Source organism: Silene latifolia, chromosome Y, assembly GCF_048544455.1.
Source record: "Silene latifolia isolate original U9 population chromosome Y, ASM4854445v1, whole genome shotgun sequence".
Taxonomy (NCBI): Eukaryota; Viridiplantae; Streptophyta; class Magnoliopsida; order Caryophyllales; family Caryophyllaceae; genus Silene; species Silene latifolia.
The window spans coordinates 102,001,019-102,073,107 of record NC_133538.1 but is presented as its reverse complement, the minus strand read 5'-3'; the positions used below and the strand labels follow the sequence as shown (position 1 = coordinate 102,073,107).

At 39.9% G+C, this 72,089-nt stretch overlaps 2 protein-coding genes and 1 non-coding gene across 3 annotated transcripts; all 3 read left to right on the top strand.

Moving 5' to 3' along the window:
- The first annotated feature begins 15,807 nt into the window (after nt 1–15,807).
- On the top strand, nt 15,808–17,316 carry LOC141628622 (uncharacterized). The gene has a single exon (XM_074441736.1). It carries the CDS (start codon nt 15,808–15,810, stop codon nt 17,314–17,316), a length of 1,509 nt encoding a protein of 502 aa, XP_074297837.1.
- Nucleotides 17,317–37,001: 19,685 nt separating this feature from the next.
- Nucleotides 37,002–37,108, top strand: LOC141635112 (small nucleolar RNA R71). Its single transcript, XR_012539817.1, has one exon. It is a non-coding gene; the product is annotated as a small nucleolar RNA R71 (small nucleolar RNA).
- Nucleotides 37,109–44,199: 7,091 nt separating this feature from the next.
- On the top strand, nt 44,200–45,009 carry LOC141628621 (uncharacterized). Its single transcript, XM_074441735.1, has one exon. The coding sequence runs from the start codon at nt 44,200–44,202 to the stop codon at nt 45,007–45,009; it is 810 nt and encodes a 269-aa protein (XP_074297836.1).
- Nucleotides 45,010–72,089: the final 27,080 nt, after the last annotated feature.

The following is a 72,089-nucleotide window of genomic DNA, read 5'->3' as shown; positions in this document are numbered from 1 at the left end:
CCGTCCGTTTAGCATGCAATTGGAGGAAGAGTGAATTTGGAGCGGGAATGTAGCTATTTGGGGATGCGCAAAGAAGTAAAATAGCTAGGCGAGCAAAGGAAGAACTTCAAATTGCTAGTGCCTACTTTGAAGAGCTATATCTCGAGTTCTACAACTGATATTCAAGTGATTCCAATTGGAGATGAAAGTTTGTCCTCTTAGCTTTCCAACGCCACCGGAACCTCTCTGTTTGCCCAAGTAACGAAGAAATGGCAGCCGTTTGAAGTTCAGTGCGCGAAGCAAGAAATGTGCGCTGGAAAGTACTCGATCGAGTACAATTATGTTCGATCGAGTCCTTTTTCTACTCGATCGAGTAGTTGCATTTTAAGGTTTACTCGATTGAGTAGATTTTCTACTCGATCGAGTGGTTTGAGCTTTATTTTACTCGATCGAGTTGTTTTAAACTACTCGATCAAGTGGTTTCTCTTATGGGCTCGGGCTTTTAGCTTTAATCCATCATTAGGTTAAATAAAATCTTATTTTTCTTATAAATAGGAAGGGGAGATGTCATTTAGAACTTTTTTCTCTCTCTTGTCAACTGTTTTAGTGCTGGATATTATTTTCTCTCTATTTTCTGAATCTCTTCCACTGTAACATTCTCTTTCCCTTTTCTCTCATTTTATTTAATGTTTATTTCTTTCCCCTTTGCTTTTGTTCTTACTTTTATTATGTCTAGCTAATTTCTCTGCTAAGATTAGGTGATTCAACGGATGAATGTGAATTGCTAATTAGTTTATAGATTGGTCGTTGTTTTAGTCTTTGTTGTTAATCACTGCCCTTAATTGTATCTAGCTGATTGAATTGATGCAATTAGCCTTTTAATTTTGGTAAGCCTTGACCTAGACCGAAAGGTTGGAAGGGGTGAGACCCGTAGTGAACAATAGGATGCTTTAGTGAGGGCGAAAGTTAAGCTAATAGCATTTTAGGGCGAATTGAGACCGAAAGGAGATATTCGTTGCCCCTTAGACCGACACATCGACTGATCTGTGACCTTAACTGCGATTGACTGACGTTCATTGATGACCCGAAATCCTAGTCCTTTCTCCCTTGCTTGTTAATTCCTCTAATTTCTATTTCTCTTGCTTTATCTAATTTAGTTTAGTCAAACAACTAAAAACCCCCAACTTGTGACTTAGACAGACCGAATAGACAAGTATATAGTGACCGCCTCCCTGTGGAGATCGACCCTACTTACCGCTGACTTCTGTTAGTAGTACCTAAATATTTATTTTTGGTACCTGACGACGGTATCACGAGGCTTATGTGAAGTGGAGACACGAGGATAAGCTCGGCCCGCGATCGGTCAAGACATACTTTATTGGTTATCCAAAAGGAATGTTTGGTCATTACTTCTATTCGCCTACCGAACATTGAGTTTTTGTTGCGGCTAGTGCGAAGTTCTTAGAAAAGAATTTCTCGAGAACAAGTCAAGTAATAGAACCTTCGAGCTGTCGGAGATTCAAGAACCAACAGCCGAGGAACAGATGGAGGAAGTTGTTCCTTCAACTGATGATACGGTTAATATTCCTCAGAAACCTAGGAGGTCGAGTAGAGTCTCTAATCCTCCACACAGATACGTTGGTATGGTCGAGGAAAATGACGTTTTACTCCTAGAGAGTAATGAACCTGCTACCTATAAAGGTGCCATAGCCTGTTCTGACTCTAAGCTATGGCTTGAAGCCATGCAATCCGAGATGGACTCCATGTATGAGAATGACGTATGGGATCTTATTGATTTACCTAATAAGGTACGACCTCTACAGTGCAAATGGCTTTAAAAAATAAAGCATTCTGTAGATGGGCAACCAGATACCTATAAAGCACGACTAGTTGCAAAAGGTTTCACTCAAGTGCACGGATTACATTATGATGAAATTTTTTCACCTGTAGTTATGTTGCGTTCCATTCGGATAATATTAGCAATTGCCGCTTTTCATGACTATGAAATTTGGCAGATGGATGTGAAAACCGCCTTCTTAAACGGTTATTTGGAAGAGGAGTTGTACATGGTGCAACCCGAAGGTTTCATAGATCCTGAAAATCCTAAGAAAATGTGCAAGCTTAAGCGTTCCATTTATAAACTTAAGCAAGCTTCTCGGAGTTGGAATCATCGTTTCGACCAGGTGATAAAAGAGTATGGTTTCACTCGATCGGTCGAGGAACCATGCTTATATGTCAAGTCGAGTGGGAGTAAGATTGCTTTCTTGATATTGTATGTCGATGACATACTCTTGATTGGGAATGACATTCCTCTCTTATCTTCGGTAAAAGGATGGTTGGAAAACCATTTCCAGATGAAAGATCTGGGTGAGGCACAACGTATATTGGGAATCCGTATCTATGGAGATAGATCACGACGGATGTTATCACTAAATCAGGAGTCTTATTTGGATAAGAATCTTGAAAGGTTCAACATGACCAACTCCAAGAAGGGGAACTTTCCAATGACGTCTGGGATGCATTTGAGCAAGTCTCAGTCACCCACGATGCCTGAAGGGGTTAAACGCATGAGTCGTGTTCCTTATGCATCAGCCATAGGATCAATCATGTATGCCATGATATGCACACGTCCAGACGTGGCATATGCATTGAGTATGACGAGTCGGTACCAAAAGAATCCAGGTGAAACACACTAGTTGATTATGGAGGGCACATTATTTCCATGGGAATTAAACGTGTTCCTGAGTTGTACTAGTTGATTATGGATTCGATACATTATCCTTTTCATATGCTATTTATAACTTCATCGTTTTATTTCATATTTTGTTTTTCATGTGATAAGCATGAAGGGCACATTATTTCCATGGGAATTAAACGTGTTCCTAAGTTGTACTAGTTGATTATGGATTCGATACATTATCCTTTTCATATGTTATTTATAACTTCATCGTTTTATTTCATATTTTGTTTTTCATGTGGATTGTACAACAACATTGAACGCCACAAAGTGAACTTAATTACATTATATTTATTTTGGTCCGTAATCGCCTACATGAGCTGATAACTCTGGCTATTATTTTGTGAAGTTGATTGATGGTGGGTTCAACGAGCCATAAGTCAAACAGTTGGCTAATCGATCACAGATGCGAGTTATAACAATACCTCGTAGGACAAATTGTGACAACGTAATGGAGTCCTAAATGTTTAAAAACATTCGGTGCCAGGTCGTGGATTGGACGTCCATTGTGTTTCTAGAGTCGATTCTTTTGACTATCGACTGTCTCTTGAGATTAAGGCAGTTTTTGGGTGGCTTTGGTTTCTTTCTCATGGTCGACCGTAACAGGAGGCTAAGCAGATTTTCACTGGATCATTTCATACTGTGCTTATATCCGCAGGATTCGAGTTGAAGAAAATATCCAACCTTTATCAGGTTTAGTTATTTCTCAGGGCCACTCGAGGAGTTGTAACTGAAATGCATGGCCATGCTCGAATGATGATTCGTTTATCAGTTAAGTGACTCTCTAGTCGGGAAAACCACTCTTGATATTGATAGCTTGTAAAATACGACCTTTGTGAATACGGATTTTGCAAATTGTTTTACATTGAGTGGGAGAAATTTTAGTATATGAAAATCGGTTATCGCACATACACTTGTGAGGAAAAGTGGGAGCTTGTTGGAGCTTGTGTCCTCCACAGTTAGTGTGATAACATATATAAATCTCTTATAGGTTCACAAGGGTATACTTAGTATTTTATCAGTTGATTAACGTTTACTTAATAACGGTTGGCTTGCTAGAAGTTTGACGTTATTATCATACTGATGGCGGTGATCAACTGGTCCCTAAAAGTCACACTTAAAGGATGTGTTTGAGAGATATGATTGTATGAAAATATAATCACATTGATGCCTTATATTACTAAAAGGTTAGTCCATGTATTTAACTAAACAGTTAGTCAATGTGATGATGAGACGATTATTTAATTCAATTAAATAATATTAGCTGAGACGAATTAACTGTTAAATCGTAAATTGAATATAAACTGTTATATTTAATTATTGTATATAATGTAAGCTTAAACGAATTAAGATGTTAATTCGTAATTAAACGTAACCAGTTATATTTAATAAGCAAATTATAAATATGCGATATTTATAATTAATGTATATATTATATTGTATTGTCATAATAAATGTTGACAGGCCGGTATTAATAAATCGACTGCAAAATGTTGTTTGTGGACTTATTAAATACATGTTGACATAATTGATAATTGATAAAAATAAAACAATACACATTATATACATTATGATAACTACCAAAAATAAGGAGATTTTTCTCTCCTTATTTTAGGTGTTACACGGCTCAAAAGGAAAGAAGAGAAAAAAAATTATCTTCCCCATTTATCTCCTTTTTCGGTTATATGAGGTGAAGGAGGATCATTTATTCATTCCTTTTTAACCTAATTCACTCATCACACAAAACCCTAAAAATTAATCAGAAATTAGGGATCTCATTCTAGAAAATTGAGAGGCATTTCTCATAGCATTTTGAGTGCAACGATTAGGAGAATATCAATTCGATATTTGTTCTTAGGCCGAATTTGCTAGGACTAAAGGTTAATTCTAAATCTCTACTCCTTTTGTTTATGTAAATTCATTTATGACTAGTTTTTTTTTATAATTATAATTTCGTTATAATCCGAATTTTAGAGGAAGTATACCGATATTTCCCACAAATGGATAGGTTTGGTGTCTTCCCGAGAACGAGATGTACTTCCGGTGTTGATAGCAGGGTTTGTCGCACTCCCCCGATCAAACAAATAACTCAACTAATGTAGTAGGGTAGTCGAGGTCGAACCACAAGGAGATCAAGGATTGAATATTAATTTTGTCTTAAATTATGAGTTAACTATGTGAATCAAGAAGTTCAGAGATATAGTAAACTAAATGACTAAACTAAATTAACTAACCAAGACTACTTAACTAAGTAAACAAGTAAAGAAAAGTGATTTAAACAATAAAGGAAAGCCTAGAGTCTGATCTCACCTCCGACATGTTCATTTACTATCATAATCTCGTTAATTGGTCATTGGGGTGATGTGTAAAGTGGAAAACGCCTCTAATTCGCCTACTAACTTCCTCTCGGGCTCATAATAGGACACTAGCTATCCCAACTAACCCCCCTCTCGGGTTCGAAAGTCGGTATCCCAAGTTTAATACTCAACTACCCGAAAACACATGTAATTCTCAAGGTAGCCTAGTATTGACTAAGGTCATTAAGTCCACGTCGGTTTCCAGATCATCCCTCCCCTTCTCTCGAAGGTTGATTTCAAACACAAGATTAAGGGTGCCCTCCCTTGGTTCTCCCTCTCGGTCTCAACCTAGGTCGGCAATTAAACTTAAATATGGTAACCCGATTCCCAACCTAATCGGCTCCCGCCAATGGACAAGGGTCAAGAGTCAATACTTACCACAAATAAGCCCAAAACAAATCAAGTCCCCTAATCAACCTTTACTACACCCCAACAACTAATTAAAATGGAATTAATCAAGCAACTTAAACATGTCGGGGTTAAATCGAATCCTAGTGAAAATACTACTCAGTAATCATTACTAATCTAACACTAAATACACTTGTAATTACTCTAAACATGACATTAAACAAAATAAAGTGATAAATATTGAAACTTTAACTAATCTAATGACTAAACATAAATAAATTAACACTAAACATGGTAAGAGCAATAAAGACTAAAAATTTATTAACTACATTAACTAGACCAAATTAAACAAATAACAATAACACTAAACATAACAAGAGAGTAAAGATTAAAACTTTAATTAAATTAAACATTAAATCTATGAAATCAATAAATGATAAAACAAGAAGAAATAATGAAAGAGAGAAGAAATTTATACCAACAATGGAAAGGAAAGTGCATAAATGAGATAGAAGTACTCTTACAAAACCCAAAAGATTGTTGAGTTTATGGATTCAAGTACCTAAGAGGGGGAGGGGGTGAATTAGGTACTATTTAAAAAATTTAACTTCAACTTTATTGATTTAAAGTGAGTTATAAGAACAAAAGAGATGAGAGAATACTTCGAATAATATTGCAAGATTAAACGAGTATTAAAATGAATGTTTGCTGAAGTATGAAAGTAACAACTGTTCTGACTGTAGCTATTTGTCTCAGTTTATGGAATACGGACTGCAGACCAAATGTGCCAGTATGATGAAATGTTACTTCGAAAGTTAAGCAAAGCAAGACAAACAAAATAAATAACAGCGGAATAAAATAAGAAGGATAAACACGAGATTTTTGAATTGGTTCGGCAAGAAACTCCAGTGCCTACGTCCAATCTACTTTTTATTAATTTCTTTTAGTGATCTACTCCGACTACTAAAAGACCCGTACAATAAAAACACCAACCTACTTCGGTCGTGATACAAGTCCAAGAACTACTCCGTTCTTATGACAAGCCAACTCGCAACCTACTCCGGTTGCCTAAGAGTTGAAGACTACTCCGGCCTAAACTCTACACACACACTAAGAATGTTTTAAGGATCAAGCTTCCACAATCTTATTCTTAACAAAGAATTGAGGTGGACAACTTTTACAAGATCAACAATTCATAAGTGAGAGAGTTTTAGTATATTAAAAAAATGTGAGCCAAGATTGTAACAACTTGAAGACTCTTAAAAGTTTTGCAAAGTAAACACGGTTTTTAAGCTTTGAAAAACGATTTGCAAACTTGAAATAAATTTCAGAAAAAGTCTTGGGATTTTTAGAGGAAATGACACGCCTTTTATAGAGAGAAAGAGTAAGGGAGTTGCTAGGGTTTTGAAGGGTCAAAGACCATCACATGTGATGAGTCTCAACAACCTCCCAAACTTGCACCAAAGAAGGTTCTTAATCAAAAGGCAAAAGATAGAAAGAGTGTTTGAAATTATCCCAAAAGTGACCACAAGTTTTCAGAAAACAAAGGATGTGAAACAAGTCACATGATGACAAACTTGCACAAAAATGGCAAAAGCCAAACCTTTCTTTAAGAAAGACCAAAGGGTCAAAATAGCACAAAGAGGAAACATTTTGAAAAAGATAATTACTCCAACTACCATTTATTGAAGGCCAAATCCCTTTTTAAAAAATCTGAAAGTTATTTTACCAAGTACAAGACACGTGAATGACATTTTGAAAGATAAGAAAGAGTTCAAGTTTTTACGAATTGAGACAACAGTCCAGGCAGCTGTTACTTGTGAAAGTAACAATCGTCTTGACTGTTTCTATTACTCTAAAATACTTAACTTTCTAACTTGTACATTAGATGACACATAAGACTCAATACAAAGGGATGATCAACAACTCAACACTTCTTAATCCATGCTTGATTTGATCATAAATCCTAAAAAGGTAAACTAAGATAGCACACATCAAATGGACATGTTATCATCAATCAAAGGAACCCAACAAAGATCAAATCTTGGAACTAATTAATCTATTCCTATACTAATTTAAGAGAGTATTTTTGGAGAGAAATAAGACTAAAACCCTAAAAATAAATCTGAAAAATATGGGATTCTTTTTGTTTCTCTGCCTTCCGACCAAAAAATGAAGGCTGCCTATGAACAAAAACCCCCTGACGGCTCTCTGCTTGTGCGCCCCATAACCGCCAAAAATGAAGAGCTACGCCTTTTCCTCCCTCTTCCGTTGTCGTCCAGCACAACCCCAAATAATTGAAGACTCTATTTCCCTTGTTTTCTCTCCGTGGGACCAAAATGTAGCTCCTCTAAATTATAAGCCCAAAATGGACGTAAATAATGGGCGAAGTGGCCCAATAAGAGACAATCCAAAAATGCTGATATGCAATTGGAATATGAGCAGCAGATGGACTAGTGGTTGACTTTCCTTATGGTTTATTTCCGGTTTTGCTCGACTCAACCCGCTTTGTTTACTTGACTCGGTACCTATAAGATAAAAAGACGAAAACAGTACCGATATCCAAAAATAATATATAATTTCATTATCTAAAACTAATTGACAAATACTCTATTTAACACTAATATGAGTGAATAAAGCCGACTCGAGTTATTAATTCGATCAAATAAGGGATAAAATATGGGATACAAATACGTAAAATAAGGCGTTATCAGGTGTCATAGGAATTGTGATCGGTTTAGCATTAGACATGTTATATTTGGTTAACAAGTGATGTATATATTTAGATTGATTTAAATGAAGTCCTTGTTTATTTGGTGTGACTTCTATGCCGAGAAAGTAGGATAATGGTCCGAGATCTTTTAAAGAGAAATGTTTAGATAGATTATTGATAAAGCATTGTAAATGAGTTTAGTTTGGACCGGTAATAATAATGTCAACGTATATAAGCATAAAAATACGAGTGGTTTTGGTAGTGTAAATAAATAGTGAGGAATCGGAGATTGATTGTTTGAAGCCGTATTGGACAAGGTAGGTTTTAAGTTCGGTGTACCAAGCTCGCGGAGCCTGTTTAAGACCATAAATTGCTTTGGTTAATTTACAAATATAATCAGGTTTAGAACTATCTATAAAACCTTGTGGTTGACTCATAAAGACATTGTCATGTAGTGTACCTTGAAGAAATGCATTGTTGACATCGAGTTGTCTTAAGTGCCATGACTTGCTAACTGCTAGGGATAGAATTAGATGGACGGTAGTTGGTTTTACAACCGGACTGAAGGTTTCAGTGTAATCTATTCCTGGTCTTTGATGGAAACCTTTGGCAATAAGTCGTGCCTTATGCTGTTTTGGAGAGCCATCGGGATTGTATTTAATCCGATAGACCCACTTGCATCCTATAATATTTTGTGATGGTTGTTTGGGAACTAGTGTCCATGTTTGGTTGCGTTCAAGAGCGTTAAATTCGTCCTGCATGGCGGTGCGCCATTAAGGGGAAATGAGGGCTTGTTTTACGGTGGTAGGAAGGGAGTGTGATGAGGCGGAAGCATGAGCAAGGTTAGCATATCGGGGATTGGGTTTTCGAGTGTTATTAGCTAGGCGAGTAACAACGGGTTTGGCAGGGGACGGGTGGGACGTAGTAGTGTGTTCTAATGGAAGAGGTGTGGACATGGTGGGAGTGGTTGTTTCAGGGGCAGTTGCAGGTGGTGTGGTACGCCTAGATGGGGAGGGCGTGGGATTAGTGGAGGTAGTGGAGAGATCGGTGGTTGGGTTGGGTGGTACTGGTGTGCGTCGGGTGTATACTTGCGTGATGGGAGGGCATGGTCGAGAAGGAGGAGGGTGGTTCGTAGTGGATGAAGGTGGAGTATTGGTGACAGGTGGTATGATGGGAATAATTAGAGGACACCAACTATTAGGATCGATGTTATCATTGGTAGGAGGAGCGGTTTCAAGAAGACGAGTGTAAGGAAAATCGTCTTCAAGAAATTGTACATGTCTCGAAGTGTATATGCGATTTGTTTTGGTTCAAGACAATGAAATGCACTTTGCGTGGAGGAGTATCCAACAAAAATGCAAGGAATCGAGCGATAATTAAGTTTGTGTTTCATATATGGTCGTAACCATGGATAGCATAGGCATCCAAAGTTATGGAGTTTTATATAATTAGGTGGTTTATTATGCAATTTAAAATACGGAGTTTTTCCTTGCAATGTTTGCGTTGGAAGACGATTAATTAGATAAGTGGCGGTGCTAAAAGCAAATGGCCAAAAAATAGTAGGTAGTTTGGCATGAGCTAAAAGGGCTAGACCTGTTTCAACAATGTGACGGTGTCTCCGTTCAGCATATCCATTATGTTCCGGTGTATGCGGTGGAGAAGTAAAATGACTAATTTCATTATCAAGTAAGGTGTGAGTGAGCTTTTTGAATTCTCCACCGTTGTCGGAAAAGAATTGTATTATGGGTTTTTGAAAATATTTGTCTACAAGTGCTTTGAATCGAATGAAGACTTGTGTTGTGTCGGATTTTCATTTTAGCGGAAATAGCCATATATATTTACTAAAGTGGTCGACAAATATGACGTAATACTTATAATGGTCGTGAGAATGAACTGGGCTAGTCCACAAATCCGAGTAGATTAATTCGAGGGGTGCATTGGTTCGAAATGACAAGGTTTGAAATGGTAATTTCGTACTTTTGCTAATATTGCAAGAATCACAAGACGAGAAATTAGATAAAGTAAATGGTAAACTTTTATTCATTTGTCTCATTACATCAAAGGTTGGATTGCCTAATTTATGATGCCATGAGATAGGAGATGAGTATTTCTTTGTAAAATATGCGGTTGGTGACGACGGGCTCAACTCGTAAATGCCATCCTTAGCTCGGCCCTGGAGTATCGTCGATCCCGTCAATATGTCCTTAATGTCAAAAGAATTAGATGAGAAAACAACATATGCATTATTATCGTGACATAATTGCGAAATAGATAAAATATTACGAGAAATTTTTGGAACATGTAAAACATTATTGTATTTAAGAGACGATAATTGAAATTTACCTATATTAGCGATGTCGAAACCCGAGCCATCACCAATAATAAGGTCATCTTGACCGAAATCAGGCGAGTGAAAGGTGAGGGTGTCTAGGTCATGTGTGACGTGGTTTGAGGCCCCGCTGTCAAGAAGGTAGTTGGGATTTGGGGTGGGATTGGCTGTGGTAGAGGTGGCAGCATGGGCTTGGGGTTGCTGGTGTTGGCGGGTTGGTGGTTTGGGGAAGACGATGGTGGGGAAAAGCTTGCGAAAGAGAGGACAATCGTCTATGACGTGACCCACTTGGCGACACCATTGGCAGCGGCCCTTAAAAGGCTGTGGGTTCGGATTTGGGCGTAGGCAGCATGCTGTTGGCGGGTGGTAGACGGGTTGTAGGCAGACGTGGTGTTGGAGTGGTCTCGTTGGTCGGAGTTGGGGTGGTTCGAATGGTTTTGACGCTGGTTGCCGTAGTAGTTTTGGCGGTAGGCGGCGTTGGCAGTGGGGTTGAAGATATCATTGTCAGGTTGTTGTTGTTTGATTAAGAGTTCGTGTTGTAGCAGTTTTTCTAGAGTGCTTGAAACGTAATGGGGTTGTCACGGGCATGGATCGTGTCAATGACGGGTTTGAAGACTTTGTAATCAAGACCTCCAAGGACCTTGGATATGATGTCTTCGGGGTCGATAACATTGCCCATTAGGGCAAGTTGGTCGACACAAGCTTTGAAGGTGTTTATGTAATCGGTTATCGATTGATCCGAGGTTTTGACAATCGAATCGAGACGGTCTTTTAGTTGTAAAATATGAGCACGAGAGGGGTTTGCGTAGGTTCGTGCAAGAATATCCCAAGCTTCTTTTGAGGTTTTTGCTCGGATGATAAGGGCTTGAACGGTAGATAGAGTTCCCATAAGGGCACCCAAGATCAACCCGTCTTGTTTAAGCCATGTAAAGTGTGAAGGTTTGGGTTTTTCGGTTTTGTCATCACCTACAATGGTTGGTGATGGTGCCGGGTGGGATCCATCGAGGAATCCGAGTAAACTAAAACCAAAGAAAATATTAGTCAGTTGGAAATACCAGGATGTATAGTTCATCGGAGTGAGTTTTACGCAATGACTCGGGTTCAACGAAGTGAGAGGAGTGGTGGCGTCATGGGGATTAGGGACAGTCATGTCTTGATTGTTTGTCATGGTGGAGGAGGCGGGTTTGAAGGTGATGGAAGGCTGGCGTTTGAATGTAGGTCGACGAGGTTTGAGAAGGTTTTTTGCGGATCGTTTTGTGCTCTTAGATACCATATAAGACTAGGGTTTAATGAATTGTTGTATTGACTGAATGTATATTACAAGCTATGCTAAGAGGTGTATATATACTAATCCTAGAAGCTAATTAAGGATAGAAAAGAGAGCCTATACAAAAGATTTATGTACTAAAAGATTTCACAATCTTATCTTAGATATATTTACTTAAGATACAATATTATTGTTAATAACCATGTGGATATACAGATTAGAATTATAGAGCTCTCAAGTTGTAAAGATTTATCTTGTCCTCAAGAACTTGAGAGTTGAGACAATTTTAGTGTAAAATAAAGAGAGATAAGATTGTAATGTCTCCCACCATTAAGCCCTTGACTAACTCTCTGGATCGTGTAATATCGTTTCTTTGTTTTAAATCTATTTGTCAATAGTTTCAAGATTCATCAGAGTAATAAGTATAGAAACTTTATCAATATGGCCGATATCAGACCAATATGAGTGTTAAGAAAAATATGAAAACAAGATTACAGTCTACCATGTCAAAGTACACTACTGTGATTTACGGCTCATACCACTATTTAATGTAATGCTTATGATCAAGTTCCTTCCGGAGTATGTTGAGAAATGAACCTGTGGTTTCGATTTTTGAGTAGGAGCTTAAGTTAGAGGACCATATGGAATCATCACAGCCTAAGATCTTTTAGTTCTCCGGCGTTTCTCTATCTGACGCTTGAGATCAACTATTTTCATCACCAAACAAGTTATGTGAAATGCAGTTAATCCGGCCTGTATTTTGTCGGTCTAGTGTGAACTATATCACCCCAATGCCTCAACGGCTTCTGCAGATTGCGGGGTAAGGTGTGAATTGGGTGATTTTTGGAAGAAAGGTACTCATATCAGTCATATGAAAGTAAAAAGAGAGAAGGCGTGTTAAAACCTCTCTCTAGAAAATATCCTCCCACCTCTCTCTAAAAGAAAAAACAAAAACCCTAATTTCTCAACTGATCTGCCGCCTCTCCTTACCTACCACTTCCCCTCCTTTTCCCCCTACCTTCGCCGGAGATGGGGTCCTTTCTTGACCCATCTCCGGTGATCAAACACGTCTCCTCTCTTTTGCGGTTCCCGATGGCCTGATTTCACTTCCTCCTTGTTGGCGGACCTTGCTTTCTGTCCCGATCGTCCAATCGTCCGGGTGTCTTGGCCTGTTTTCACTCCCTCTAATCGATTTGGAAATCGAGGCTTGTGACGGGTTGCTGTTGTTTCGTGTGGTCGCTCTGAGGTCGGTCCGTTCCGCCGTTCCCCTGTCCCGTCATCGAAAGCGTTGGCATGGAACCCAGGGGTGTCTCCCCTCTCCCTCGCCCCTTCCCCTACCCCTGGTAAGATCCCGTGTCTTTGAAAGGTTGTTGGTCTGGTCGGTGAGCATAGCTCATCTTGGTGGCATTTTTCTGTTTATGGTGGTGGTCTTGGACGATCTGGTGTTCCCCTTCCCCATCCCCCACCAGATCGGTCCTTTTTCGGTGTTTGTTGTCGGTCTGTTGTGTCTTTTGGTTGGTAGGGATGCATGTCTGCCGATGGTCCTGGAGGGGTCGTTTTAGAATTTGGAGTCTCAGAGATTAATTTTTGTTGGGTTTTTTCGCGTCTTTCGTGGATGGCACTAGTGTCCGTCTCCTTTTTGGTAGGTGTTGTTTTGGAGTGAAGTCATGGTTGCTGGGGTCCGTGTCTGTCGGTTTGTGGCGTGTTGGGGTTCGGTGGTTTTTGGGTTCGATGGTGGTGTTGGTTAGGGTCGGAGGTGGTGGTTTTTTTCGTTGTTAAATGGTTAAGTTTTTCTGTTTTATGTCTGCCTTTTTTCTTCTAATAACCTCCTTCGATAGGAGCCTTAGTGGTCGCTTTTGTGCTAAGCCAAGTCTCGGTAGCGGTTTTGGTGTTGTGGTGCCTGTGCCTCTGGGGGTTTGTGGTTCTTATTGCAGGTTCGAGCTCTCAGTCTGTTTGTCTTATGATTACTAGGTGCGATCTTTAAGGTGTAGGAGATTTTTCTCCGTCGATGGCAGACTTCGTCTTGCCTTTGACCTTTTCTTTCTACGCTCTTTTCGCAAGAGCGTAAGTACACCTTTTCATCGTCACTCCGTTGATTGTATGCTTCGATGGTACTTGGAGGTCCCTTGTGGTAATGAAGATGATATCAACGGTCGTGGCCAAGTTGCCGTCTTTAACCATTCTACCACCATTTACCTTGCTTATCTTAATGTTGTAGTTGTACCTATAAATAATGGTTATGTTATCTTTATATATGGCCTTTGTAGGACTAGATCTAGTGGATAAGTGTCTGGTGCTACCTAGTCGACTAGCTTAATTTGTATTGATTATAATGTAAGTTATTCACTTGTTGTCAAAAAAAAAAAAAAAAAAAAAGAAAGTAAAAAGAGAGAGAATTCAGGGAAAAGTATATTGCATTCATTTGCCATTCAAAGACTGAAGTTATATAAGGCTCTAATATCTCGTCTTTCGTTTAGTTACTAAGAGAACTGAGTAAACCAAATGTGTTTGGTGTGGTGGTTGCTCACCTCATCCCTTAACCATGAGGTCAGGGGTTCGATCCCTGCCCATGGGAATGGAGCAAACTCTTTGGCCAGCCGTTTACCTCTTCGTGAGAGCACGCGCGGCGAGGGGATTATACACTGTTGTCGACGGTGGACACCCCGGTTTACACCAAAAAAACTAAGAGAACTGAGCAGAGTTGCTCTGGTTTTAACCAAAGGCCTAAACAAATATTATAAACGCGTTCTAAAACTCTAGAATTTCGGACTCCAACCACACCATTTGGTTTCGAAATTCTCAACTAGTGAGTAGTGATGCTAGAGTTGCTTCGACAACAGTAAAATCATTGGCGATGATTTTGATGCGTCTTTCTCCAGACCCTTGTAAATCAATTTAATGACTACATATTGGCAAACATTTATTTGATGCAAGTTGTACCATCAATGTATGGCCTCAAGGAAGTAAAGGTGTCTGCAGTAATCTCTTCAACATCGGTCATAAAGCACTTTGAGCATTGTCCGCATCACTTCTGTCACATTCTGTAACGCCTTTCAAGCACTTCTTGAGTTGTCGACTACTTTCTTGACTGTCTTTCCGGCATCTTGGTATTCAGTGACTTCACTAATGACATTCAATTCTCCATTGCTTTTTCAATTCTACTGCGCTCTGACGGGATGTCCTAAAGCCATTCTGGACTGTCGCAAGATATTTCCTTGAAATGCTACAAGTGACGAGCATAGAGATATTGTAAAAGAGAGGGCCAAAACAGCCAGCCCAAGACCAATGGACCAAGACTGTCATATGCTGAAGCATTGAGAAAAAGAAAGGAAGGTGCTGCACTACAAGACAAAGGAAGCTGGTAGCATAGTGTGAAATGTAATGAGCTGTATGGACCACTCCTATTTTTTGGTCATTGAGTTGTGATCTTTCTAGGATTGTGTAAGGCAGACGTCCTATATATATATATGTCCTCATGTAAAGACTGTAGCAGTCATTCATAAAATATATCAAACAACTTTTGCATCGTATTTTCATGCAGTAGCAGTCAATGAAATCAATGACAGATTTCACAGAAGTTATCATGGTATCAGAGCCATGAGCCTCGTGCTCTAGCTTCTGCATACAAGCTCTCAATTTTATGCAAGTTTAAAGTAAGTTTTCAGTCTATTTTCATGTTCAGTGTGTATTCGTTCAAAAGCTCCATTATTTGTTCCTAGAAATAGTTTTACAACTCTAAAGGTACAACCTTTTCTTCATATTACTGCTTGTATTTGTGAAATCATCATGCCTGACACAAATCAGACCAAGACTGTCATAGGTGTGACTGATCCTTTGTATTGCAACCCTAATGATGTTGGTAGTACACTTAAGATAACACCTGTATTAACTGGAGTGGAAAATTATATTCCATGGAAGAGAGGTATGGAGTTAGCCTTGTCAGCAAAGAGAAAGTTGGGGTTCGTGACAGGTGCTGTAGAGAGGCCAAAAAGAGATGGTGTTAAAATTGAAGCATGGGCGGCAGCCAACAGCCTTGTGATATCTTGGATATTATAGAATGTCAGTGAACCCATCAAAATGGCAATCCTGTACACTCAATCTGCCAAAGAGATTTGGAAATTGCTGAAAGGAAGGTACTTGGTGAGCAATGGTGCCAGAAAATATAAATTGAACAAAGATACTTATGAAATGAAACAAAATGGAAAATCTATTACAGAATATTACATTCAACTCTGGACTGTATGGGATGAGTTGGAGAATCTTAATGATTTTCCAATCATTACTGTTTTAACTGAGGAGATAAGTGCATTCCTAGATGCGATGCAGAAACGGAAGGAGGAGGCCAGGCTTTTTCAGTTCTTGAATGGGCTTGATGCCACCTATGGAACACAAAGAAGTGCTGTTTTGCTTATGTCACCCCTTCCCACTGTAGATGATGTTGTGTCTATCATGGTGCAAGAGGAGGCACAACAACAAAACATACAGTCAGGAGGAAAGCCAGAAGTGGAGGCATCTGCCCTCATGGGAAAGGGGGAGCAGAATGATAGTGAGTGTAAGCACTGTGGCCTGACCAGTCACACATCAGAGAAGTGTTGGTTTGGACCAGGTAATCAGAAGCCAAGGAGAGGTGGTTTCAGTCCAGGACGAGGACAAGGTAACTGGAGAGGAGGCAGAGGTAGCTTCAGAGGAAGAGGAAGGAACTTCTTTGCCTATGGAAATAGTCACAACAACAATGGTGGCTCCTCTGGTTATGGTAATGGTCACAACAGCAGTGGAGGCTACAGTCAGCAAAGCAACTATCAGTTCACAGGAAACAACAACAGAAGAATGGCCAATATCACTCAATCTGAACCAAGCAATGCTGAAATTGCTGCTGCCCTTGCTTCCACCACACAACAATTGGAGAGCCTGTTGAAGTATGTACCTGGGAATAGAACTGGATCAAAGTGTGGACATGATACAGATGAGGAGATAGACTGCAACTATGCAGGTATACTTTCTTGTTATAATGTCAATTTGAGCAAAGGTGAGTGGATTGTGGACTCTGGGGAAAGTGATCATATGATCACAGACCTTAGCAAACTGCATAATGTAAGACCCTTGGTGAGAAAACCCAAGATTAATCTTCCTAATGGGGAAATATCTAGGGTAACACACATGGGTGACATGAATCTTAAAAATGGTCTTAAATTGGTTGGAGTTATGTATGTGCCCGACTTTAAACAGAATCTTATGTATGTTCAGAAGTTGTGCAGGGATAATAACTGTCTTGTAAAGTTTTATAACAGCCATTGTATTGTGCAGGACTGTTCTACCCTTGATGTCAAAGGAAGTGGCAAAGCAGTAGGTGGATTGTACTACTTAGAGACTCACAAAAATGCTACCAACCCTGATGTCAACAAACTTAGCAAGAACTCCTTTTATTTACTTTCCAATTGTGATCCTAAGGCTGACAACTTGTGTCAAAAGCCATTGAAACCTTTTAGAAATACTTGTAATGACAATATTTCATCTATGAATGCAAAAATTTCTCAATTTTCTGTGTCGCATAATAGACTTGGTCATGCTCCCTACAGTAAGTTGTAACATATTAATTTTCTGCATTTATCTGCTTCTGAGTCTCAACAACAACTTTGTCTTTGTTGTCCCATGGCCAAATTCACTAAATCCCCTTACTCATTGAGTCAATCCACCACTGCTAAGCTCTTTGACATGATCCATATGGACATATGGGGACCATACAGGATTCCCTACAAGGGTAAATTTAGATATTTCTTGAGTCTTGTGGAAGATAAATCTAGAGCAACATGGGTATATCTTCTTGAATTTAAGTCACAAGCTTATAAATATTTGAAGGAGTTCTATGAATTTGTGAAAACTCATTTTCAGTCAAAAATTAAGATTATTAGGTCTGATAATGCATGGGAATTTCAAGACCAATATTGTACTGAACTATTCACTAATAATGGCATTGTACATCAAACTAGTATAGTGGATAGACCTCAGCAAAATGGGGTTGTTGAGAGGAAGCATAGACATTTACTTGAAATTAGTAGAGCTATAAGGTTTCAGGCTGGTCTTCCTTTACAGTACTGGGGAGATTGTGTGCTGACAGCAGCTCATATAATCAACAGGCTGCCCTCTCTTGTTATTCACAATCAAACTCCCTATGAAGTGTTGTATCATAAGCCACCTGAATATAATCATCTTAAAGCTTTTGGTTGTTTGGGCATGGCTTATAATCCCGCCAGAAACAAAGACAAGTTCCAAGCAAGAGGAATTGCTTGCATTTTCATAGGGTATCCTCATAATCAAAAGGGATACAAAGTGGAGGAAATAGAAACTAAAAAGAGATATGTAACCAGAGATGTTCAGTTTTATGAACATCTTTTTCCATAAAATTCCAAAAACAGCAATGCTTACCTTAATCCATGTCCTGTTCAAATGCCTGGTGAAGCTCAATCTTACACTGAACCTTCTTCAGCTGTACCCCATCATGACAGTACACCTGCTAGCACTGCACCTACTGGCACTGCTGCACAGAGAGAGGGCCAAAATGACCCAGATGAGTTAGAAGATAATGAGGCTGAAAATGAAAGCCAATCCCAAGATTATCCGCGTTGAAATGAAAATCAAAGAAGGTCTGACAGGACTAGGAGACAACCTGAGTGGATGAAAGATTTTATAGTGAACTACAAAGGAAGGAACAGCAGGGATGATACTCCTCATGCAACCAGTGTAACAGAAGCAGAAGTAACACACTGCTTTGCAAATATGGTGAAGTCTATCATAACAGAAAGGAACCACCAAATTTTTATGAGGCTGTAAGAAAAATAGAATGGCAACAGGCCATGAATGATGAACTGGAAGCACTTGAGTCCAATCAAACATGGGAAGTGACATCTCTTCCTCCAGGAAGAAGAGCCATTGGATGTAAATGGATTTTCAAAAATAAATACAAGTCTGATGGATCCTTGGAGAGGCACAAAGCAAGATTTGTCATTCAGGGTTGCAGACAAAAATATGGAATGGACTACATGGAAACATTTGCACCTGTGGCAAAGATGAGTACAGTGAGGGCCTTGTTGGCTGTGGCATCTAATGAAAGGATGGCATTTGAACCAGATGGATGTAAGTAATGCTTTCTTACATGGTGAGTTGGAGGAAAAAGTGTATATGCACCTCCCATTAGGCTATACAGGAAGTGGAAGTAGGATCTCAGGAAATGAGACCACTAGAAGGACTGAAACTTCTCAAGTGTGCAAGCTTAGAAAATCCCTCTATGGATTAAAACAGGCCCCTAGACAATGGTTTGCCAAATTGTCCACTTCACTTATCCAATTTGGATTTGCCAAGTCCAATGCTGATCATTCCTTATTCATTAAAACTCGGAATGACAGTATTACAGCAATTTTGGTGTATATAGATGACATGGTAATTGCAGGCAATAACTTAGCTGAGATCAAAAAGCTAAAGAACATGCTGAACTCTACTTTCCATATGAAAGACTTGGGAGATTTATCCTATTTTCTTGGATTGGAAGTGACCAAGACATCACAAGGAATTTTTGTGTCTCAAAAGAAATATGTGATAGATATGTTGAAAGAATTTGGAATAGATAGACAGGGGGGTCTCAAAGTTCCTCTTGATAGTCATACTAAGTTGTACCCTGATAAAGATACAGTGTTGCAGCATCCAGAGAAATTTAGAAGGCTCATTGGCAAACTGATATATCTAACAGTTACCAGGCCAGATATAGCTTTTTCAGTGCAGCTGCTAAGCCAATTTATGCAGTCACCTACTTCAGACCACTTTCAAGCTGCTAAAAGAGTACTGAGGTACCTTAAGACCTCACCTGGACAAGGCATACTGTTTGCCAACAGCTCTTGTGCTAGAGTGACGGCATATTGTGATTCAGACTGGGCTTCTTGCCCCTACTCTAGAAGGTCGACCACTGGATATTGTATTCTCCTAGGACAATCACCAGTGTCTTGGAAGTCTAAGAAACAGAGTGTGGTATCAAGATCATCAGCTGAAGCAGAGTACAGGGCTATGGCCTTGACTACTTATGAGATTACATGGCTAATGACTCTTTTGAAAGACTTGGGACTCACAAAGATAGAGTCAGCTGCCTTGAGATGTGATAATCAAGCAGCTATTGCTATTGCAGCTAATCCTGTGCTGCATGAGAGAACAAAACATATAGAGATTGATTCACACTTCATAAGAGAGAAAGTTGCTCAAGGAGTTATCAAGCCAACTCATGTGTCATCAGCAGATCATGTAGCAGATGTGTTAACCAAACAACTCATAGTACACCAACATCATAAACTCTTGCACAAGATGGGAGTGATGGAAGCTCCACACTCACATCTTGAGGGGGAGTGTAAAAGAGAGGGCCAAAACAGCCAGCCCAAGACCAATGGACCCAGACTGTTGTTTGGGCTAAAAATAGCGTAATAAAGAAAGCCCACTTAGTAAAATAAAGATTATAAAGAAGAGGGAAGGAGGAAGGGAGCCCGCGGTCAGGAAAAGGGGAGATGGGCTTGAGAAGGATCAAGAGCCCACCGTGGAAGGTGCCCACGTTAAGGAAAAGGGTGTCAGGGAGAAGTCAGGGAGAAGTTAGGGAGATCGGGGAGAATTGGTAAGGGAATTCGGATTTGGAAAGAAGTCCTTATGGAAGTAATATTCCCTTTCCATATTCAAGGTAGGACATATCTAGGGTTCTCACCCTATAAATAGCAAAGGAAGGAAATCAAGAAGGGAATTCATTCACTCATCCATATATTCATTCGAGATTATATTCAAGACAACCACATCACGGCATACCATTCACAAATATACTTTATACGAGATCTTGCAGGCCTGATACCTAACGCCAGCAAGATTAGCATAAACGTTATCATTGTAATCATCCTCCTATTCATATAGTGCAATACTTGGCAGGGTACCGTCCCTCCCGCGGTTGTTCCCACATTGGGTTTTCCGCGTCACCAAAATCTTACGTGTCAATTTACATTGCGCACTTTATTTCCCGTTTACTTATTGACATATAAATCATCATACAATCAACCAACGAATATAGACTACATTGACCCTAAATCGACTTAGGTAAAAAAGACCTAAACAGTTTGGCGCCCACCGTGGGGCATTGTGGTCGTCAATCGTTAATATTCTGAATATACAATGGAAAAGCAAGTATCTGAAGCCATGTCAGGGAGCAGGCAGCCATCGCCACCACCATCGTCTACCCAAAGTCCAACATCGACAGTGGCCACGCAGGCTCCCGGACATACCCCAAGATTCATACCGACAACAAAAGCCTCTCTACCTCCCAGGACCCATGTTGTCTCAGCCTAGACCAGATCAGACAAAGGAACATCAAGCTCAGGCGTCACTCCGCCGCCCAGTCCCACGCAGATTCTGCTCGCCGGCGTGGAAAATTTTCAGAAAGCTATGGAAAACATGAGAGAAGATCAAAGGAGAGCAGATGCTGAGGTAAGAAGGAGAGACAGAGAGCTCTGGGCACAAATTGATCTCCTGAAGCAGCAGTACACCACTCCAGCAAACAAGACAGGTAAAGGAAGATTTCCTTTGGTAGATCTGACGCAAGGAGTGGCAAGCGGCAGGCTGATACCAACTGAAATAATTACAAGATTGGATTTGGTTACGACACCATCAGATGGAAGGATAACCCCACGAGGGTTAGGATACCTCATGCCAGATAGCTGGCAGCCAGCCAGCTGCGTAGGGATACAAACAGGTGGCCTCCCCGTTAGCAGTTCTGCAGCAATCGATCAGACACCTGTAGCAGGATCCGAGTCAAACCAGTAAGTGAACTGGCAGCAGGGGACAATCGTTACCGCAACCCCCCTGGCTGCCGGAGCTTATCAGAACCTTCAAGAAACCGGATCAGGAGGAAATATGCGGGCACGGTGACGAAGGACCCAGATTCACCAATATAACTAATTAGCGACTTGGAACTAAAGGAGATGCTAAGTAGGGTTCCAGGGGCTACCACCCCCACTCGAGAAAGCACTCACAGACAGTTATGCCGACTCGCCATTCGTGGACACCATATCCATCACAGCCATGCCAAAGGGGTTCACAAACCCAAATATGCCTCTCTTCGACGGCACAGCAGGCCCCTTTGATCATATCAGCCAGTATAAACAGAAAATGATGACGGTAACAGCCATAGGACAAGTTAAGGAAGCCTGCATGTGCAAAGGATTCGGGTCCACCCTAACAGGACAAGCACTTCGATGGTTTGTAAGCCTGCCAAACAGGTCGATATCTACATTTGCTGAATTGGTAAACGCATTTACTCAACAGTTCACAAGCAAGCGAAAGCCACGAAGCACGCATGGGACTGTACGAGAATCGTCCGGGGGGGGAGAGAGCATTGGAGAATACAATACCAGATTTAACAATGAGAAGGTAGCAGTACGAGAGTGTGATATCTCAACAGCAGTAGAAGCCTTCAGAAGAGGCCTCCACCATGACTCCGATCTATACAAGCAGCTGACTATGCATCCTTGCCATAGTTTCGAAGCGATGCGGAGAAAGCGTTTTGCGCGATTAGATCTGGAGGAAGATATCCTAGTGAGCCGACTTACGAGAGCACGCCAAGTATTTCTAGTACTTCAGTCGTGGAGAAATCGGGAAGAAAGGAAACCACCAACAAGAAGGACGAGAGATACAGGCCATATAGGAGGGGAGTCAACAGAATCGAGGAAAACCAACTACTCCCCACCTTGGCAGAATATGGGTTCACTACAGGTATCGGAGGAATCTTGAAGGCACTTAGAGAGATGGGAGACGGAGTCAGGTGGCCTAACTTACCAGTAGGAGAGCAAGCCTGGAGAAAGGATAGCAAGAAGACGTGCGAATTTCATCGTGATATTGGGCACACATCGAGGACTGCTATACATTGAGAAGAGAGATCAAGCGCTGTACGAACAAGGAAAGCCGAGCCACCTGTTACCACGTGGGGGCAAGCGAGAGATAAGGTAGGCTCGCCGGTAGACCCACCCACATGCACCAAAATTATAAACGTGATAACAGGCGGCTCAAACTTAAGCGGCCTGACATACTTAGCAGCTAAAAGGCATGCCACCGAGACCAAAGGAGACAGACCAGCCAATTCTTGCAGAATATCTCACAGTGATCTGCCAGCAGTCAGCTTCGATGAGGGAGATACATACGATGAAAGAGAACACCATGATGCACTTATTATCCCCTTGTCAATGGCCAATTGCACAGTAAGAAAGGTCTTGGTAGATACAGGAAACTCGGTCAACTTAATCATGCTGAAAACCATAGAAAACATGGGATTCAGCGAGAAGGATTTACAGAAGAAGACTATTCCGCTAGTAGGCTTCAGCGGGGAAACAGCCAGCTCGCTAGGTGAGATAGTCATCCCAACCTATGTGGGAGGAGTCAACAAGCAAGTCAGGTACCTGGTTATAGATGGCCCCTCTACTTACAACGTCATCCTAGGAAGAACATGGCGCACGGATGAAAGCGGTCCTTCAACATATCACGGTGCATAAAGTTCCCACCCCATGGGGAGTAGAAACGATAAGTGGAGATCGGGAGGAAGCTAGAGGTCGCTACATGAAGGCACTCAAGGGCACTGCCGCCCCTCCCGCATACCAATTGAAGACGACCTATCCAGGACGAATACATCGAGCCCCCAGCAGAAGAGCTGGACCAGATTAACCTGGATAAGTTGCACCTAGAGAGAACCATGCTCATTGGAGCAGGATGTACATGGAGCTTACGACAGCAGCTAGTCAAATTCTTACAAGATAACATGGATTGCTTTGCATGGTCACACGATGATATGGTAGGCATAGATCCATCCATCATAACACACAAGCTTAGCGTGGACCCAAAGTGTAAACCCATCCAAGCGAGAGAAGGAGAAAGTTTGCAAAGCAGAGAGAAATAAGGTAATCAACCAGGAAGAAAGCTTGACTCTTTGGCAAAGAAAGAAGATAAGAGAAGTGAAATACCCAAAATGGTTGTCTAATGTAGTGGTGGTGCCTAAAAAGAATGGGAAGTGGAGAGTATGTGTTGACTTCACTGATCACAACAAAGCATGGCCTAAAGATCCATTCCCGCTGCCTCATATTGATGCAATGGTAGACGCAACAGCTAGACACGAGATGCTAACATTTCTGGACGCATGGAGTGGATACAATCAGATCAAGATGGATCCTGCAGATCAGGAGAAGACATCATTTATGTCCGAGAGAGGAATATATTGCTACAACGTCATGCTATTCGGCCTAAAGAACGCAGGCTCCACGTATCAAAGGCTGGTTAACCGCATGTTCAAAGAGCAAATAGGAAGAACCATGGAGGTGTACATTGATGACATGGTGGTGAAGTCAGAAAAAGCCAAAGATCATATGCGGCATCTAGCGAAACATTGGCACCCTCGGGGAATACAAGATGAAACTAAACCCATCTAAATGCACCTTCGGGGTATCTTCTGGCAAGTTCTTGGGCTATATTGTGACTCAAAGAGGAATAAAAGCCAGATCGAGCGATCAAGATTTGTCTTACATTTGGAATCACCCGAGAAGCCTAAAGATGTTCGTGAGATTAGCGGAAAGGTAGCGTTTCGAACAGGTTCATTTCAAGATCTTCAGACAAATGCAGGCTATTTTACGACGTGCTAAGGAAAAGCCAGAAGTTTGAGTGGACCGCTGAACATGAGCAAGCCTTCAGAGACCTGAAGCACTATCTCAATAGCCCGTCACTTCTGTCAAAACCAAAGCCAGGAGAACCATTATTCCTATACCTACTTGATCTGAAGTAGCGATGAGTCTTTGTCTGGTCGAGAGCAAGAAAAGGAACAGAAGCCAGTATACTACGTGAGCAAGTCTCTGCTACCGACAGACACCAGGTACACATCCCTTGAAAAGTTAGTACTAGCATTGGTAGTAGCATCTCGCAAACTGCGTCCCTATTTTGAGTCACACATCATACATGTTGTGACAAACTACCCGCTAAAAGCTATCATGAGGAAGCCTGAAATGTCAGGAAGAATGTCTAAATGGTCAGTACACCTCAGTGGATACGACATCCAATACGACCTTAGAACAGCAGTTAAATCACAGGCACTGGCCGACTTCGTGTCAGACTTCAGTCCAGCCATCCAGAATCTGGCAGATACCGAGATCCTCACTTTAGAAGGAAGTAAGCAGACAGAGGTCTGGCAGATGCATATCGACGGAGCCTCCAACCAAAGGGGGGCAGGTGTAGGATTAATTCTGCGATCACCACAGGGAGATCTGATAGCACAAGCTGTAAGATGTGAATTCAAGGCAACCAACAATAAAACGGAATACGAAGCCTTGATATTGGGAATGAAGCTTGCTCTGGAGCTAGGGGTTAGACACCTGCTCATATCCAGTGACTCTTTGTTAATAGTCAACCACGTGAATGATGAGTTTATAGCCAGAGATTCGAAGATGATTGCATACCTGAAAGTAGCAAAGGAATTAAAACAAAATTTCGAAACTTGCAAGCTTAAACAGGTTCCCAAAGACCCGAACGTGGAAGCAGACGCCCTAGCAACCCTGGGGGCAACATTCAAACCAACAGAGCTATCCAGCATTCCAATAGCACATATGCTGGAACCTTCTATCCAGAAGGCAGACAAAATAGACAGAGGTGAACTGGAGGATCCACAAAGCAAAACGGAAATCCAAGCAGTTACAGAGGAAGGTGAGAGCTCTCGGCCAAACAGGCAGGCGCCTGACCAAGTAGCCGACCAAGCAGACGACTGGCGCACATCTTACCTAAACTGGCTGCGCCATAACAAGCTACCAGACGATAAGAAAGAAGTGAGAGCTTTTAAAATAAAGGCTTCCAGGTTCATACTCATTGGATACACTATACAGAAAATTGCTAGCAGGTCCCTACCTACGGTGCCTGGACAAGGAAGAAACACAGACTATGTTGCATGCTCTCCACAGTGGCGAATGTGGAAACCATGCAGGGGGCAGGAGTCTGGCAAATAAAGCCCTCAGACAGGGATACTATTGGCCTATAATGAAGGCAGATGCAGCGGAGTACGCACGAAAATGTGACGCCTGCCAGCGCTCAGCACCAATTATTCACCAGCCAGCAGAACCTCTGCACCCTATTATTTCTCCCTGGCCATTCATGGCATGGGGCATGGACATAGTAGGCCCTCTACCACGGGCCACAGGAAACAGAACCTGGATGCTAGCAATGACAGATTACTTCTCCAAGTGGATAGAGGCAGAAGCATTCACGGAAGTAAAGGACAAACAGGTCATCTCATTCATAAAACGAAACATCATCTGCAGATTTGGTATCCCATCAGAAATCATATGTGACAATGGCTCACAATTCATCTCAAACGACATTTGAAGGATACCTTGTGCGGTGGAACATCACCTTAAAAAAGTCAAAGCACCAGGACTCCAAAGTCCAATGGACAAGCTGAATCCAGCAATAAAATCATTATGGACAATCTGAGAAGGAGGTTACAGGAGTTAGGAGGAAAGTGGGCAGATGAATTGCCACTAGTATTGTGGTCAGACAGAACAACGCCAAAGATAGCAACAGGTCAAACACCCTTCAGCCTGGTGTTTGGCGCGGAAGCGGTCATTCCATCAGAAGTTCTAGTTCCCACTCACAGGTATGAAAATATGACGAGGGAACTGAACAATGCAGAGATGACCAGAAGCCTGGACACAATTGACGAGTTGCGAGCAAGCGCAAAAATCCGTCTGGCTGCCTACAAACAGTCAGTGGCCAGGAGTTATAACAAGAACGTAAAAATCAGGCTCCTGGAGGTAGGAGACCTGGTTCTCCGAGAGGTGTTCCAGAACACCAAGAATCGAAAAGCAGGCAAATTCGCCTACAAATGGGAAGGACCATACCAGGTAGAAGGAGTTGTTGGCCATGGTGCATACAGACTGATGACTATGGACGGTCAAATCATACAACGCCCATGGAACATACTTCACCTGAAGAGATATTACTTTTAATAATAAGTAGACTCTAGTTTTCAGAATAATGTACTATGAGAAGCCAAATCATTTTTAAAGATAAAAAAAAAAAAAAAATTCGGTAGTAGGCATACTGCCAGTTTCACTCTTATTTCTGGTGTCTTTAGTTGTTTTTTTTAACTTTAAATTACTATTGGATGGTGTGGTGCAGCGGCGTCCTGGGACCACAATTGCTCTGGTACCCCATGAGATGGCGACAGGTACTTCACACCATTCTGATAGATTTTTCTATTTTCCAGCTTCTCTAAGTACATCACATTGAATTCTGGTATCTATGGTACTTTAAAAGGATGTCTAGCAGGACTGTCAACTGCCAACGCGGGGTGACAAGGCACATGGCACTCCAACATGCCTAACCTACTTTCTCCACAAGGAGCACCCTCACCAGGCGGACTGTGGAACATACGAAAGGGAGCCTGGCTGACAGCTGAATACGCTTATCCAGCTACCCCTGATACCACCCCCTGGACGTAGCTCGCACTAATCGCACTTAATCAGGGCCCCAGCATGCATGCAAAAACGAACATGGAACGTAGGGATATCTGCGCTACCAAAATTATGCAGCGTCTCCATTTGGTCCTAGAATGACGATAAACTTGCCTCAATGACGCCACCTGCTGGCATAAAACGAGACGAACACACCTTGCGTCATGAACAAGGTTAAGTAGTCCACAAACTGCGGCATACGCCTAAATCGGCCACCGGTGACACGGCACTAAGCAGCTTGTCCGGATCAATCTTTTCAGTGGCAGCTGGTCTAAATCAGCCCACAGGTTGACACGGCCACTCCTCCTTACATTGCGGCATACGCCTAAATCGGCCCATCGGTGACACGGCAACTAATGAGTCGAATGTTAGCCTTCTCTGGGTGACAAGACTCGCCTAAATCAGTTAAGTAGACTGACACGGCACAGACTTCCTAAAAACAGGGAGAATAAACAACAAACACACGATATGTAAACTAAAACCTTGCCAAACTATGACAAGGGGCATTTCAAAATATGGCCAAAATATGGCCCCAAGTTTAAACCGCCACCCTGGCGGAGCAAGCACAAAAACAAGTTTATAAACTTACAAAGTCTGCCACCTCTGGGCCAGACTGCCAAAAAGTTTATCAAAACATAAAAACTTAATTGTCAGTCACATTAATGACCTCCACCTCTGGTACCTCCTCTGCCTGTTGACCATTCATTTCAGGAACTGCACCAGCTTGCATATCCTCAACCGCCATAGCTCCCTGAGCTCCGTCAGCAGCATCCTGGGACATTCCAGCATCACCCCCAGCAGCCTGCTCAGCCAACGCAGGAGAATTCACCTCACCAACCTCAGGCATCAGCACGCTCAAATCAGGTTGGGTGGGGTAAAGCATCTCCAGCTGCTTCTCCTCTTCCTCTATGGCCTGCTGGGTAGGAGCCTCCTCGAGTGCAGCACGCATTCTGCTGATCTTTCCCCACCAGGTGGCATATGCAACAACATTGGTGGCCAGGGAGATCAGCTCAGTGATCTTCTCCTCAGACTACTTCAGAGAGTCAGAAAAAGTGCTGCACACCGCCTGGGTTCGAGCCAGCTGATAAGCTCCCTAATTCAACTTCTTCTTGGTGACAGCAAGCTCAGTCTTCAGCTTCACCACACGCTCCTTCAGATCAACCTGCTGCTGTGCCAGATCTGCAACCGTTTCCTTCAACTCCTGGTTCTTGGCGCTGGTAGCACGACTGGTGGTCTGCACTATGTTGATCATCTTCTGTTGTAGAGTGCAGATGGAGAGTCCGGGGCATAGGTAATCGAAGTCAAAAAGAGTTGGGAGGCGAGAATTTAAGCAAAGAAACGGCGGATGACACGGGTAGAAAATGAAGAATATTTACCATGAAGGCGTTTTGCACGTCATTTTCAGCCATCTCCTCTGGGGAGAACTCCGAAAATGTTTCCTCAACAGGAGGGAAGAGCAGCTGATCGATCTCCGGTGAGTACGACACCTTGTCCACATTCCCAAAGCCTTCTGGGAAATGAGCAATGATGCCCCCACTAGTAGAAGCACGGGGACTGGCAGGAGGAGTAGGCGGATGGCGAGATAACGGATCGACCTCCGGGCACGCACGCCAGCAGAACTAGAAACTGCGGGGAGGAGTCCGAAAAAGAGGCGGCAGGAGCACTCCTCTTGGAGGCGAGAGGCCACATCGGGTGAGAAGGTCTCTTTCTTTTAGCACTTTGGAGGATGAGTTCCAGTTGATCGACTTTTGAACTGCAAGCATACACGATCTCGGGCGAGAATGCTTAAAACATCGGAAAGAACGGCCCGCAAAACGAAGTGGTTCTAATCCTTACCAGAAGACATGTTGTGGGCTAATTGAGGAGGATTGGAGGAAGAAGCAGGTGAAAAACCAGGAAGCAGGTCTGGGAATTTTCTCTCAGACTCAGAAATACTGAATAGCTTGCTGCAAGCAGGGATCTTGGCGCCGATACGGGTGAGGTCGCAGGGGCCTGCACAAAGACGACGAAGTAAGCTAGTAAGCGGCGAGATAAAACAAATCAGGTAGCAGGCAAGCTACTTACTTGAAGTCAGAACCCATTTCTCGAAAATATAATCGGCAGGACGCTGGATGGAGTCCTTCCTCACATAGAAGAAGTCCTCGAACCATTTCTCATCGCGAGATTTTGACACATGTTTGAAGGGAGCCTCTCCACGGCCCCGGAAGGAGAATTGACCCCTGCCCAGGGACCTAATGTTGTACAAATAGGCCAGATCGCCCAGAGTGACAGCTTTGCAAGTATTCTGACCAGCGGCCAGAGAGTAGAGAAGAACTCTCCAAATGGGGGCAGAGATTTGTGCCATGGCGAAATTGTTGGTAAAAATGAAATCTTGGACGAGTTTAGGGAAAGGAAAACGAAGACCATATCTAAACGGGTACAAGTAGAAGCAAACCCAGCCCGGACGGAGGGCGTCGGCTCTGTCCGGTTCGTGGACGGCGATCTCAACCCCATCACCAAGACCAAGCAAGTTCTTGATCGTCGGAATGTCGGCCGGAGTTAGGGCGGAGTCACAATCGTGTGGGTGTTTGAAAAGTCCCCGAGAAGGGAAAGTAGGGTCGAGATTACGGTCGGAGGGCGTTGAGGTTGACGAAGACGGTTGAGTTTTGCCCATAATGGAGAGAGAAAATGAAGATTAAAAGGAGGGAAGGAGATAGATTACCTGGTGATGAAGACGGGAAAGGGAACAGTGAAGCCGATGAAGATTAAAGGGAAGAAGATTGAGGGTTTGAGAGAAGAGAGTTTTTTGAAATGATTTGGAGTGATTAATGAGAGTGGAAGAGAGACGTTGGGGTTATAAAGAGGAGAGAGGGAGTTGGGTGCGGAGAAAGAGGAGAAAGGCGGCTTGCATGGGAAGGAGTAAAAAGGCGGTTTAGGGTTTTAAACATTTAGTTACGTAAATTCCTTGTTCGATACTAGAAAACGTACTTCACAAGAAATTTGGGGCAAACTGTTTGGGCTAAAAATAGCGTAATAAAGAAAGCCCACTAAGTAAAATAAAGATTATAAAGAAGAGGGAAGGAGGACGGGAGCCCGCGGTCAGGAAAAGGGGAGATGGGCTTGAGAAGGATCAAGAGCTCACCGTGGAAGGTGCCCGCGTTAAGGAAAACGGTGTCAGGGAGAAGTCAGGGAGAAGTTAGGGAGATCGGGGAGAATTGGTAAGGGAATTCGGATTTGGAAAGAAGTCTTTATGGAAGTAATATTCCCTTTCCATATTCAAGGTAGGACATATCTAGGGTTCTCACCCTATAAATAGCAAAGGAAGGAAATCAAGAAGGGCATTCAATCACTCATCCATATATTCATTCAGGATTATATTCAAGACAACCACATCACGGCATACCATTCACAAATATACTCTATACGAGATCTTGCAGGCCTGATACCCAGCAAGATTAGCATAAACGTTATCATTGTAATCATCCTCCTATTCATATAGTGCAATACTGGGCAGGGTACCGTCCCTCCCGCGGTTGTTCCCACATTGGGTTTTCCGCGTCACCAAAATCTTACGTGTCAATTTACATTGCGCACTTTATTTCCCGTTTACTTATTGACATATAAATCATCATACAATCAACCAACAAATATAGACTACATTGACCCTAAATCGACATAGGTACCACCTTGTCAATGGCCAACTGCACAGTAAGAAAGGTCTTGGTAAATACAGGAAGCTCGGTCAACTTAATCATGCTGAAAACCATAGAAAACATGGGATTCAGCGAGAAGGATTTACAGAAGAAGACTATTCCGCTAGTAGGCTTCGAGGCGGGAAACACCACTCGCTAGGTGAGATAGTCATCCCAACCTATGTGGGAGGACTCAACAAGCAAGTCAGTGCACTGGTTATAGATGGCCCCTCTACTTACAACGTCATCCTAGGAAGACCATGGTCGCACCGGATGAAAGCGAGTCCCTTCAACATATCACGAGTGCATAAAGTTCCCCACCCCATGGGGAGTAGAAACGATAAGAGGAGATCGAAGGAAGCTAGAGGTCTGCTACATGAAGGCACTCAAGGGCACCGCCGGCCCTCCCGCATACCAATTCTGAAGCGGCCTATCCGGGACGAATACATCGAGCCCCAGCGAGAAGAGCCGGACCAGATTAACCTGGATAAGTTGCACCTAGAGAGAACCGTGCTCATTGGAGCAGGATGTACATGGAGCTTACGACAGCAGCTAGTCAAATTCTTACAAGATAACATGGATTGCTTTGCATGGTCACACGATGATATGGTAGGCATAGATCCATCCATCATAACACACAAGCTTAGCGTGGACCCAAAGTGTAAACCCATCCAGCAGAGAAGGAGAAAGTTTGCAGCAGAGAGAAATAAGGTAATCAACCAGGAAGTAGACATCCTGCTGGCAGCAAAGAAGATAAGAGAAGTGGAATACCCAGAATGGTTGTCTAATGTAGTGGTGGTGCCTAAAAAGAATGGGAAGTGGAGAGTATGTGTGGACTTCTGATAGGCTTTGTCGCGTACCTATGCAAAGATAATTTCCCTAGACACAATTAAATGTAGTAATAGGGGTCGAACACAAGGAAACGGGAATTACGTCTTGAATTGCTGTGATTAGATTTTTATCGAGGTTGATTACGATTTTGGTTTTGTTTGTTTGTTTAATGATTAATGAAAATGTAATGTAAATAAAATATGATTAAAGGTAGTCTAAAGGGGTCGGGTTACCCATGCAAAGGTAAACATAATAACATGATAAACTTGTTAGTAATAATCTTGTCAATTGCTTAGGCTTAAAGACACCCACCTTACGGCATTAGTGTCAACCATAGACCGGGTCCTAGAGAAACTCTCGTCCATGACTAGGTCGTCCTACCACACATGCTTAGTCTAATTCAATTCCGTGCCTCTCGACTTTAGAACGAATGAACAAACTTAATCAATGACTATGGCCGATAATCAAAGATTAAACATAACAAAACAAGCATGTGGTGGAAACAATTGATCAATATTATTATGAACTTTATTTAGTCATATTATATGTTTGATTTTGCATGGCTCCCCTAGCCTTTAGACTAGAGAATTTAGCTACTCATACTAAGATGTAAAATGCAAACTAATTTGTAAAGAATATTAAACATGGTTATATAAATTATATTAGTTAAGTGATATAACATATGTAAAGAACAAAGCTAAAGCAAATATGAAAAACTGGATTATAACGACTATGTGATAACTAAAGTAATGTGTAAATTGTAAACTTGTAATGAGAAATACCTTAATAAGGAAGACTTGTATGGAAGAACAAGTAACTAATAACCAAAAGATTGAATGACAAATGCTTGAAAATCTCTTGAAATACAAACTATTGAAAGATTAACTAAGGAATGCTTAAACAACTTATAACTTAAATGAAAACTAAAGAGAGAAAACTTATAATGCTTGAGGCTTATTGTAGTAGAATTAGTCGTAAAATGAGATGCTTAGAACCTAGGAATACCTCTCCTATTTATAGGAGAGGAGGAAGAACAAAAACAACCGAGAATCAAGCGGCCCCGATCGGGGTTGGGCGGCCCCGATCGGGGTGGTGTGCCCCTTCGTCATTCCACTACGTCCGTGCTTGATTGCGTGAGGGATCTCTATGCTTCTTTCGGTAGTGCTCAATTCCTAGCATCCTAAGATCTTCTTGGCATCCAAAGCTTTCATAGCATCCAATGCTTGACCTTAGTAAGGACATTGAAGTTGGGCTTGACTTTGATTGTTGGCAACATTTGTAATTCTTATTTCAATCCAACAAATCTTCATGCAAACATCAATCCAATGCTCCATGCTTAGTCCAATGTTTGGCCTTGTTTAGCTTAGTGAACTTTGGTGTACAAAATCATAGGAAAAAGCCTCTAAATGCTTAGATTCCTACAAAACCGTAACAAACACAACAATACACCTAGAACACAAAATTAGCTCAAAAGTATACTAATTAAAGTATGATAATCAATAGAAACCGAGCTAAAATGAGGGGTAAAAGTATATATAAAATGAACATATCAAACTCCCCCAAGCTAAACCCTTGCTTGTCCTCAAGCAAGAAACCAAATCCATCAAATGCTATATCCTAAACAAGCTAAGCATAACGATTTTAAAAACCCGAAACAACATGGGCAAGGAATAAAGCAAAGCATGGTTGAGATTTACATGACGGCGTAGCACAGAAAACTTTGAATGAATCTTTGAGCTCTTGCATGATCTTTTGACTTTTGGACTCTCACGGGGCACTCAACTCTTTTTATGTGAAAGGATAATTTGTGAATAAACACTCGACTATCCTCGACCTATAATAATGTGCCCGCAATCTAATATGGTAAACATGTCAAAACTAGTAAGCAAGGATAATCATATGTAAGCATGATAAAGAAGCCAAATGGGTAGGAAGAAGGCAATAATGTAATGGGTAAGAAGGGGGAACAAATGAATTATGGTAATGTGGAGCTAAGTCAAGCTAGCAACTACCAAATTGTAAAGGTGCTCAATCCTATTTCTAACCCAATTTTGCAATGCAAACCATGAGAAAATCCTCCAAAATATATGAATAATGCATGAGAATTTCTCACATCAACTTCTTCTTCTCTTTTTCCCTTTTTTTTTTCTTTTTCAATTTATTCATCTCTTTTTTTCATTTTCTTTCATGCTTATACATTTCTTTTTCTTCTTGATTTTTTCAATTCAATTCATCATCACTTTTTCTTCTTTTCTTTCTTGAGCATTAAGACCAAGCTCACATGATTTTCCAAACTTTGAAATAAATCCCAGTTGAGCACCCAAACAAGGACAAACAAAGCTACTAGCTCAACAAGGGTAGGCAATTTATAATGTAGCTAGGGAGAATTGTTTGTGAAAGGAAAATTCTCCAAAATGCTATAACAGATGAATGAATGCTTACCAAGAGATGACATGAGAACCATACTTGTGCGTTTTGATAAAACACATATCATAAGGAGACCTACACTCACCTAAGAGAGACCGGATATGGATGCATCGGTCAAAAAGAGGCTCTACCTTACCATTTTGTAGCTTGCCAAAAGTCAAGACCAAGCCCATTCGATTCATTCTTTATCTCCCGCCTACTATGTCAAGACATCCCCATGTAGCTAATATCCCATCATTATAGAATAAATCATTAGCAACAAGCTATTAATAGGATAAGCAAAGAGGAAAGTAGGCTATAAGCAAGCATAAAGCAAAAATTTCTCTCAAAATTTTCAAATTTTCTACACTACATGCAACTACACTATATGCAAAAGCATGCAATCTATACTATATGCAAATGCAATCCCCCCCAAGCTAAACATCACATTGTCCTCAATGTGCCAACTATTCAAATTACCCAATCAAACCAAAAAAAATGGCTCAAAGCACAAAACAGGAAGGACTAGAGGTTATGTTTAATAGGTTGTGAGATTTAAACTATTATGCAAAGCAATTAAAAACTTACTCAATTTGCTAATCTAGTATTTTATTTCTAATCTACGAAAAACAGTAAATTGCAGCAAAATGAGAAAAATAAAAGCAATAAAAAGCTTGGGTTGCCTCCAAGAAGAAGCTGGTTTAACGTCCCGCACGACGTAAGAAGCTATTTGATTCAAGTTTTGTCATTGAGCTTGCCACCGACCAAGCTCCATTTCATAGCTATCTTTGCATTTCTCAACCATTTGAAATTGTTCAAATAAAATTTCCTCTTCCTCTTGGCACTCCTAGCATTAGTGCCCTTAGCATCGTCACCTACAAAGCAAACAACACCCATATCGTCCTCCAATGGATCCGTTAGTGATGACCCAAGCATAGTAGAGGCATAAGAAGAGTCCACAGTGCTAAATAAATAACAAGACTCTTGTAACATTGGACTTCTAATGGTGTTGTTTTTGCTAAAGGAAACCCGGTCGTCACCCACTTCCAACGTCAACCTCCCATTTTTCACATCAATTAGCGCACCCGCGGTGTGTAAAAATGGCCTACCCAATATAATTGGGGTTTGTAAATCCTCGGCCATATCAAGTATGAGGAAGTCAACGGGTATGAAAAACTTGCCAACTTTGACGGGAACATCTTCTAAGACACCTAGAGGTCGCTTTAAAGAACGGTCCGCCATTTGCAATGTAATACTAGTGCATTTTAAAGCACTCATGTTAAGTTTTTCATAAAGGGAATAGGGCATGACGCTTACACTAGCACCTAGGTCACAAAGGGCCTTATCAATGGTATATTTGCCTATAGTGCAAGGAATAGAATAGCTACCGGGGTCCTTAAGTTTCGGGGGAGACTTGTTTTGTAAGAGTGCACTACACTCTTCGGTGAAAGCAATGGTCTCAACCACATTGAGGGATCTCTTCTTTGAGAGGATTTCCTTCATAAACTTTGCGTAAGAAGGGACTTGGGTAATCAATTCCATAAACGGGATGGTGACTTGCAAATTCTTACAAACTTCCAAAAATTTAGCAAACTTACCTTCCTCCTTGTGCTTTGCTAGACGGTGGGGAAATGGCATTTGAACAACTTCTTTTGGAGGAGCATCCTCCACATCATTTACTATCTCTTTGGGAGCACTCACCTTGTTTGAAACGACATCACTCTCCTTAGAATTAGGAGAGATTTCTTCAATAACCACCTCATCACTTTCTTTTTGCATAGGAGACCCAACATCTTTGGTATCAAGCTTGCTCTTCCTCTTTAGCATCAACAATCGATGAGGAAATGGCACACGATTTTTAACAATAGGCTCTTCACTAGCCTTCCCTTTGTCATTTCCCCCAAGCTTAGCCTTTTTAACAACCACCTCATCATCCAAAGTCATGGATGGCCCATCATAGCTTGAACCACTTCTCAAGGAAATAGAATTAGCGGTTTCATGTGGTTGCTCACCTTGGGGAGGTAGTTGACCGTTCTTCCTTTGAGAGCTAGAAGCGGCTAATTGAGCCACTTGTTGTTCCAACATCTTGACCGCGGCACTATGAGCTTGATCATTCTTTTGAATTTGAGCCAACAATTCCCTTTGCATTTGGATTATCATGCCCTCAAGCTTACCACCTCCTTGATTGTTTTGTTGGCTATTTTGTGGTGGATTTTGTTGGTAATTATTTTGTGGGGGCCTTTGTTGATTTTGATAACCCGGTGGAGGGGTATACTTTTGTTGTTGAGGAACATAGGCATTTTGTTGTTGTGGGGGTTGAGGGTTTAGCACATTATTGCTAGTGTAAGACAAGTTCGGATGGAATTTTGAATTCGGGTTGTAAGTGTTGGAAAATGCACCCGGTGGATATGAACTTTGTCTAAAAACTTGAAAAGCATTTACCTCTTCAATGGGGGCTCGACATTGAGCGGCATAATGACCCGCACCTCCACATCCATCACAAACGATGATTTGGCTTGTTGAAGACACAACATTGAGTTGTTGGATGGAATCTTTAGCATCTCTCTCCGCCAATTGTTGTTGGAGTAAGGCAATTTGAGCTAGCAAGACGGAGTTGTTGGAGGATTCTTCTTTACCTTTAGATGGCACAACTCGGGAATTGACATATTGGGCATCATGAATTGCCATAGATTCTATCGTGGAATGAGCAAGATTGGTGTCAATTTGATCAAACCGCCCATTGTTGGCGGAATCGAGAATCCTTCGGGACTCGGCACAACATCCATTGTAGAATGTTATTGCCAGAAACCAATCATCTAGCCCATGGTGTGGGCATTGCCTTTGAAGCTCTTTGTACCTCTCCCAAGCTTCATATAAGCTCTCAAGAGCTTGTTGACGGAATCCGGTGATTTGGCTCCTCAAAGTTTGAGTTTTCTCTGGTGGAAAAAACTTTTGATAAAAAGCGAGAGCCAAGGTCTCCCAATTGGTGATTTTCAAGGTGGTGCGGTCAAGGCTATTGATCCAAAGCTTGGCCTTGTCCTTTAAAGAGAAAGGGAAAAGTATTTCCCTTATTTGCTCTTGGGTGACGCCCGTTTGACGGATCATGGAGCAATAGTCACAAAAGTTTTGCACATGCAAATTGGGATCCTCCAAAGGACTTCCCCCAAATTGTCTTCTCTCCACAAGGCTGATAAAAGCCGGTTTGATCTCGAAGTCTGGTGCGGTGATTTGAGTGGTTGTGATTCCAGCCGGAAGCATAGCCGCGGTGGGCTTCGAGTGATCGGAAAGTCTCACCATCTTTTTGGTAGTAGATGGTGGTGGTGGAGTTGATGAACAAGAAACTACCTCCCCTTCCAGAACCTCTAGATCGTCTAAATAAGACTTTCTAGCACTTTCAATTTGTATGGGAGAAGCGGCTTCTTTTACTTCCTTCCAAAAACGTCGTCTTCTCCTAAATGTTTTCTCGGGATCGGAATCCGGTGAAAGCAATTCTCCACTTCGAGAGGACCTGGGCATAAGACGACAATCTCTAGAAAAGTGATAAGTAATGGTCTCAAGGAACAAGTGTTCCTTAAGACAAAGAAAAACAAGATAAAAATCGACAATTCAATAGTCAATAAAACGTTTCCCGGCAAGAACGGCGCCAAAATTTGATAGGCTTTGTCGCGTACCTATGCAAAGATAATTTCCCTAGACACAATTAAATGTAGTAATAGGGGTCGAACACAAGGAAACGGGAATTACGTCTTGAATTGCTGTGATTAGATTTTTATCGAGGTTGATTACGATTTTGGTTTTGTTTGTTTGTTTAATGATTAATGAAAATGTAATGTAAATAAAATATGATTAAAGGTAGTCTAAAGGGGTCGGGTTACCCATGCAAAGGTAAACATAATAACATGATAAACTTGTTAGTAATAATCTTGTCAATTGCTTAGGCTTAAAGACACCCACCTTACGGCATTAGTGTCAACCATAGACCGGGTCCTAGAGAAACTCTCGTCCATGACTAGGTCGTCCTACCACACATGCTTAGTCTAATTCAATTCCGTGCCTCTCGACTTTAGAACGAATGAACAAACTTAATCAATGACTATGGCCGATAATCAAAGATTAAACATAACAAAACAAGCATGTGGTGGAAACAATTGATCAATATTATTATGAACTTTATTTAGTCATATTATATGTTTGATTTTGCATGGCTCCCCTAGCCTTTAGACTAGAGAATTTAGCTACTCATACTAAGATGTAAAATGCAAACTAATTTGTAAAGAATATTAAACATGGTTATATAAATTATATTAGTTAAGTGATATAACATATGTAAAGAACAAAGCTAAAGCAAATATGAAAAACTGGATTATAACGACTATGTGATAACTAAAGTAATGTGTAAATTGTAAACTTGTAATGAGAAATACCTTAATAAGGAAGACTTGTATGGAAGAACAAGTAACTAATAACCAAAAGATTGAATGACAAATGCTTGAAAATCTCTTGAAATACAAACTATTGAAAGATTAACTAAGGAATGCTTAAACAACTTATAACTTAAATGAAAACTAAAGAGAGAAAACTTATAATGCTTGAGGCTTATTGTAGTAGAATTAGTCGTAAAATGAGATGCTTAGAACCTAGGAATACCTCTCCTATTTATAGGAGAGGAGGAAGAACAAAAACAACCGAGAATCAAGCGGCCCCGATCGGGGTTGGGCGGCCCCGATCGGGGTGGTGTGCCCCTTCGTCATTCCACTACGTCCGTGCTTGATTGCGTGAGGGATCTCTATGCTTCTTTCGGTAGTGCTCAATTCCTAGCATCCTAAGATCTTCTTGGCATCCAAAGCTTTCATAGCATCCAATGCTTGACCTTAGTAAGGACATTGAAGTTGGGCTTGACTTTGATTGTTGGCAACATTTGTAATTCTTATTTCAATCCAACAAATCTTCATGCAAACATCAATCCAATGCTCCATGCTTAGTCCAATGTTTGGCCTTGTTTAGCTTAGTGAACTTTGGTGTACAAAATCATAGGAAAAAGCCTCTAAATGCTTAGATTCCTACAAAACCGTAACAAACACAACAATACACCTAGAACACAAAATTAGCTCAAAAGTATACTAATTAAAGTATGATAATCAATAGAAACCGAGCTAAAATGAGGGGTAAAAGTATATATAAAATGAACATATCAACTTCACTGATCTCAACAAAGCGTGTCCCAAAGATCCATTCCCGCTGCCTCATATTGATGCAATGGTAGACGCAACAGCTGGACACGAGATGCTAACATTTCTGGACGCATGGAGTGGATACAATTAGATCAAGATGGATCCTGCAGATCAGGAGAAGACAGCATTTATGTCCGAGAGAGGAATATATTGCTACAACGTCATGCCATTCGGCCTAAAGAACGCAGGCTCCACGTATCAAAGGCTGGTTAACCGCATGTTCAAAGAGCAAATAGGAAGAACCATGGAGGTGTACATTGATGACATGGTGGTGAAGTTAGAAAAAGCCAAAGATCATATGCGACATCTAGCAGAAACATTCAGCACCCTCAGGGAATATAAGATGAAACTAAACCCATCTAAATGCACCTTCGAGGTATCTTTTGGCAAGTTCTTGGGCTATATTGTGACTCAAAGAGGAATAGAGGCCAGCATCGAGCAAATTAAAGCTGTCTTACAGCTGAAATCACCCGAGAAGCCTAAAGATGTTCAGAGATTAGCTGGAAAGGTAGCAGCCTTGAACAGGTTCATATCAAGATCTTCAGACAAATGCAGGCTATTTTACGACGTGCTAAGGAAAAGCCAGAAGTTTGAGTGGACCGCTGAACACGAGCAAGCCTTCAGAGACTGAAGCACTATCTCGTGACCCGCCACTTCTTTGTCAAAACCAAAGTCGGGAGAACCATAATTCCTATACCTAGCGATCCATGAAGTAGCAATGAGTGAGTCTTTGTCCTGGTCGAGAGCAAGAAAAGGAACAGAAGCGGTATACTACGTGAGCAAGTCTCTCTGCTCACGGGCAGAGACCAGGTACACATCCCTTGAAAAGTTAGTACTAGCATTGGTGGTAGCATCTCGCAAACTGCGTCCCTATTTTGAGTCACACATCATACATGTTGTGACAAACTACCCGCTAAAAGTATCATGAGGAAGCCTGAACTGTCAGGAAGAATGTCTAAATGGTTAGTACACCTCAGTGGATACGATATCCAATACGACCTTAGAACAGCAGTTAAATCACAGGCACTGGCCGACTTCGTGTCAGACTTCAGTCCAGCCATCCAGAATCTGGCAGATACCGAGATCCTCACTTTAGAAGGAAGTAAGCAGACAGAGGTCTGGCAGATGTATATCGATAGAGCCTCCAACCAAAGGGGGGCAGGTGTAGGATTAATTCTGCGATCACCACAGGTAGATTTGATAGCACAAGCTGTAAGGTGTGAATTCAAGGCAACCAACAATGAAACGGAATACGAAGCCTTGATATTGAGAATGAAGCTAGCTCTGGAGCTAGGGGTCAGACACCTGCTCATATCCAGTGACTCTTTGTTAATAGTCAACCACGTGAATGATGAGTTTATAGCCAGAGATTCGAAGATGATTGCATACCTGAAAGTAGCAAAGGAATTAAAACAAAATTTTGAAACTTGCAAGCTTAAACAGGTTCCCAGAGACCAGAACGTGGAAGCAGACGCCCTAGCAACCCTCTGGGCAACATTCAAACCAACAGAGCTATCCAGCATTCCAATAGCATATATGCTGGAACCTTCTATCCAGAAGGCAAACGAAATAGACAGGGGCGAACTGGAGGATCCACAAAGCAAAAAGGAAATCCAAGCAGTTACAGAGGAAGGTGAGAGCTCTCGGCCAAACAGGCAGGCGCCTGACCAAGTAGCCGACCCAACAGACGACTGGCGCACACCTTACCTAGACTGGCTGCGCCATAACAAGCTACCAGACGATAAGAAGGAAGTGAGAGCTTTTAAAATAAAGGCTTCCAGGTTCATACTCATTGATGATACACTATACAGAAAATCGCTAGCAGGTCCCTACCTACGATGCCTGGACAAGGAAGAAGCACACGGGCGTGTTGCATGCTCTCCACAAAGTGGCGAATGTGGAAACCATGCGGGGCGTAAGTCCGGCAAATAAAGCCCTCGAGACAGGGATACTATTGGCCTAAAATGAAGCGCAGATGCAGCGGAGTACGCACGAAAATGTGACGCTGCCGGCGCTCAAAGACCAATGATTCACCGGCCAGAGAACCTCTCGCACCCTATTATTTCTCCCTGGCCATTCATGGCATGGGGCATGGACATAGTAGGCCCTCTACCATGGGCCAGGAAATGTAACACGGATGCTAGCAATGACAGATTACTTCTCCAAGTGGATAGAGGCGGAAGCATTCACGGAAGTAAAGGACAAACAGGTCATCTCATTCATAAAACGAAACATCATCTGCAGATTTGGTATCCCATCAGAAATCATATGTGACAATGGCTCACAATTCATCTCAAACGATACTGAAAGATACTGTGCCAGGTGGAACATCACCTTAAAAAAGTCAGCACCCAGGACTCCAAAGTCCAATGGACAAGCTCTTGATCGTCGGAATGTCGGCCGGAGTTAGGGCGGAGTCACAATCGTGTGGGTGTTTGAAAAGTCCCCGAGAAGGGAAAGTAGGGTCGAGATTACGGTCGGAGGGCGTCGAGGTTGACGAAGAGTGTCGAGTTTTGCCTATAATGGAGAGAGAAAATGAAGATTAAAAGGAGGGAAGGAGATAGATTACCTGGTGATGAAGACGGGAAAGGGAACAGTGAAGCCGATGAAGATTAAAGGGAAGAAGATTGAGGGTTTGAGAGAAGAGAGTTTTTTGAAATGATTTGTAGTGATCAATGAGAGTGGAAGAGAGACGTTGGGATTATAAAGAGGAGAGAGGGAGTTGGGTGCGGAGAAAGAGGAGAAAGGCGGCTTGCATGGGAAGGAGTAAAAAGGCGGCGTAGGGTTTTAAAAATTTAGTTACGTAAATTCCTTGTTCGATACTAGAAAGCGTACTTCACAAGAAATTTGGGGCAAACTGTTTGGGCTTAAAATAGCGTAATAAATAAAGCCCACTTAGTAAAATAAAGATTATAAAGAAGAGGGAAGGAGGAAGGGAGCCCGCGGTCAGGAAAAGGGGAGATGGGCTTGAGAAGGATCAAGAGCCCACCGTGGAAAGTGCCTGCGTTAAGGAAAAGGGTGTCAGAGAGAAGTCAGGGAGAAGTTAGGGAGATCGGGGAGAATTGGTAAGGGAATTCGGATTTGGAAAGAAGTCCTTATGGAAGTAATATTCCCTTTCCATATTCAAGGTAGGACATATCTAGGGTTCTCACCCTATAAATTGCAAAGGAAGGAAATCAAGGAGGGCATTCATTCACTCATCCATATATTCATTCAAGATTATATTCAAGACAACCACATCACGGCATACCATTCACAAATATACTCTATACGAGATCTTGCAGGCCTGATACCTAACGCCAGCAAGATTAGCATAAACGTTATCATTGTAATCATCCTCCTATTCATATAGTGCAATACTTGGCAGGGTACCGTCCCTCCCGCGGTTGTTCCCACATTGGGTTTTCCGCGTCACCAAAATCTTACGTGTTAATTTACATTACGCACTTTATTTCCCGTTTACTTATTGACATATAAATCATCATACAATCAATCAACGAATATAGACTACATTGACCCTAAATCGACTTAGGTAAAAAAGACCTAAATAACTGTCATATGCTGAAGCATTGAGAAAAAGAAAGGAAGGTGCTGCACTACAAGACAAAGGAAGCTGGTAGCATAGTGTGAAATGTAATGAGCTGTATGGACCACTCCTATTTTTTGGTCATTGAGCTGTGATCTTTCTAGGGTTGTGTAAGGCAGACGTCATATATATATATATATATATATATATATATATATATATATATATATATATGTCCTCATGTAAAGACTGTAGCAGTCATTCATAAAATATATCAAACAACTTTTGCATCGTATTTTTATGCAGTAGCAGTCAATGAAATCAATGACAGATTTCACAGAAGTTATCAGATATGGAGCCACCTGAGAATGAAGATCATATACAATTTTGTAGATACACTGACCATTGGCATCTGTCTAGTGATGGCAATGGGTCATGTTAGGACCTAATGAAGCTTGGCTCGCTTTATAAAACATCTCTCAGGCAGCCAGATATGGTTGAAAATTTTGAAGACAACTTCTAACACCTGATGCAGTGTCAAGTTTGATAACCTATATTGTGGGTTCACCGGCTGAAACCATTTCTCTTCCGCTGTAACAAAATCGGCATTTCCAGATATCAAGTTCAGCAAAAAAAAAAAGCGTAATTATCTCATGTTCATGCAAATCAGAAATATATAGTGAATAAAGCCTAGCCAAACAACCATGGTAGCTCCTTCCTTGATCAACAATCTTTAGAACTAATAATAATAAATTGAACAGCTTCCAACTGCTAGGTTTTAACATGTCTTCATCTGCCCAGCATCCCAGCACAGACTAGTGCTTCACTTAAATCACTTTTAAATCAATCGTTCTTGTTAAACCGCATATCTCATCACGATCCTAAATAAATGGTGTATTCTGATAACAATGACACACTGTCCCCTATTCATTATCATATGCAGTAGATAAGATATCAGAGATACGGCTGCAGCACCCGATTTGGATCATGTTGGATGAATAATTAGTACTACGATTGAATATAAAGCTAGCAAACTTGTTAGGAAGAGACAGATGAATTGTAGTTTAATGGAGTGGTTATCAGAAACTAATATTTAAGCAGGAAACCATGTTCTTAGACTTATAATTAGATTCCTTTTGTCTTCTCTTGTTTTCGTATATATAGGTCGAGCCGAGGAAGCGAAGTCATCATCAAACTCAAACTTTCTTGCATTCAGTTTCTTTGCATTTAGCTTAAAAACAAAAGATTAACCAAGAAAAATGGCTTCTCATCACACACGTTCGATCAGTTTACCATCTACCTATACATCTCACCCAATCACAGCTCAATTCGATGAGCAATTGTGCAGATTGAGGTCCTCTCAAGCTGCCTCCACTTCATCTTCGTCGATAAGTCACCGACTTACAAGCCTTTCGGAATTGTATGTCTTTGTTGACGAGATGCTTCAACTGCCTTCTAGCCAACAATCCCTAAGACAAATCCAAGCTATACTCGATGGATCTCTAAGTCTTATAGATGCTTGTAGCACATCAAGGGATGTCTTGCAACAGTCCAAAGAACAGCTTCAAAACATCCAATCAGTTCTCCACAGAAGGTGCAGTGGTGAACTGAACATTACCTGTGAAATCGCTGAATATCTCAAAGCGAGAAAAACCGTCAAGAAAGCAGTCAAGAATTGCTTGAAAAACATCAAAATTGAAAAGGCCGATGCTTCTGAGTTCTTCATGAACGATGTTGAAGAGATAACGCTTGACATCTTTAGGTCGTTGTTATCTTACATTGGCGGTACAAAGTTTCATTCTAAGAAAAGCTGGTCTCTAGTCACCAAATTCATTCACAACAATTCCGAGAAACAAGTATCAGTGGCAGAAACCAACGTATTTGATGATGTTGACGCGACTTTAGGATCACTAGACTACCAGAAGAAAACAAGTGTTAACTTACAGAATCTCAAGAACCAAATGGCCAACTTAGAAACCGAAATTGAAGAACTTGAGGATGTATTAGAATGTTTATTTAGGCATCTGGTTATGATCAGATCAACTCTACTCAACATTCTTAGCAACTAGATCAGCACATTACAATTGTACATATAGCTTCAATCAAGGAATTTGAAAACTCAATTAAACATATGAATACAACTTACTCCTATTCCCTAATTCTGTTCTTTTCTTTATCATGGCCTACGAAACTTGAGCGACACATTAACGATTCAACACTTATATCATCCAGTTACGAGTTAATTTCTTATTCACCAGTTCATCGTAATATTAAAGATAACTCCAAGCAACAATGAAAAAACATTGAATATATCTCAATTATTAATACACCCTTACTTGATTAATAATGACCTTACTAGCAATAATATAACAAAAAAAAAAACACTAACTAAAAACAAAACAATGCAAACAGACGCCACTGCAAAAATGGCGCAGCTCTAAAGACATTAATAGACCTAAGCAAGTCTTAGATTGTTCCAAAGATGTATAGTAAGTATGAAAATGTTACTTCTTTCAGTCCATAATAGAAACATTTGCCTTGACTACAAAGATGGTTGAGGGACTCTAGGACCGGAACAAAGATGATCTTCTCTGCTATGCGAAAGAGAGAGTCCACTATTAGAAGGAAGAGCAGGGGAAGGAGGACAAGTTTGTCCACCTCCCGGGGGAAGATCGAGTCTACCTCCTGGTGCAGGAGGATGTGATTGTCCGCCGCCTGGGAGGAAGAGGAGGCCCACCGCCAACACCAATACCACCCCCAACACTACCACCAAATCCACCACCAATACCACCACTAACACCACCACCACCGACACCACCACAAGGAGAAAGAGGAAGCCCACCACCACTAACCCCACCACCAACACCACCACCACCAACACTACCACCAGAAGGAAGATGAAGTGCGGGTAGAAGAGGTTGTCCACCACCGGGAGGAAGAGGAAGCCTACCACCACCACCAACACCACCAACACCACCATCAACACTAGCACCGGGAGGTAAAGGAAGTGAGGGTGGAATAGGTTGTCCACTGCCAGGAGGAAGAGGTATCCCACCACCAGGAGGAAGAGGAAGTGTCAGAGGAAGAGGTTGTCCACCACCTGGAGGAAGAGGAATTCCGTCTTCCTCCACCACCACCACCACCTGGAGGAAGTGGAAGAGGAAGTGCTGGTGGAAGAGGTTGTCCGCCACCAGGAGGGAAAGGAATCCCACCACCGCCACCAGGTGGAAGCGGAAGTCCCGGAGGAAAAGGAAATGGAAAAGGAAAGGGAGGACCGGGCAATGTGGGTGGGAACGGAAAAGGAAATGGAGCAGCTGGCTGACCACCCACGTAACCACACAACCCATACGTACACGGTTTCCCATCTTGACACCTATTCGAACACCTTCCACAATTATATGGATTGGTATTCACATCAACACAAACTCTCCCACAACATTGCCATGTAAATGGACATCTAACACCACAAAACCCACAATTTAGAGGGTTAGATGTAATATCAACACACCGATTCATACAACATAATTGTTGTGGCGGAACTTGGCTATTAGAACAAATCCATGGCCTATTCCAACACCCTCGCGCTTGTGCTTGAACGCAAGTGAAGAGTTTATGGATTCAAGTATCTAAGAGGGAGAGGGGGTGAATTAGGTACTATTTAAAAATTTCAACTTAAACTTTATTGAATTAAAGTAAGTTGTTTGATAATATGGAAGATAATTGAATACATCGATTAATATTGAATGATTAAACGAGTATTAAAAGAAAAAACAAGTTTGCTAAAGTCTGAAGATAACAATGGTTCTGACTGTTTGTTATTTATCTCAGTGTATGAAGTACATGCTACAGACCGAATGTGACAGTATGTGGAACTATTTCTCAAGAGTTAAGCAAATAAGACAAAGAAATATGAAAGCAGCGGAATAAAGGACAAATGAAGATTAAACACGAGATTTTTGAATTGGTTCGGCAAGAACTCAAGCGCCTACGTCCAATCTACTTTTTATTGATTAATTTTAGTGATTTAATCTGACTACTAAAATCCCGTACAATAAAAGACCAACAACCTACTCCGGTTGTGACACAAGTTCAAGAACTACTCCGTCCTAGAACAAGGTACCTCGCAACCTACTCCGGTTGCCAAAGAGTCAAAGGACTACTCCGTCCGAAACTCGACACACTAACTTAGAACGTTTTTATGGATCAAGTTTCCACGGACTGATTCTTTAACAAGAATTGATATGGACAACTTTACAAGATCAAACGGTTCATAAGTGAGAGAGTTTAGTACTTAAAGCAACAGTGGCTATGATTGTAACACTTGAAGACTTTTGAAAGATTTACAAAACAATGACACGGTTTTAAACTTTGAAAATAATTTTTGCAAACTTAATAAAATTCTCAGGAAAAGTCTTGAAGAAATAATGAGATGAGGCACTCCTTTTATAGAGAGGGCAAGCAAGGTGGTTGATTTAGGGTTTTGAAATTCAATGGTCATCACATGTGGTGAAGACCAACACTTCCCCAAACTTGCACAAAAGAAGGTACTTCTATAGAGAGGCAAAAGAGGAAAATGAGGTTTGTAATTATCCAAAAGAAGCCTTTGGTTTTTCAGAAAACAAAGGGTGGAAAACAAGTCATAGGATGACAAGTTTTCACCAAAATGGCAAAAAGCAATCCTTGTTTTACAAAAGACCAAGGAGTCAAATTGGCACAAAGAAGAAATAATTTGAATTGATAATTAGCTAAACCCATTTTTCTAGAAACCCAAATCCTTAGAGAAAAATCTGAAAGTTATTTATTAAGTCCAAGTTACTTTAGAAAAACAAAAAGGATTTTTGAAAAGTAAAAATAAACCCCAAGTGTTACGGATCATGGCGACAGTCCAGGCTATTGTTACTTACAAAGATAATAGTAGTCTTAACTGTTATTATTGCTTTTAAATACTCTACTCCCTCACTTGTACATTAGAATACACAAATGACTCTATACTTTGGGCGATCAACAATTCAACACATCTTAATCCATGCTTGATTTGATCATAAAACCTGAAAAGGGTAAACTAAGAGAATACACCTTAAATGGGCATGTTATCATCAATCAAAGGAACCCAACAAATTCCCCCTTTGATGATGACAAGCCCTAAAAATGAATGTTGAACTTAAGAGAGAATCCAATTTCAAGTAAGTCAATCAAGCAAGATCATATAGGAGAAAGAACTATATTACCTTATGGAGCAAGAGCCTATATCAAACTTACCAAGACAAGTTGACATTGCCCCAAAGCAAGAGTAGAAATTGTGAAGGTTAGGCCTAGTTATGAGTTAACCAAATTGAGATTAAGAACATGAGTTTACCTTTTCCTCCTCTTGACATCATCAAAACGGGCAGGGATGTCAATGGTATTCTGTGACACCCCGCGATAAAGCGGAAAGTATAACTTATAAATTAAAGCGGAAAATAGGGAATTTTTGAAACTTTTAAAATTTAAAGCGCGGGTTCATTAAAATACAAAACACAAATATGGAATGCGGAAATAAAGATTTAAATTATACAAACGTGATAGTCAAGGTTAGGGAAAATATATTCCTCGAATGACAAAACAATAAAAGGTGAGTCTAAACCATCCTAATAAACCAACTACTAGGCCAAAGTGCTCGCTAGCTCACACATTTCTTCACCCCATGAATGCACCACTAATACCTGTCATTCATGTAAACATGAACGCCATAGTCAGTGGAGAGTAACTCAAGGTTCTCTCAGCCACAAAATGTCGAAACGAACATAACAAAGAACTAAAACAAGTAAGTCATGTAAGATACTTACAAAAGATGTGAATATCAAGTTTATATTTAAACATGACAATTAAATGAGATGGATCAAGATCGATCAACATTAGTATGATAGAGATTAACCTAATCATGTGAGACAATTAAATAATATGAAAGACAAGAATACAGTCATCTATACCAAAGCACACATTTCAAGAAAATACAACATAGATATGAGATTAAAATTCGAATCATGTGAAGGAGTTAAGTAAGGAATCAACCAATGCAAATTACAAGAATAGAAACTGTAGCCATTATTTGGAAAACCACATAGCAAACATTGCACGGGACGTGGCTACTAATGTCACATTCATACTTATGGCTTGCATCTCACCATAAGAACGGATGGAAACATCAATCCCGACGATCATATCGCAACTAGAGGGCTTATAGTTCACCCCTAGTATCCGATAGGACCAAGTCAACCAACACAAAGCATAACTCTTACCTTGAAAGACAAATACCAATATCTATAACCAAGCAAGACCTTTACTACTCATATATAAATATATAATTCCCCTGATACGACAACAATGGTACTCCCAAGACTCAGTCCTAGTCTAAATCTGGCCAGACTCTCGGGACAGTACAGTTCCCGATTCGACATACAGCAGAACAGTCCGCATCCAAGACTCGAAGACAGATCGGAAATCGAGAACCCACAATCGGCAGGACAGTCCGAAAGAGGCGGAATATATGAGCTAAACCCACAATCGGCAGGACAGTCCGAAAGAGGCGTAAAGGTAAGTCAAGCAATACGGTATAGCATAAAGGCATTATCAAGAATACGACTCAACCAAGCGATACGAATCAACTTGGAAAGAGACTACTAATGTAATGAGCCGATCTAATCCAGATAAGACATTTCATGACAAATTAGCTTCATGAATATGAATAAATAGCCCATTTCTTCAATATTTGTCACTTGAATAAAAATGTAAATAAATGCAACGGACCATTTATAACGAGCAAAACAGGCATTCAAATATAAATGACTCAAATGTAAGATAAACCATTTACCACTCAGAAGGCATGAATAATGGACTCATATTAAAATGGAAACATGTCATTTGAACAAAATGTAAACAAATGGGAATGAACAATTTGCATTATGAAAAACATGAGATGAAATGTAAATAACCCAAATAAACCATACATGAGTGTATACTACGATAAATGGATGACCCAAGAGATACGAGGCATATTAATAGCTTATTATAGACATTAATGTGCATAGAACAAATGAGCAAAGGAAGGTCACGGAATATCCCATAAGTTGCCTAAACCAACCGAGACCAACCCATGCAAAACAGGTAGTGGCCACTGTCCAGCCACCGTCACTACCTAAAACCCATGCCCAGCCGAGACAAACACACAATTTCACAACTATGACACCATTCACCCACTATGCACTAAGACATGAAAAAAAACAAGTAAAGACTCAGAGGCACCTTGAGATTACTTCATATGCAACAACCACTATTTACCAGCTACCCGACAACCCTCACCACAACCCTCCACGGCTGTCAAACAGCCTGCAACCCGGCTCCAAAAACCGAGCCAACACAGGCCCCCAAACATCCAGCCGTGACAGACCCCTGCAAAACAGGTTGCCACTGTCCAACCCGTCTGCAACATGAGTCCAAAACAATCCCAAAATCGAGTTCAGGCAACCATTCCACGGTTCCGAAGACAGTACCTATGTATCGACTATTACTACTACTTAAAACGCACCAAAACAGTCCCAACAATGCAAACAACCCACCCCCTAAACTCAACCTATAATCGTCTCAGAATTCGTCTCAAAACCTGCAATTTCAAGCACCAAAACTCGTTCCAACAAGGTACTATTTCACGACTAAAAACAGTCCTAAAAGCATTCATTCCTACCCCCCAACACAGTCTCAAACAACCACCAAAAGCCGGCCTAAAGTAAACCCACAGAACAGGCCATATTCTCATGTTTATGCGGGTACAAAGAAACAGAGCTCAAGTAGTCCTAAACCGAGTCAAAACAGTCCCATTTCAGCTCAGTTTTCAGACGGAAACCATCACACAAAAGAGAAACCAAAAAAGGGCAAACTTTATCAAACAAAAGCACATAAAACAACACAAAAGACGTAAATTTCGACATTTGTCGAGTAACCTATCACCGTTACATGTTTTTGATCTCTTAAAGTCCAAGGAATCGTCCAAGGGTGACCTTAAACCCAAAAATGAAAGAAAGTAGACCAAAATACGAATCCCTTGTAAGACGGTCGTTCTGAAATAGGACGAAAGGTTGGCCCTTTCTTACATACAGAGAAGGAGAACGAGATGAGGAAGCTATTGGTGTAAAATTTATCAAATTTGGTTGAGAAACGGAAGAGAAATCGGGGTTTGAGTCTCGGCAAAAATGGCGATTTGTCTCAACATTAGTTAGTTGAAAATGAGAAATTGTTGTTGTTCTGATAGAACGAAGAAGAAAAGGGCAAAAGAAGGGTGTGGGGACGGGTAGGTTAGTAATAATAATAATTAATAATAATAATAATAATAATAATAATAATAATAATAATAATAATAATAATAATAATAATAATAATAATAATAATAATAATAATAATAATAATAATAATAACAACAATAATAATAATAACAATAATAATAATAACAATAATAATAATAATAATAATAATAATAATAATAATAATAATAATAATAATAAAAATAATAATAATAATAATAATAATAATAATAATAATAATAATAATAATAATAATAATAATAATAATAATAATAATAATAATAATAATAATAATAATAAAAGGGTTATGTAAATGTAGAGTGTGAGAGGGAGGTATGAGTGTTGTCAAACTTTGATTGGTCGAGCTTAAAAATAGTCTCACATATGAAAATCTGACGGTCTATGGCTAGACGAAAATTCGTCTTAAACCTACTATAATTTAAGACGGAGCTTTATTATTGTTGCTATTAATATTATCCGACAAAAATATTTATTTTATATAAACAATTTTGTGAAAATGTAACATTTTATAAAATTTATGTTCAAAAGGAGATTAATTAAATTAAATAATTTAAAAATATGAAATAAAGCAATCGAATGGTTAAATAAATTTTAAATGTCAAAATGAGAAATTCGCGGGTGTTACTATCACCCCATCTTTTAAAAAGTTTCGTCCTTGAAACTTGAATGTAGAAATAAGAGGTTATAAAGGTAAAACTGGACTTTTGAAATTGGTAACCCAAAACATTAAAATGTCACTTATCGTAAGAATTAAAATTCTTTCAAAAGTTTCAACTAAAATTTTCCGACATAACCAGGTTCTCATCAGAGGAACGGAAGTGTTCTCGTTACGTATTCAAGAACATCACTTTCCAAATCAAAGATAAGGTCAAAAGGCAAATCATTTGAATAAATAGAAAATCAAAATGCTTTCCAAACATTTATGGAGAGTTTTCAAAAGTATAGGTCTCATTCATGGAACGAAATTGCTCTTGTTGTGCACACAAGAACGCTAACTTTCCAACTCAAAGACAAATTTGAAACAAAAATCACTCGCCGACAAGCGTAGAAAAAGTTATTAAACGTCTCCAATAACGAGTTCTAACATCCGATCAACGTTAAAATCAAAAGAGAGAGGTAATTTACTCAAATTTTCTTTCATAAAAGCCAATATAAAAATAAAAGTTTCACTTTTAAACTCAAAAAGGAGTCAAGTTTGTGAAAAGATAGCATCAAACCTTGGCAAAGAAATCACAAGTAGATCAAAGTTAACAGAAAACAACAACAACAACATCAGAGCCTTATCCCAAAATGATTTGGGGTCGGCTGACATGAATCATCCTTTCGAACCGTCCATGGGTGAACGCACGCCTCAAAATGCGAATAAAAAAAGGGAAGATGAAAAACAAAAAGGGAGAACGAAAATGAAATGGAAAGTCATGGTGAACTTAGGAGTTTTAAAATCGAATTCCGTCTTTCTTTTATAAAACTTAAAATTTAAATCGAGAGGAAAGATTAAAACGATTTTTAAAACCGAAATAGAGTTAAGGATCCGGAATGAACCAGGTAAAATCTATAAGAAAGTGATTGTTGAAAAAGTGTGTAATAAAGGAGAGGAAAATAAATAAATAAATTTCTTTAAATTAAATAAATAAATAAAACACTAAATCTGTCAAAAAACATCAAATACTAAAAATCCACATGTATCCTTTCCCTCCATTGTGCCCTCTCCGTCACCATACTCTCCTCAAGCCCCAGAACTCTCATATCGTGCTCTATCACTCTCAACCATGTCTGTCTCGTCTTCCTCTGCCTCTAGGAACCTTTTCTGTTCTCCAAGTCTCCAGCCTCCTAACTGGTGCATCCATAGGTCTCCTTCTCACATGGCCAAACCATCTTAGTCGGTTTTCTATCATCTTGTCCTCTATTTGCGCCACTTTTACTTTTTCCCTAATCACCTCATTCGTTAACCGATCTTTCCTTGTATGTCCGCACATCCACCTCAACATGCGCATCTCCGCCACACTCATCTTTTGAATGTAACAATGTTTCACGGCCCAACACTCGGAGCCGTAAAGTTGGGCAGGCCTAATTGCCGTGCGATAAAATTTTCCCTTTAATCTTTGAGGCATATCTTTATCGCATAGAAACCCTGAAGCACTCTTCCATTTCAACCATCCCGCTTTAATTCTGTGAGCCACATTTCCGTCTAACTCCCCATCTTTTTGAATAATAGATCCTAGATATCAGAAGAAATCCGAACCCTCAACAACATTTCCATCGAAAATAATACTCCCCGCCTCTGTCGATCTCAACCCCGCCACCTTAGTGAACTGACACCTCAAATACTCAGTATTACTCCTGCTCAGCCTGAACCCACGAGTCTCTAAAGTCTGCCTCCACAATTCCAACTTTCTCTCCACCCCCTCTTTTGTCTCATCAATCAACACAATATCATCAGCAAATATCATACACCAAGGGATGTCGTCCTGAATATCCCTTGTCAACTCATCCATAACTATAGCAAAGAGAAAAGGACTAAGTGCGGAACCTTGATGCACCCCGATGGTAATAGGAAATTCTTCCGTTCTCCCAACATTAGTGCGAACACTTGCACTAGCCCCCTCATACATGTCCTTTATGAGGTCAATATATTTTCGCGACACACCCTTTCTCTCCAAAGCCCACCAAAGTACTTCTCTTGGTACCCTATCATATGCCTTTTCCAAGTCAATAAAAACCATATGCAAATCCTTCTTCTTGTCCCGATGGTATTCCATCAACTGTCTCATGATAAAAATCGCATCCATAGTCGATCTCCCGGGCATAAATCCAAATTGGTTTTCCGAGATGTCTACATATCTCCTAAGCCTTTGCTCGATTACCCGCTCCCATAACTTCATTGTATGACTCATAAGTTTAATTCCCCGATAATTGGAACATTCTTGGACATCACCTTTGTTCTTGTACAAAGGGACAAGAGTGATTTTCCTCCAAGCCGATGGCATCTTGTTGCTCCTCCAAATCTTGTTGAAGAGCATGGTTACCCATTCAATCCTTTTCTCCCCGAAGCACCCCCAAACTTCTATGGGTATACCATCCGGTCCCTCTGCTTTCTTTGACCCCATCTTCCTTAACGCCTTTCTAACTTCACTCTTTTGTATTCTACGCACAAATTCCCGATTAACCATGCTTGGTGTTACCTCTACATCCTCAAAACCTTGTTCCTGATGTCCATTGAATAAATTATCAAAGTAAGAACTCCATCTAGCCTTTATCTCATTATCCTGAACCAGAATCTTGTCGTCCATATCTTTCATACACCTAACTCTCCCAATATCTCTCGTCTTTCGGTCTCTTATGCGAGCCAGTTTATAGATATCCTTCTCTCCTTCTCTCGTGTCCAACCTGGCATACACTTCTTGGTTATCTTTTGCCCTCGCATCCCGTACGGCCTTTTTAGCGGCTCGTCTAGCCTCCTTGTACTTTTCAAAGTTCTCATCACTCATGCATTTCCCCAGAACCTTATATCATTCACGTTTAGCCTTTATCGCTTGTCTCACCACATCGTTCCACCAAGATGTGTCCTTACTTGATGGTCTATTCCCTTTAGATTCCCCTAACACCTCCCTCGCCAAATCCTTTACAACATGCTCCAAATTATCCCACGTTGCATCAATATCTTTCTCCTCGCAATCCGACCAAATATCGCTACTTCCAACCTTATCCAAAAACGCTTGTTGGTTTCCCCCTTGTAGCTTCCACCACTTGATCCGTGCCTCACCGATTATCTTTCTCTTCCTCAAGTCTCTTTTACCCCGAAAATCAAGAACCACTAGTCTATGTTGTGTTGCGGCACTTTCCCCGGGTATGACCTTGTAATCGGTGTACTCTTTCCTCCACACATTCCTTACCAAAAGGAAGTCAATTTGACTAGCATTACCTCCACTTCTATAAGTCACCAAATGAGAATGTCTTTTCTCGAACCAAGTGTTCATTATACCCAAGTCATATGCCAAAGCAAAATCCAGTATGTCACTTCCTGCTTCATTTCTCTCTCCGAACCCAAAACCCCCATGAATGTTCTCAAAGCCAACTCGACTAGTACCCACAGAAACTGGATAAAATTTAAAAAAATTTCGGGTTTAGCATTTAAAATCATGATAAAGAAGTCTATACTCAAAGAACAAATCGGGAACTGAATCAAATTTTCATTTTCAAATTTTAAAATAGGTAAGGTTTGTAAGAGTAACATAGATTCTTAACAACGAATAAAAATGATAGCTTGAGAGTTTAGACATTGTATAAAATGAAAAGCAATTTAGACAACATAAATATTAAGTAAGCTAAGAGAGTCCAAACTTAACCAACAAAAAGAGCTATGATGAACATCGTAGGGGTAAGAATTGAAATAAGGTCAACAAGGAGGTTAAAGATAGAGATTTTATAGGTCACTAGCATCTAACTCAAGGGAGGAGCAAGATAAAGCGAGGAAAGGAGGTATGAACGGTAACACTTATGGTCAAAGAGGAAGGGGAATTAGACAACAAGGAAACGCCAGGTACTCTAATCTCGAACAATAACATCATCCTGAACTGTTCCGAAAGCTTCCTAACCACAAAACTTATAGCCACATAGCTCCCAAAGATTTCCTCAGAACACTTGTGTTACGTCACCTTAGGCTATCCCATGAAACAAGTTACTTCACTATAAGTGTGATTTCACCACTTCAAATCCTCAACATCTACAAACAACCTCCACGAGATCAAGGTCAAAACTTCTAACAAAGCCATACTCATATCCAACTAGTGTCAACTATGAGTTTATCAAAATGGTAAAACTCTCAATCAAAAATCCAAATTCAAAAGTTCTTTTGCATATTCTATCATCCCAAGGAGATCTTGTTATACTCTCGAAACCTAAAGCATAAATGGTGACATTCTCCAAGTTACAAGACAACCACCCAAAACATCTAACTCATCTCAGCTCAGCATCTATCGATCCTAACTTATAATTACATCGCAAAGAACTCTAGCTAATAATCCTCATTACCGCAAAGTGAATACCCAAATGAGATTCCAAAGCTAACAACAACTCTCGCCTAACCTGGTTCTTATGTAATTATCACAACACTCACAAAAGTATACTAACTATGCTAAACTCAAGCTCAACTCAAACTTCCAATTAACACTTTCATCACCAATGACCAACAACTCCCTAGAGGTGTTTCCTTCTAAGCTCTCATTATAAACCCTACTCCGTGTTAAAACCCCAAGAAACAATACTTGAGTTACCCAATTCTCAAGTTCTAAGTATGAACAACAAGGCCAAGTTCTATAAACTTAGTAACATATGCAACTCACACATAATCCACCAATCAATTATACTCACTTTATCAAAGAACTAGGTATAAGAATCACTAAGTATGTCTCACCACACTACCTAAGTCCTTCCAACATCACAACTTCTCAAAACCAAGGGTTATGGGTCAACCACAAACAAACTCCACAAAGCTAAATTATCCAACCACAATTAAAATCTCACAAAAGAAAGAGAACTATCAAAAAGGCGTTAAGGGAGGATAAGCAAGGAATAAAGGACAAGTTGAGAGGGTACAAGAGTAACTTCCAAGGAAGAAGAAAAGAGAGTTTAGAAGAAGGATAGGCACCAAGAGGTAAAGAATAAGGCAAGATACACCAAGAGTAAGGAACATTTTCGAGGAAGAAAAAGCATTCTTGAAAACTTGGACAAATCTTAAATCTTCGGCCATAGGCACCAAGTCTTGATCGCAACACGGGTAAGCTCACGTTTTGTCAATCCAAGGTCACAAAAGCAGATGACAATCAACAAACATGTTAGAACCTACCACGAAGCATACACATAGAGACTACCAACTTAGGTCCTTAGTTCTACCCATCTCTCATTCATTATTCAAGGTCGAGTTCAAATTTAAATTTGGGGTACATGTGTGTGCGTCGGGAGCAACATAGGCTCTGATACCAACTGTGACACCCCGCGATAAAGCGGAAAGTATAACTTATAAATTAAAGCAGAAAATAGGGAATTTTTGAAAATTTTAAAATTTAAAGCGCGGGTTCATTAAAATACAAAACACAAATATGGAATGCGGAAATAAAGATTTAAATTATACAAACGTGATAGTCAAGGTGAGGGAAAATATATCCCTCGAATGACAAAACAATAAAAGGTAAGTCTAAACCATCCTAATAAACCAACTACTAGGCCAAAGTGCTCGCTAGCTCACACATGTCTTCACCCCCATGAATGCACCACTAATACCTGTCACTCATGTAAACATGAACGCCACAGTCAGTGGGGAGTAACTCAAGGTTCTCCCAGCCATAAAATGTCGAAACGAACATAACAAAGAACTAAAACAAGTAAGTCATGTAAGATACTTACAAAAGATGTGAATATCAAGTTTATATTTAAACATGACAATTAAATGAGATGGAACAAGATCGATCAACAATAGTATGATAGAGATTCAACTAATGATGTGAGACAATTAAATAATATGAAAGACAAGAATACAGTCATCTATACCAAAGCACACATTTCAAGGAAATACAACATAGATATGAGATTAGAATTCGAATCATGTGAAGCAGTTAAGTAAGGAATCAACCAATGCAAATTACAAGAATAGAAACTGTAGCCATTATTTGGAAAACCACTTAGCAAACATTGCACGGGACGTGGCTACTAATGTCACATTCATACTTATAGCTTGCATCTCACCATAAGAACAGATGGAAACATCAATCCCGACGATCATATCGCAAATAGAGGGATTATAGCTCAACCCTAGTATCCGATAGGACCAAGTCAACCAACACAAGGCATAACTCTTACGTTGAAAGACAAATACCAATATCTATAACCAAGCAAGACCTTTACTACTCATATATAAATATATAATTCCCCTGGTAGGACGACAATGGTACTCCCAAGACTCAGTCCTAGTCTAAATCTGGCCAGACTCTCGGGACAGTACAGTTCCCGATTCGACATGCGGCAAGACAGTCCGCATCCAAGACTCGAAGACAGATTGGAAATCGAGAACCCACAATCGGTAGGACAGTCCGAAAGAGGCGGAAGATATGAGCTAAACCCACAATCGGCAGGACAGTCCGAAAGAGGCGTAAAGTTAAGTCAAGCAATACGGTATAGCATAAAGGCATTATCAAGAATATGACTCAATCAGGCGATACGAATCAACTTGGAAAGAGACTACTAATGTAATGAGCCGATATAATCCAGATAAGACATTTCATGACAAATTAGCTTTATGAATATGAATAAATAGCCCATTTCTTCAATATTTGTCACTTGAATAAAAATGTAAATAAATGCGATGAACCATTTATAACGAGCAAAACAGGCATTCAAATATAAATGACTCAAATGTAAGATAAACCATTTACCACTCAGAAGGCATGAATATTGGACTCATATTAAAATGGAAACATGTCATTTGAACAAAATGTAAACAAATGGGAATGAACAATTTGCATTATGAAAAACATGAGATGAAATGTAAATAACCCAAATAAACCATACATGAGTTTATACTACAATAAATGGATGACCCAAGAGACACGAGGCATATTAATAGCTTATTATAGACATTAATGTGCATAGAACAAATGAGCAAAGGAAGGTCACGGAATATCCCGTAACTTGCCTAAACCAACCGAGACCAACCCATGCAAAACAGGTAGTGGCCTGCCAACCAGCCACTGTCCACCACCGTCACTACCTAAAACCAATGCCCAGCCGAGAAAAACAAACAATTTCACAACTACGACACCATTCACCCACTATGCACCAAGACATGAAAAAAAACAAGTAAAGACTCGGAGGCACCTTGAGATTACTTCATATGCAACAACCACTATTTACCAGCTACCCGCAACCCTCACCACAACCCTCCACGGCTGTCAAACAGCCTGCAACCCGGCTCCAAAAACCGAGCCAACACAGGCCCCCGAACATCCAGCCTTGACAGACCCCTGCAAAACAGGTTGCCACTGTCCAACCCGTCTGCAACATGACTCCAAAACAATCCCAAAATCGAGTTCAGGCAACCTTTCCACGGTTCCGAAGACAGTACCTATGTATCGACTATTACTACTACTTAAAACGCACCAAAACAGTCCCAACAATGCAAACAACCTGTCCCCTAAACTCAACCTGTAATCGTCTCAGAATTCGTCTCAAAACCTACAATTTCAAGAACCAAAACCCGTTCCAACAAGGTACCATTTCACGACTAAAAACAGTCCTAAAAGCATTCATTCCTACCCCCCAACACAATCTCAAACAACCACCAAAAGCCGGCCTAAAGTAAACCCACAGAGCAGGCCATATTCTCATGTTTATGCGGGTACAAAGAAACAGAGTTCAAGCAGTCCTAAACCGAGTCAAAACAGTCCCATTTCAGCTCAGTTTTCAGACGGAAACCATCACACGAAAGAGAAAACAAAAAGGGGCAAACTTTATGAAACAAAAGCACATAAAACAACACAAAAGACGGAAATTTCGACATTTGTCGAGTAACCTATGACCGTTACCTGTTTTTGATCTCTTAAAGTCCAAGGAACCGTCCAAGGGTGACCTTAAACCCAAAAATGAAAGAAAGTAGACCAAAATCCGAATCCCTTGTAAGACGGTCGTTCTGAAATAGGACGAAAGGTTGGCCCTTTCTTACATACAGAGAAGGAGAACGAGATGAGGAAGCTATTGGTGTAAAATTTATCAAATTTGGTTGAGAAACAGAAGAGAAATCAGGGTTTGAGTCTCGGCAAAAATGGCGATTTGGTTGAGCTGAGAAATTGTTGTTGTTCTGATAGAACGAAGTAGAAAAAGGGGAAAAGAAGGGGGGTGGGGACGGGTAGGTTAGTAATAATAATAATAATAATAATAATAATAATAATAATAATAATAATAATAATAATAATAATAATAATAATAATAATAATAATAATAATAATAATAATAATAATAATAATAATAATAATAATAATAATAATAATAATAATAACAACAATAATAATAATAACAATAATAATAATAACAATAATAATAATAATAATAATAATAATAATAATAATAATAATAATAATAATAATAATAATAATAAAAATAATAATAATAATAATAATAATAATAATAATAATAATAATAATAATAATAATAATAATAATAATAATAATAATAATAATAATAATAATAATAATAATAATAATAATAATAATAATAATAATAATAATAATAATAATAATAATAATAGGGTTATGTAAATGTAGAGTGTGAGAGGGAGGTATGAGTGATGTCAAACTTTGATTGGTCGAGCTTAAAAATAGTCTCACACATGAAAATGTGACGGTCTATGGCTAGACGGAAATTCATCTTAAACCTACTATAATTTAAGACGGAGCTTTATTATTGTTGCTATTAATATTATCCGACAAAAATATTTATTTTATAAAAAAAAGTTTGTGAAAATGTAACTTTTTATAAAATTTACGTTCAAAAGGAGATTAATTAAATTAAATAATTTTAAAATATGAAATAAAGCAATCAAATGGTTAAATAAATTTTAAATGTCAAAATGAGAAATTCGCAGGTGTTACAATTCAAGAGCAAACACGCATAAGAAAACACGAAAAGACACACATAAACATGACAAGATAACAAGGTCAACACAAACATTTGGTTTAAACATAGTCCAACCAAAGTTCAGCAAAGCTAAATAGAGTTTAACATACACCACCAACAAAAAAATTAATAGTGAACAACCGGTGGTGAAACAAGAAAAGAGGCAAGGCAAAATAGGCAAGGATTATACGGGTAAAAGGTTTCAAGGAGAGGAAGCTTGGTCACCATCCGACTCATCACCCATGGGATCCTTAACCAACGGCTCAGCCACGCCATCATCACCAAGCTCCTTGGTTGAGACAAGAGTGGAGATGATATCCACTTCACCACGAATCATATCCACGGTGGAGGCAAGAGCCGAGAGAGCCGCGTTCTTTTTACTCGCATCTTGCTTTACCCCAGCACTCAAATCCGCAATAGCTTGAATTATTTCCCTTATGCTACCCATTCCAACTTGACTAGATGATCCACCCTCCGGATCCGACTTAATTTTCACAGAAATTAACTCATCATTTTCAACATTAATCAACATTTTTCCCATTTGACCGTCACTCATTGTATCACATATGTCCAAGGACCCCACACTAGAGCTAAGAAGCACTTCATGTGCCTTAAGCACCACTGACAACCACATTTCATAGGGGAGATGAAGCACACTAGTTGAGGGTTTACGGAGTTTAGACGAGATGAGGGCAAAACGCTTGAACATTAGCCCAATTAGGTTAATCTTTTTGTGAGTGGCCATGTAATAAATGAGGTATTGTTGGGATATGGATAATTTTGACCGGTCACCAGAGGGGTAAAGGGAACGACAAAGCATGTTGAAAATTAATCGAAGAGGAGGGGGTATAGAGGTATTACTAACAGGTCCACATGTCACGGATTTTGGATGGACGACTTTTGCAACGGCTAAAGGGGAGGCATAAGGTAAGGCAACCCAAGTTTCGGCAGGGAGGTCGTCATAACCTCCGGTTGGAATGTTAAGAGCAGTGGCAAAATGTAACACCCCTTAAATTTGAAGACCTTTATTATATTTTAAAAGTAATATTTTAATCTATTTTAATTTTACATTAATTTATTTGGAATAAAATTTATTTGATAAAATATAATCCTATTTTACTTTGAAGAAATGTAATTATTTTTGGTAGTTTAGAAATGTTTAAAAGTGATTTAAACTATATTTAAACCTTTTCCTTTGATAAAATAGATTTCGGATAAAAGTCGTAAAATTGGGATTTTCCCATTTCTTACGGTCGTTGGGTAAATGAGTTTGGATATTGGGCATATGAGTACTTAATCTTTTAGTAAAATCGTGTATAAGAACTTTAATATTCTCGAAAATCGCGTTCGACGAATATTTCTAATTTCCGTCGAAACGAACCAAAACGTAAACAATTGAAACTCACCCAAACACCCTACTCCCATTTGTCCCCTCTTTCAACTTTCATTTCCTCCATAATTCACTCTCTCTCTTCCTTTCATCAAACACCAAATTCATCTCAAAAATCCTCCTTGCAATCCCTAAATCCTTCATAATTCCTTCATTTCTCCACCAAATCTCATAAAAATTATATATTTGGAATCCTCTCTTCAATCCTCATCTACTAGTAAGCTTTATTTTCCCAATTTTTGTTTAAGACACTTTTTTTTAGGGTTTCGAATTTAAACTTAATAATTGTGTTTTTGTTGTTCTTATAGGTGAAGAATTTGAAGATGAGTTAGGTGACTCATATATTGTAGAAGATGATGAGTGATTTCGGTTTCTAGGGCCCTTTCTCAAGTGTTATTGTTCTCTTTTTCTAGCTTAAGGTAACTATTCCGAGTCACTCGACGAATTAATGTCACATTAGTAGTTGTATTTGTTGTTTGTTGTTGTTTGTTGTCGTTTGTTGTTGTTTGTTGTTGTTTGAGACGATCTTGTTGATAAATGAATGAATGGAGTAAGATGAGTATGCTTATGTTTAATTTATGTTACCCATTTGTATATTATTGTTTGGAACAAATTTGGATGAGGAATTATGTGTTGTGACAAGTTCGTGTTTTGGCTGGAACGTGTCAGTACCGGACCGAGACGGTTTCCAATGTTTCAAAAAATATGACAGATTGAACGGCATTAAAAAAATTAAGTGGTTTAGCCACTTGAATCACTCAATTCGGAGTCGTATGAGTAAATGGCGTCGTTTTATTGATTAAAAATTTATAGAAAAGTTTACCCTTGTGTGAGATGGTTATTTATGCTATTTTATTATGCGAGAATTTAATTGAATTGGATATTTTATAAATTGAAATATATTTCCTTATGTTGATAGTTTTTCACATGATAGAAATTGGAAATGGCATGAGAATGATATTGTGATGAATTTTGTGATTTGGGCCAAAGTAGGCCAAGACTACGAAGTGGGCAGATTGACCGAACGAGTTTGGTCAAACTAGGTTTAAATGGTCGACCTCGATTTTGACCGATGACCCGTCGCGGGACTCGGGTCGAGGGTTTGTCTTTGAGGTGAGATTGGTTGTTACTGGATGTTTTATGTTATGCCTTGATATTTGAAATTATCATTTCACATGTTGGTTGTTGGATGCTTTGGATGCCTTATGCTTGAGTCTTGTTGCCTCTTTGCCATTTTAGCTTATTCTCATGGATTATGGTACTGTTGGTTAGCTGGAATTTGGATTATTATCGATACTGGAGATATTGTTGGATTGTCAGCTGAATATGCCCTTGCGTAGCCTTTCATATGCTAGGGTGTGTATGATCATTTGTATGTGCAAGTTTGGACTCTTTGCCCCTCTTATGGTTAATTGGGTGTTCTACTTGTCTTGTGTGGTGTGGGCTAAAGTATTCAAGCTGGGACTAGGTCCTAGGTGAGTATTTCGGCCTTCATCATAGATAGGCCATTATAGTCTTTGACGAGTGTATGCTCACAGCTTAATAGCCTTTGTGTCTTAGCTTGGTGGGTTTATATCCAAGTCAGGGCATGACCTCCTGACGTACTCGTAGAAGTATGTGGTCAGCTTGGCATGACCTCATGACGTACTCGTAGAAGTATGTGGTCAGCTTGGCATGACCTCCTGACGTACTCGTAGAAGTATGTGGTCAACTTAAGTACTAGCCAACCCTTTGGTGGACTCCTTAGGGGTACTCATGTGTTGTTATCATGGGTCTTGGATGCGGTAGTTTTCCGCATGTCGCTAGGTCTGCGCAGGCTTAGGACTAGGGTGTTTACCTTACCTCGTGGTATAGACTCGAGTTACAGAGTGACTATTGACTGTACTAGGAACTTATGCCTGTCTCTAGATATATTGTCCTTTCTTGTTTGATGATTCTATGAATCATAGATGGTGAGAAGCAAGCCGGCTATGGTTGATAGAGTTTGGATTCCTGGATGTTATGTGATTCACATGATAGTGTAGTATGAGTCGGTCTAGTATTCACATGCTAGGACTATGTGTTGTTATATTGATGTTCACATGATAAGCACAATTGCCTAGTATCTATATGCTAAGGCTATGTGTTATTCATATTCATATTCTTATGTTTACATGTTATATTAATTATGACATTTCGTGGCTGGGAGAACTCGGAGTTACTCCCCACTGACTGTGGCTTTCGTATTTGTATAAAATGTGATTGACAGGTAGATGATGCATATATGGGGTACATGGACGAGCTAGCGAGCAAAGTAACCTTGGGACCTAGATTGGCTTTATTTTATTGTGACCCTTAAACACTTTTTATGTCATATACTTTTTAGGGACATATGTCTCCTTTTTTCATATTTGGGTTGTATAACTTTGTTTCGCGACTTTAGCGATGTTTTATTAATGAGATTTATTTTAGACCTTGCATGTTTGACACCTTCCCATTTGGATATTTTCATAACAGGTTCAGGTTTCGTTTTCGATTTTAAAAATTACAGGTTTTTACCCAAATGAACCTATTACAAACATATCCACGTAGTTTTTATCTAGAATTATGTGTTTACTTTTCCGCAATGAATGAGGGTGTCACAGTTGGTATTAGAGCATATTTGCTCCCGACGCACGTTTGTGCACCCCCAATATAAATAACTTGACCTTAAAATAATAAACTTGAGAGATGGGTAGGATGGGTAGACTTAGGACCTTATGTTGTAGCCTCTTTGTGATTGCTATTTGTTAGGTGCTAACCAATGTTCTTTTTTGCAAGATGGCCCCTTCAAGAAACGTAGATAATGCAATCTTACAAGCTAGGTTTGTTAATTGTTAGTTATTAATTTTCGTGCCGTTGAAGCTATGACCGTGATCTTACTCGTTGGTGACCAAGATTGAGTGGCCGTTGCCGAATGTTGAAGATTGGTTATGCCAAATGAAGAATGCTTCCACTTTCTCGATATTTCTTATTGTGTTCAGTGTACCTTACCTTAATCCTTCAATCTCGTTGTTTATTCGTCTTTCTAATTCCTCTTCTCTCGCCTTGGTAACTACTCTCCTATTCTTTCTCCCGATTCATCCTTTGGTTAGTCTTGTTAGTTGTGCTTGATGTGAGAGCCTAGTGAGTTGAGAAACACCTTGGGATTTATGTCTATTGAGAGCTTGTTTGTTATAGGTGATTGAGCATGGGTACTACCTTAGCACATAAGTTGGAATGAACCTAAGCTACTTCATTTGAGAGTCTCGATGTTTCTTGTGGAGAATTAAAGGAATGATAGTTAGCCCCAATCTTTGTAGGCCTTGAAAGGAATACAATAGGACATTGACGTTGCTTAATGGATTGGTATCGTACTTTGGAATTAGTTAGTTTGTTAAACCTTTTGAGTTGACCAAATCTAGTATAGAGTAGCCCTTGTTGACCTTTTGAAATTTTAGAACACGTGGTTGACCTTATTAATCATATCTGAATTTGGGAATTTTGGTGGAAAGTTGTTCGATGTAGTTCGTGAGTTCAAAGATGCGATTCTAATTTATGGTATCGGAGACTAGAAGTACGAAGTGGTGAGATGATAGTGTAAACAAGCCATGGTACTTGGGGATGACATAGCAAGTGAAGTTCGATGACGAGAATTGTAAAGGAGATACTTTGGGACTTAGATGGTAACAAATGAATTTGTGTGGTGAATTGATTTTGGCTCTTGGAACCAATTGAGTTGAGGAATGCCTACCATTGTGGAGTCCTTGTTAGTCCTATGATTTGGTAGACTTTTGAGGCTTTTTTGAGCACCTTAGTGATGTAACCTTATCATAGCGATCATAAGCTTTGAGGAGTGTTTGGTTAAGCGGTAACCCTTTCATTATGCCGCTTCTGTTCTCCTCTCCTTCTCTTTAGCGTTCTTTGAACCCTGTTTTTATGCCGAAGTTTACGTATCTTCTTCTTGCCCGAGATATCTTCTTAACTCGAGTACCTCTTATTTCTGTCAACCGTTATCTTTACGGTCCGACTCCTTAGTTTCCTAACTTGTCATGCTCATGCACCCTTCGAAAATATTTTACCGTTTCTCTATCCCGTTATCACTCCTTATCTCCTTAGTATAGTTGGTACCTTGTTGACCATGTTTACAGAGTTAGTGGGATGTGATTTGAGGATTTTTGTATTTTGATTTTTGTCGGGAATTGGTGTAGGAGTTTGTGTCTGTATTTGACCATGTGATATGAGAGTTAGATTTTTGATGGAATTCTTATGATGGCAATGTTGTAGTCTCCTTGCGATTTGAGGTTCGCGTGATTTGGTGGTATAAGACTCACTTTGGTTTCGATTTGATGATGAGACTAATGGGATTAGTTTACCTTGGTGAAGTATTTCTATGGTTATTTTGGATTTGTTTTGGGCATTGTTCGTTCGGGGATTGTTCGTTTGTCATTTGAGCCTTACTTTACGGTATTGGGGATTGATAGCTAATTTTGTGGAATGTTATTGTAATTTTGGACCTTATATTTAATCCTTTGAGGAATCTTTCTATTGGAATTGGAATATTGTTGGAAAGTAGGATAGTGAATCTTGAGTAAACCGATCAGATGATTTGTGTGATGAACCCATTTATCTTATAGTTAGTGCTAATTATGGATTTGATAGTGCACCTTGTTGCTTGTGGGTTGGTTTCAAGCATGAATGCGTTTGGGAATATTGAATCTTGGTAAGGGTTTAATATTGTTACTAGTTTCGACTTTGGATTTTGATTTTGTTCGGTGGGGGATATTCGTGGAAACATTTTGATTGGGAAATTGTTAAGTTATAATTGTAGAGGATATGATTGTCTCAAGGATTAGCTTATAAGTAGACTTGTCGATGAGTGTTTCAGATGGCTCTTTGGATTAGTGTGGCCTCTGGTTGTTGCCATGTTGATGTTCGGAAGACCTAGTAGGATGACTCTGTGGCTGGAAAATTGAGTGAGTAACCTTTCTTGATGTACCGATCTTCCTAATTCCGATCTCCGACAATTGTCATTCTTGCTATTCTGGCTTGTTCCGTTGAGTTCGCCTTTTTGGAACTCATTCGACCTTTTGAGTAAAGCTTCTTGTTCGTTGACATCTTTATTGACTTCATCCCAAAATTCCACCTTTAAGAGTTCAATTCCTTCTTGTCTGTTGGGTGTGAGTTCCCTATCGCGACTTGCACCTCTGGTTCCCGAGTTGTTTTCCATCTTGCATAGATTCTATCTAGTTTGAGTAAACTTTTGGTTCATTATTTTAAATTTGGAGTTAAATCTACAAATTGACCTCTTTCTATAACATTTGAAAATGATTTCTCACTCTCTTTCAACCTTGGTGTTCGATTTGATACCTAAGCTATTTCTCGTTTTGTGTAATTTCAGACCAATGTGAGTTAACTTTTCGATTCATTGTTAAAATTTGTATTATATTTGGAAAACTTGACTTCTGGTAAAGTTTGAAAAATGATTTTACATTTTTCTATAACAATTGCATTTGACCTTTCGCTTTCATTTTGTTTTGGCGTTGATTCGTTGTCAGGATTCGTTATTGGAGACGTCTGATAGCTAGTTCTGCACTTATCGGCGAATGATTTCGTATTTTGATTTGTCCTTGATTCGGAATGATAGCGCGCTTGCATGCATCAAGAGTTCTTTCATTCCCTTGATATGGACATCGTGCTTTTGAAAGTTTCTTATGCCCTTTTTGAAGGATCATCTTTTGAAATTCCAATTTGTTTTGAATGTTTTGATTTTCGCACTTGGAAAATTGAGTTCGTCCTTATTATATTTTCGTTTTCTACTTGCAAGTTTCGAGGACGAAACTTCTTAAAAGGAGGGATGATTGTAACACCCCTTAAACTTGAAGACCTTTATTATATTTTAAAAGTAATATTTTAATCTATTTTAATTTTACATTAATTTATTTGGAATAAAATTTATTTGATAAAATATAATCTTATTTTATTTTGAAGAAATGTAATTATTTTTGATAGTTTAGAAATGTTTAAATGTGATTTAAACTATATTTAAACCTTTTCCTTTGATAAAATAGATTTCGGATAAAAGTCATAAAATTGGGATTTTCCCATTTCTTACGGCCGTTGGGTAAACGAGTTTGGATATTGGGCATATGAGTACTTAATCTTTTAGTAAAATCGTGTTTAAGAACTTTAATATTCTCGGAAATCGCGTTCGACGAATATTTCTAATTTCCATCGAAAAGAACCAAAACGTAAACAATTGAAACTCACCCAAACACCCTACTCCCATTTGTCCCCTCTTTCAACTTTCATTTCCTCCATAATTCACTCTCTCTTCCTTTCATCAATCACCAAATTCATCTCAAAAATCCTCCTTACAATCCCTAAATCCTTCATAATTCCTTCATTTCTCCACCAAATCTCATAAAAATTATATATTTGGAATCCTCTCTTCAATCCTCATCTACTAGTAAGCTTTATTTTCCCAATTTTTGTTTAAGACACTTTTTTTTAGGGTTTCGAATTTAAACTTAATAATTGTGTTTTTGTTGTTCTTATAGGTGAAGAATTTGAAGATGAGTTAGGTGACTCATATATTGTAGAAGATGATGAGTGATTTCGGTTTCTAGGGCCCTTTCTCAAGTGTTATTGTTCTCTTTTTCTAGCTTAAGGTAACTATTCCGAGTCACTCGACGAATTAATGTCACATTAGTAGTTGTATTTGTTGTTTGTTGTTGTTTGTTGTCGTTTGTTGTTGTTTGTTGTTGTTTGAGACGATCTTGTTGATAAATGAATGAATGGAGTAAGATGAGTATGCTTATGTTTAATTTATGTTACCCATTTGTATATTATTGTTTGGAACAAATTTGGATGAGGAATTATGTGTTGTGACAAGTCCGTGTTTTGGCTGGAACGCGTCAGTACCGGACCGAGACGGTTTCCAATGTTTCCAAAAATATGATAGATTGAACGACATCGAAAAATTAGGTGGTTTAGCCACTTGAATCACTCAATTCGGAGTCCGTATGAGTAAATGGCGTCGTTTTATCGATTAAAAATTTATAGAAAAGTTTACTCTTGTGTGAGACGGTTATTTATGCTATTTTATTACGCGAGAATTTAATTGATATGGATATTTTGTAAGTTGAAATATATTTCCTTATGTTGATAGTTTTTCACATGATAGAAATTGGAAATGGCATGAGAATGATATTGTGATGAATTTTGTGATTTGGGCCAAATTAGGCCAAGACTCTGAGCTGGGCCAGATTGACCGAACGAGTTTGGTCAAACTAGGTTTAAACCGATCAGCCTCGATTTGACCGATGACCCGTCGCGGGACTCGGGTCGAGGGTTTGTCTTTGAGGTGAGATTGGTTGTTACTGGATGTTTTATGTTATGCCTTGATATTTGAAATTATCATTTCACATATTGGTTGTTGGATGCTTTGGATGCCTTATGCTTGAGTCTTGTTGCCTCTTTGCCATTTTAGCTTATTCTCATGGATTATGGTACTGTTGGTTAGCTGGAATTTGGATTATTATTGATATTGGAGATATTGTTGGATTGTCAGCTGAATATGCCTTTGCGTAGCCTTTCATATGCTAGGGTGTGTATGATCATTTGTATATGCAAGTTTGGACTCTTTGCCCCTCTTATGGTTAATTGGGTGTCCTACTTGTCTTGTGTGGTGTGGCTAAAATATTCAAGCTGGGACTAGGTCCTAGGTGAGTATTTCGGCCTTCATCATAGATAGGCCATTATAGTCTTTGATGAGTGTATGCTCACAGCTTAATAGCCTTTGTGTCTTAGCTTGGTGGGTTTATATCCAAGTTAGGGCATGACCTCCTGACGTACTCGTAGAAGTATGTGGTCAGCTTGGCATGACCTCCTCACGTACTCGTAGAAGTATGTGGTCAGCTTAAGTACTAGCCAACCCTTTGGTGGACTCCTTAGGGGTACTCATGTGTTGTTATCATGGGTCTTGGATGCGGTAGTTTTCCGCATGTCGCTAGGTCTGCGCAGGTTTAGGACTAGGGTGTTTACCTTACCTCGTGGTATAAACTCGAGTTATAGAGTGACTATTGACTGTACTAGGAACTTATGTCTGTCTCTAGGTATATTGTCCTTTCTTGTTTGATGATTCTATGAATCATAGAAGGTGAGATGCAAGCCGGCTATGGTTGATAGAGTTTGGATTCCTGGATGTTATGTGATTCACATGATAGTGTAGTATGAGTCCGTCTAGTATTCACATGCTAGGACTATTTGTTGTTATATTGATGTTCACATGATAAGCACGATTATCTAGTATCTATATGCTAAGGCTATGTGTTATTCATATTCTTATTCTTATGTTTACATGTTATATTAATTATGACATTTCGTGGCTGGGAGAACTCGGAGTTACTGTAACACCCCCATACTCCAAGTGCCTTACCAGGACCACTCAGGTATGAAGACATTACCATCTCGGTTACCCGAGGCAATGATAATCAAATAAACAATGAAGAAACAACGTTTAAATACAAATACTTAGCGAAGAGTTACAATTCTCAAAACCAAACCAATTGTGTAATACATGTTCTCAAACTGACTGTTCTAACTGAAATGTAAATAACTAATAAGCTACAGCGGAAGACTCCTATCATCATGTCGTGGCAATCCCAGCTATCCCAGTACTCATCTCAATACCTGCTCAATATCTGCTCACCATCCCCGAATGGATCACCGCAGTTTACAAAACAACATCGGGTCGTACTAATCACACAACTCAATATATATTAACAATAAGATAAACAGATGACTTAAGCGTCATACACACACACAATCACGCCAAATCCAATCATCTCAATCACCGATGTCCACTAGACAGCCCGCCGTTGGGGGACCACGGTAGTACCCACCAAATCCCCGCTCCACATAGTGAGCGATAACCCTGTCCATTAATGTGCACATCCCTTCTATGGCGGGTTCCGGAAAAGCGAAACTAGGGCGTGAAGCCACTCCCGCAAGTGACCTCACTCAGCCGAGGCCACACCTCGCGAACCATAGACAACGATCACAATCACAATCACAATCACAATACAATTACTATATCAAACAACCAATCACAACACATCAACAATCATCCCATTATGGGACTAATACTGAGTAGGAAATCCTACCTGGAAAGCACACTGTCAGACGGTCTCTCTTTCTTTGTATCAAACGCCTCCTCTATGAAACCTCCTCCTATCATACAACACATAAATGCTACCCAATTACATACTACTAAAAAACCCCCAAATCCCTATATTAGGGTTTAACCAAATCAAAGGAAAGACAATAAAAAAGGGTACATAGATCTTACCCTCGACGCAAGGAACTCAACAGTATAACCAACGACGAGAACTGACCTTCCAAACTCCGGGGATTGCTAATAATGCGATTAGGATGAATAACTTGCTTGCTTTCTCTCTTAAACAGTAATTTAGGTTTTGCAAAAGTGATTTAGAATAATGACGACAAAGCTTATATACCTTAATCGCATAATTAACAAAACCCGAGAAAACTCCCCGTAAAACCGGACACTCGATCGAGTACCCGAGGTACTCGATCGAGTACCCCCTTACTCGATCGAGTACCCTAGTTACTCGATCGAGTACCCAACAGGTCAAAAACTTTTCTAAAACGCAACTTACCCTTACTCGGCAGAGTAAGGCCTACTCGATAGAGTACCCCAAGACTTATAAATACGGAGTAT

What these genes read in the sequence shown, in the direction of transcription:
- LOC141628622 (XM_074441736.1), top strand. Translation starts at nt 15,808, where the DNA reads ATGGCAATCCTGTACACTCAATCTGCCAAAGAGATTTGGAAATTGCTG.
- LOC141628621 (XM_074441735.1), top strand. Translation starts at nt 44,200, where the DNA reads ATGGCTTCTCATCACACACGTTCGATCAGTTTACCATCTACCTATACA.